General features: G+C 45.7%; 1 pseudogene; it reads right to left on the bottom strand.

Annotated features, from left to right (window-relative positions):
• Positions 1 to 23,495: 23,495 nt before the first annotated feature.
• On the bottom strand, positions 23,496 to 55,341 carry LOC142574738 (monocarboxylate transporter 12-like; annotated as a pseudogene).
• Between the last annotated feature and the right edge of the window lie 16,748 nt (positions 55,342 to 72,089).

The following is a 72,089-nucleotide window of genomic DNA, read 5'->3' as shown; positions in this document are numbered from 1 at the left end:
TGCCCGCTTTAAATATAGGTACGATGCGTGCAAGGAGCCAATCTTCTGGCACACCTCCGATACGGAATGATATTGCAAAAATTCTAAACAAAAAATGCGATATCCATTCACAATAACGCCTTAAAAACTCATTGGGTATCTCATCGGGGCCACAAGATTTTTTGGTATCCAGTTTTAGCAACAATGCTAGAATGCCTTCTCGAGAGAGTACAATTTCATTTCTATCTTCACACAGCAACAAACCATCGCTCGCATTTATGGGGTGCCTATTACTGCCAGGTGTAAACACAGAGTTAAACATACTGTTAAAAGCCTGTGCGATCAAAGCTGGTTTAGTGCAGATATTTCCGTCTACCTTAATTTCATTAATGTTGCACGTAGAACCAGATAAGTAATTCCAGAATTTTTGAGGTGAGTTTTGCAAGTAATCCACCAGTGTTGTGGAAAAAAATGCCGCCTTTGCGTCTTTTAATTCCTTTCTAACTTGTGTACTGAGACTGGCTATTTCTGCACATCGCCTTGGCATACTTCTACGTGCACGATTCAGTCGCCGCTTCAAATGAATAATGTTTCTAGTTACCCATGGACTGGGTTTTCCTATGCGCTTGATTTTCTTGGGAAAATATTTTTCTAAACAGGCGCGAACAGCTGATACAAAGTATCTCCAAACCCTATTTATGTCATTATCAACCGGCATGTTATCAAGAGCTCGTTCTAAGTAGTCGATAACCGACGTGTCGTCAGCCCGATTAAAATTATATACATATACAGAAGGATTCTTTTCTAATTGCGTATTTCCTATACTTAAAGTTGCTACTACTGTTTTATGATCTGATATGCCTTCCTCAATGTCGACATAATTAAATATTCCGTTAGTCAAAAATAACAAATCCAGCGTAGATTGATTTTGCCCCTGTGTCCTGGTCGGCTCATGAACTACCTGAACAAAGTTATGCTTAAGCATAATCTCGAACATTATATCAGCGCTAGGCTTTTCCACTGGCCCCGTAATTCTCGCATCCCAGTCGACACCTGGTAAATTAAAATCCCCTGTTAAAATAATTCTACTTCTGGCATTCCTTATGTTATTTAAATGCTGGTCAAGCGCATACAAAAATTCAACAGGGCTTCCGGGGGCTCTATAGATAACGCCAGCTATCAAAATGGTATTGCCAAGAAATAGTTTGCACCACACACTTTCATGCCCGTTTATGGATGGCACAGTTTCATATCTGAGTGGTTTCTTCACTAGAAGCGCCACGCCACCGCCTCGTGTTCCTGTGTCTTTGCGGATTACATTGTAAGTGCTTGGAAATACCTCATCGTCCTTGACGTCCCTGTGCAACCACGTTTCTGTTATGGCAATGAGCTCTGCGTCGTAAAGCAATGACAAGTATTCAAGCTGCTCTGCCTTATTCACTATGCTCCGTGCATTAATGTTCAGTAACCTTATTTCAGGGTGCCTTGCGCGTCAATCAACTTTTTTCGGTGGCATGGGGTCGTTCATTGCGCAGTCTCATGCGCACATTCTGCTCAAAGTCCCATGTGTAAGCAATGCTATTGATGAAAAGCTTATCGTGAACAAGACTGACCTTTGCGCCATCGCGTTTATCAGTCTGAGCCGATTTCCAAAGTAGTCTTCTTTTTGCGACTGTTTCTGGCGAATAGTCGTCAGAAACACTAATTTTGGTTCCTTTGAGTTTTTTGCAATTTTTAAAGATTGCCACCTTTTCATTGTAATCGTACAATTTTAGGATAACAGGTCTATTGCGTGATTGTTTCTTTTGACCAAGCCTATGTATTCTTTCAACTGATGAAATCGTAACGCCAAGTTTGTTCGAAAAAATATTTTTTACAACTTGTTGCTCGATATCTTCACGGGTTTCGTTTTCAGTCTCGGGAACACCAAATACAATAAGATTATTCCGTCGTGCCCGGTCTTCTAATTCAGTTAGTCGCTGTTGCTGATACTGAACTGTACGCTTAACGTCTTCAATCGTTCTTTCTAGAATTTCCACCCGAGCACATTGACTCGTAATTTTTACTAGGCTCTCTTCCAAATTGGCGAGCCTGTTGTCCATTTGAATTTGCTTATCCAAAATTTGTTTCAGCATCTCTTCCACAGTTGGGCCAGGGTTTGTTTCAACGTCCCCGGAAAGCAAGACCTTTAGACCCAACCACCACATGCTCAAAACTTCAAAACACTTCGCAGGAAGCGGCAGCACCAATAGACATAGGCAATTTGACCGTAGTCTTGATACATGAGAGTAATAACCAACCTGCAAAACAAGCCATGCGTGGTTATGCGCCATTGCCGCTGCCGTGCTGCCGCCCCCACTGAAGGTAGCCGAGTGCAGTGTTAGCTTTATATGCCCGCTGTCCGTTGCCGATGTCACTGCTGCTTGATCCAACCGGCTCATCCAGGTGACGTCCATCGTTGCTGAACTGGGCTCCGCACTGCTGATGATAAGCGGCAGAATCTGCAAAACAAGCCATGCGTGGTTATGCGCCATTGCCGCTGCCGTGCTGCCGCCCCCACTGAAGGTAGCCGAGTGCAGTGTTAGCTTTATATGCCCGCTGTCCGTTGCCGATGTCACTGCTGCTTGATCCAACCGGCTCATCCAGGTGACGTCCATCGTTGCTGAACTGGGCTCCGCACTGCTGATGATAAGCGGCAGAATCTGCAAAACAAGCCATGCGTGGTTATGCGCCATTGCCGCTGCCGTGCTGCCGCCCCTGGAAGTATGTTCTCTGGAGACAAACAGATAAGAGCAAGTGTCATTGAAAAGTTAGAAATGTGTTTAAAAAAAGCTGATTAGTTTTGTGAGAAATGACTGCTGTTTGTCTTGCCTCTCAACAGATATATCCATGTGATAAAGAAATAGTGGTACAATGAAATTGAATATTTGCTTAGTGACATAATACATACTTGCAGCGAGCACGATGCCTGAGTTCACTATAAAAGCAACAGTGGGCAGTATAAGAGCTTATACTTTCTTTTAGTGCCGTGACCTCATTTCTTAACTGTCTTGATGTTGTTCTACACTATGTCCTCGTGTCGACCTTTGCACATGATATTTTTCAGGCACCCACTTTATGTAACGCAGGAAGGCAGCAGCAAGGACACAACGATGTCAAAGAGCCAGTGCAGCGCGACTCCACGTAGTGCAGAAGAGCGCACGCCAAAGAATCAAAATACATTGCCATGCAATTTAGACGAGAAAACTACACAGTGCGGGTACTCACACGGACTCCATCGGAGTGGTGTGAGTACCCAAAACTGAGTACGCAAAACTACAATGTGGGTATATTGGGTGTACCATGTGACTAAATGTCAGGAAAACTTTAAAAATACAGTATGTCACGCGAAGATGAAGGTTCTCACATACTCTAGGCAGTCAACATAACATGGTATATTCATGTAATGTCTCTGATAGGAAAGTCAAGATTAAGTATGTTCTCTGGAGACAAACAGATAAGAGCAAGTGTCATTGAAAAGTTAGAAGTGTGTTTAAAAAAAGCTGATTAGTTTTGTGAGAAATGACTGCTGTTTGTCTTGCCTCTCAACAGATATATCCATGTGATAAAGAAATAGTGGTACAATGAAATTGAATATTTGCTTAGTGACATAATACATACTTGCAGCGAGCACGATGCCTGAGTTCACTATAAAAGCAACAGTGGGCAGTATAAGAGCTTATACTTTCTTTTAGTGCCGTGACCTCATTTCTTAACTGTCTTGATGTTGTTCTACACTATGTCCTCGTGTCGACCTTTGCACATGATATTTTTCAGGCACCCACTTTATGTAACGCAGGAAGGCAGCAGCAAGGACACAACGATGTCAAAGAGCCAGTGCAGCGCGACTCCACGTAGTGCAGAAGAGCGCACGCCAAAGAATCAAAATACATTGCCATGCAATTTAGACGAGAAAACTACACAGTGCGGGTACTCACACGGACTCCATCGGAGTGGTGTGAGTACCCAAAACTGAGTACGCAAAACTACAATGTGGGTATATTGGGTGTACCATGTGACTAAATGTCAGGAAAACTTTAAAAATACAGTATGTCACGCGAAGATGAAGGTTCTCACATACTCTAGGCAGTCAACATAACATGGTATATTCATGTAATGTCTCTGATAGGAAAGTCAAGATTAAGTATGTTCTCTGGAGACAAACAGATAAGAGCAAGTGTCATTGAAAAGTTAGAAATGTGTTTAAAAAAAGCTGATTAGTTTTGTGAGAAATGACTGCTGTTTGTCTTGCCTCTCAACAGATATATCCATGTGATAAAGAAATAGTGGTACAATGAAATTGAATATTTGCTTAGTGACATAATACATACTTGCAGCGAGCACGATGCCTGAGTTCACTATAAAAAGCAACAGCTTATGCTTGGTTAGGTGCTTACATAATTTATTAGCACGTGAATGCAAGAGTGCAAATACAAACCACCGTCATTTTGTATTTTAAATGCTGACATAAAGCAGACAGATTTTCATGTCCTCCCTTTTGCCTATTTTTTACACCTAACTTTGAAAGTATCGCTTCCTTTTAGGTTCCAGAAAGGGGAAGCATTGGGGGCAGAGTGTCCTATGTTTAAGAAATCATCGTTTAAGTGCATGCTCATGACACCACTTCATTAGAACTGCTCGTGCCTCCCGAAGCAAAAGCGAGGAGGAATTATTGCCTTTAACTGTGTACATGGTGGTGCGCAACTTACGTCTTAGAAGCTAGGCTCACTTGCAATTGAAAAGTGTGTTAAAAATGTAACATTGTAGTTTCTCCTTCAGTGAAACAGTCATATGATAGCCTAATCAAAATATCAAATACGTGCCAGAAGCTGACTCAATCAACTTGCCAACCAAGTAAGCTAGTGGAGCCAGAGATGTGTTCAGTGCAAAGCACTGAGAGTATCTGCGTGGAACACTCGTTCATGTATTGGCGGATGTCACCACATAGTACTCATCAAGAAAAAGCCCCTTAGTTTGATGGCTTCTGCAGACATAATCGTTAAAAGGCAAAATAAAATGGAAGCATTTCTGTACATGGTAAATTTCTGTGCTTAAGGTAGAGTGCACAGTGAGGTGAAGCATTAATATTTCCAGACGCATATGTATTTGTTCTGAGTCGAAGATTCTGCGAAGCGCAATAATTTTTCTTTCTTTAGCGTAAATTCACCACTTCAGAGAAAGAAAGCTTTGGTTTCAGGTAGTTGGTTCATTGTTCGGTATATGTGTAGCCACATGCAAAATCCATGTACATGGAAGCGATATGTGAAACAGGATGGCGCCTTTCCCAATTTATGATTTGCTTCTTTGTTCCTTACTCTCGTGCACTTCCCTGCCTGTACTTATGTCGCCTTTGATGCATGATATTCATTGCATCTGACTTTTTCTTCACATCTGAACCCATGCTACACTTAAGTTATATTGCATTTTCAACTAGTCACAGTAATTGATCAAGTAGTATGCATGCTGCTCTTCAGAAGTATGACACTCTTACCGTAATTGGAATGAAAAACTGCCATATATGACAAGACATTTGATGCGCAAGATTTTATTTCCAATGGTCCTTGCAGTTTTGTACTCATTTGCTAAACAGTGGATAACACTGTAAATTTAATTTAGTATTTTTTTGTGTCTGAGAAAGTGTAATGGATCAATCCCAACAGTACCAGGAAAATTCTTTCCTGAGGAGGCCAACCGATTAGGAAATATGATAAGCCACTGTACTGCTTTGAGACCGGGCGGGATATTCCTGCAGAACCAGAAGACACGCTTAGAAACAATGGGGTGCAGCCCATAGATAAACTTTCGGTGAAATATAAGCAAAGCTAGCTAGACCTGCGGCCTCACATGGGCATATACAACACATTTTTAAGTGCACTGTACTCTCAATTAGGAACATCCATACGCTGTACAGGACGTCATCAAATGAGCTTAGAATATGGCTTAGAATATGGCACACGAAAAAAGTTTCTTGTACAATATATGTACGTTACCATCCCCATGCCTAGCAGCTCATCTGGCAACCTCTGCCGTATAAGTGCATGCGTTTTGTGCCAGAAATGCGTTTGCTGGCAAGTAATGTGGCGCTTATTTCTCTTCGATCATAGTGTTCATACTTTGTGAGTTCGCACATGTTTGTTATAACTTTAACTTTCCATTGTGTACTTTATTTTGGAGAAGATGGACTCAGATGATATTAAATGATATTTCTACATTGTAATACTTCAGAAAATATACTCATGTTTTATTACAAGATGTAAAGTTCATGGGCATCATTGTAATCTGGTTTTCTGTGTTTGCCGTATGTTTCTCAAATTATTATTCAGCTTGTCTTATGACTGATGAATAAAGATTTCGACCTTTTAAGAGAGAAAATATTTCATTTGAGTAGCTCGGCGATTACCGATTACGCCCAATTCACCAAGCATAAGCGCGGGAGCTGCTTATGAAGGAATCAAATATTCCCCACATGTAAGTATTCTGAATCCCTTGTAACTTGACCATGGCACTACATCGTGTTTTCAAACCATTGCGAAGAGTACTAGCACTCTGTTCTGGAGGAGTACGAGCACTTTGGGGGAGTAGAACCACTCGGTTGGGAAGAGTAGTACTCAGTTTGGAGTAGTAGAAGCACTCGGTTTGGGTGAGTACTATTACCCTTGTGGGGAGAGTAATAGCACTCGGTTTGGGGGAGTACTAGCACTACCTTGCGATTGAGTAATCAAACTGTCAGGAGGAGTTATCTTACTCTGTCTTAAAGAGGGTCGATCTACACTCTAAAAGAGAGTGAAATATGGACAAGCAGATTCTCCCTCGAAGAAAGTGCCCAGAACTCTCCTTGTTTGTAGAGTGTATGGCTGTAACTACAGTACGTGGAGATTTCTCTTGAGGGCGCCAGTATCCGACCTGCTTCATCAGCCGCGGTGTGTGTATGTGTTGCGAAATAATTTGGATGTATCGGCTTTCGCTCGAGGAAGAAAACCGGCGTCTGTGAAACTGCCAGCGTGAATCGGAAGATCTTCTATCGGATCGCTTGGCGTGGGAACTCAAACATAAGAGTGCATGCTTGTGTACAGCCAACCCGACACAACCCCGATCCATATAAGCGCCAGTCCTTATGAAATATTATCCTCTATAGTAATAACCTTTCGCTTCTATAGGGCAAATGGCATAGTTCAACAAAGCGATCACTGTGGTTGGTGCACAAGATTGATACATATGTAACCTGCGTGCTTCGGCATTGCTGTTTTGCCTTGTAAAGTTCAACACCTAATTTCAATATCCAATGAGGATCGCTTAAAAATCCGATGGCTATTTGCGCGAACAAAGTATTCAGAATATGGGTGAGTGCGTCGTAGAGAACAGGACGAAGAAAAACGAAAAAAAAAGAGTTCTCGTCGTCTTTCTCAAAAAAAAAAAATACCAGAACCATACGACCTAGCACCGTAATAAGACCTCGCATGTTCATGCTGCGTGCTTAGACCATGCACTACATGCAGAAAAAAAAACAGATACATATAACCCAGCATCTACGATTGCTTCAGATGCCTTCGCAGACCGCAGGCGGTCATTCGACAGCTCTAGCAGTGTAATTCTCACGGTACGGTATGCTGTTATTACTAACCAAAGTTATTTTATTTGGTTGGCGGAAACCTCGTCCAAAAAGATAAGTTGTCGAGCATTGTATATACTGATACCAGTATGAAAGCTTGTCTAAGTAAACAGCAGAACTTCTAGCGTAGCAGAGCGGCAACCACGCTGTTATGATTGTCGCGTATGATTCTTAACTACGCATTGGTCTTAAGCCGCAGCTTACAACTGCAGGGAGAATGCTGCAATACGCTCGCATTAGAGAAACGCATTTTCAGAAATACGTAACTGATCTCTCACGCTGATTGTAGATTCAAGCACGTGCGCACAGATCGCGCTGGGAGCAATGCCTATCTTGACGTTAGCATATACCTCCTGCTATGCCGACTAAAATAACTTCAGTACGTCTCCCAGAACAGTTTTCCTCGTAGAAGACTCCACGTAATACTAAACAGACTGCGAGACTGGAAAATAACGTCGAGGAACTGCTGCCGAGCGTATACCTGACGTAAAAAACTGAGCGCTGGCCCAAGCCAGCGTTCCGACTGCCCAAACATGGCGCCGCTCTGTACTAAATATGGCAGTGCCAAGAAAATAGTTGTCTCTAAACAATAGGAAAGGTGTCAAATCCCTCGGTGGGTTTGTTGTCAGCAAAGTAATGATGTCCTCATGTAGGTTTTGTGTATTGTCATGATTACTATGCCATGTCAATGAAATTTATATCCTTTCATGTGATTTTCCTTTATTCTTGCACTTTAACGTCATGATGCCTCTCACGGCTGATTGTTTATATGCCTTCCGTGAAGTACACTACTGCAACATCATTAGAGCCTACTTAGACTTGTCAAAAAACGCCCTATATCGACACCCTTACCTGTGCATGCAGTTTATTTCAAACTTTGTTTTGTTCTTAGCATGCAGTTATGTTCTTACTGAGGACCAAGTTGATATTCGCCTCCATGATAGTGAGGAAAAGTTCAATGGGTTGTGGATGTCGCCAAGTCACTTATATGAGGCAAGGCTGTGACGGTGGTGGCAAGTTGTTAATGCTTTATTTGGATATGCTATGCAAGTGATAGAATGGAAACTATTTATAAAGACACCCAAAAAGTAAAATTCCAATGATGCTATGATTTTGTTCTTTTAATGTTTGACGAACTCCACCGAGTCCCCTTCAAACGGCACTGCATGTACTTAAAAGGCATCCTCAACATCATCCTCGCCCCATCGTTAGCCCTATCAGAATGTGATATGCATTGTTGCTCAAACAACGGGGCTCCATGGTGACACTATCCAGAGTTACAATTTGCTCGAGGCTCTTGCCAGAATTCCTTTACAGTGCAGCGGGTTTCCCGTTTCACTACCTCGCAAGACACAGCCCGCCTACCAAAACACTTCCACCCACGTTGGGGCATGTGGACCGCTCGCAGAACGTCTCGGCCTGGGTACGGTCCAGCTGCGATGGGTTGATTTCAAAGACAGGGCACAGCATCCGCCTACCGAATGACGGAAGCCCGACTGACAGTCATCCGGCTTACGCAGACTCCACAAACCAAGGCCCCCCACCCCCTACAGCTTCAAGTATCCGCTAACTTCTTGTTGTCGACCCACGCGTCTTTTTTGGCAACCGTGCGCGGATTTTCTAACCACTCACACAAGCAACGCCGAAACTCCACTGGGTGATTTCCCCTCTCGTCCAGTACGAAAGGCCATTACTTTCACTATCTTTCTATTTAATTTTCATCTAGTACAGTGCTTTGTGTTGAGTTGCAGTTTCTGGATAGCACACACTTTAATAAGTGAATTTACCATTTTCTCGTGCTTGTTCAATTACAGCACCAGGCCCCGAACCCCAGCGGAAAGAATAATAAGCAATAGCGATAGCTTAGTCATACTTATTTGTGTACTTCCATTCTTTTACAGTTTGTTGATGTTTAATAAAGCTGGTGTTCATGCGCGCACGTCTGGTTCACAGACTTCCTAAAGCTGATATTTAAAAGAGTTAAACCGACCGTTGGAAATCGAGCCATCTTTGTTTCGAACGATTACAGTCGTCTTCGTTGTTTTTACAGGAGTGCGTACGAACTAGAATATAGTATGTGATACAAGCAATATTAACGGCGTTGAAGCAACTTGTATAGCAACCGACCAAGCAGGGAATTGAAGAGAAAGACGTGACCACCACAGGCCGTGCGATTATCGGTAACAAGGGACCGCAAGAAATTTTTGTGAGTCTTGAATTTCTCGCTCGAGTAGACCGCTAATAGTTTTCCATCTTTGGCAAGCACGTTTGAAGATACGCGTTAGAAGTCTTTAGTGCACGTTAGCGTGGGCAAAAGTAAGCCTATTTATCTGCACTACAGAAGTAGATCCTCTACTAGCGACCGCAGACTACAATGTCTATCACAAGCTGACCCCATGTTATACCTGTAAATTTCGTGTTTTCTTCGCACCAGCTGGTTCTGTACTGATTTCTCCGGCGTTACACGTCTCTAAACAGAAATTATCTAACTAAATGGCCATAACATTTGTCGTTCCAGTTGCTCAGTTTTCAATTTCTTCTCGTGATTCTTTGTTAGTTTCCAATTTCTGCCCAATGTGTAAGTAGTGGTAGAATGTGTTTTTGATTAACTTTGTTTTTCAAGGTTAGCGTAACGTGCTGGACATCACTTGAAAACCCCCGCCGTATGCTATCGAACTCACCTGTATCTTACTGTACAATTCCTCATCGTCTTCAAAGTCCCCTGTAGCTAATTAGCCTATATATACGTGCTCTTTCAACAGTTCATCATCGTCATCATCATCAGCCTGGTTACGCCCACTGCAGGGCAAATGCCTCTCCCATACTTCTCCAACAACCCCGGTCATGTACTAATTGTGGCCATGCCGTCCCTGCAAACTTCTTAATCTCATCCGCCCACCTAACTTTCTGCCGCCCCCTGCTACGCTTCCCTTCCCTTGGGATCCAGTCCGTAACCCTTAATGACCATCGGTTATCTTCCCACCTCATTACGTGCCCTGCCCATGCCCATTTCTTTTTCTTGATTTCAACTAAGATGTCATTAACTCGCGTTTGTTCCCTCACCCAATCTGCTCTTATCTTATCCCTTGACGTTACAGCTATCATTCTTCTTTCCATAGCTCGTTGTGTCGTCCTCAATTTGAGTAGAACCCTTTCCGTAAGCCTCCAGGTTTCTGCCCCGTAGGTGAGTACTGGTAAGACACAGCTATTATATACTTTTCTCTTGAGGGATAACGGCAACCTGCTGTTCATGATTTGGGAATGCCTGCCAAACGCACTCCAGCCCATTCTTATTCTTCTGATTATTTCCGTCTCATGATCCGGATCCGCCGTCACTACCTGCCCTAAGTAGATGTATTCCCTTACGACTTCCAGTGCCTCGCTGCCTATTGTAAATTGCTGTACTCTCCCGAGACTGTTAAGCATTACTTTAGTTTTCTGCATATTAATTTTTAGACCCACTCTTCTGCTTTGCCTCTCCAGGTCAGTGAGCATGCATTGCAATTGGTCCCCTGAGTTACTAAGCAAGGCAATATCATCAGCGAATCGCAAGTTACTAAGGTATTCTCCATTAACTTTTATCCCCAATTCTTCCCAATCCAGGTCTCTGAATACCTCCTGTAAACACGCTGTGAATAGCATTGGAGATATCGTATCTCCCTGCCTGACGCCTTTCTTTATTGAGATTTTGTTGCTTGCTTTATGGAGGACTACGGTGGCCGTGGAGCCGCTATAGCTATCTTCCAGTATTTTTACATATGGCTCATCTACACCCTGATTCCGTAATGCCTCCATGACTGGAGAGGTTTCGACTGAATCAAACGCTTTCTCGTAATCAATGAAAGCTATATATAAGGCTTGGTTATATTCTGCACATTTCTCTATCACTTGATTGATAGTGTGAATATGGTCTATTGTTGAGTAGCCTTTACGGAATCCTGCCTGGTCCTTTGGTTGACAGAAGTCTAAGGTGTTCCTGATTCTATTTGCAATTACCTTAGTAAATACTTTGTAGGCAACGGACAGTAAGCTGATCGGTCTATAATTGTTCAAGTCTTTGGCGTCCCCTTTCTTATGGATTAGAATTATGTTAGCGTTCTTCCAAGATTCCGGTACGCTCGAAGTCATGAGGCATTCGTATACAGGGTGGCCAGTTTCTCTAGAACAATCTGTCCACCATCCTTCAACAAATCTGCTGTTACCTGATCCTCCCCAGCTGCCTTCCCCCTTTGCATATCTCCTAAGGCTTTCCTAAGGCTTTCCTATGAACACAACAATCACCAGTTATCTCACCTAAAATTGAGAATTGTCGTTCTCCTGCTAGTTTGGACATTACCTTTGTCTTGTACATATTCTTCAAACCTGCACTTACATGTTGTCGACTGAGTTCCTTAGCCATTTCTTACAAGTCGCCTCCAGCGTTTCTGAACGCGACAAAGACATCTGCAAAGCTATGGTTGCTGTGCCAGCCGCCATTGCTCCTCACTCCTAATCCTTCTGAGTCTAATCAGTTGGATGATTTTTCTGAGCGTGCAGCAAATAACGATGTAGTCAGTGCTAGAGCATAAGCATTCCGGCAAATCAGGGACACGATTGAGTCCGGCTATTTCGGTCCCAGCCTTTCTGCAGCAACGTTACTACATGGGCAACAGATCACTAGCACATGCAAAGTCTTAGTGCAAAATGTGAATGCACAACCTCGGGGACCTCTATAACCGTAGTTGGCTACTGCTGTCCTGCTGAATATTTGACTCGCGAACAGCACTATCATCGTTACCTCCCATACAAATATCGTGAATGCTTGCCTTGTTCTTTACGGTATTACTCGCTGATTTAACAAGTTACAAAATATCCTCATTGCACGCCATATACGTCGTAGAGAGTGCGCTTCCGTTATCAAAACAAAGTTTTTCATGCCAACTTATCTAGGGTTCGCAGTTTAGCGCGTCTGCTTGGTCAGTATTTCGGCGAGTGCAGTTTGGTCTGTTTCGAAAATCCGCCTGCCACCCATGATATGGCGTCATAGCAAAGGCAGCTAATCCTGGATACAGTATAATGTGCGCTCACATGTGTCAAACGCTAGAGTCTCCGAATCCTACCTCCTTCACTTGCAGACACGTAACTGCTATGGTGAAAAACGCTGTGCAGCATATAATCAGTTGCAGGGTATTTGTTTACGCGCTTCCTGAATGCTTCCCTTCTCAGATTCCACTATGTGCGTTGGATAGTGATAATTTGGCCAAGCTTTATTCATTCTTTCTACACAATTCTTGTCCACCTCTTCGAATGCCTCATAATTATTCACGAACTCAAGAGTAAGTCCATTCACTTCAGCCCAAGCGCCTTGGAGATTGGTATTTCATTGGGACTTCTGAGCTCAGATCACTTGTGTTCTACAATAAACTGCGACGCCTTGTCTGGGTTCTTATGCCAAGTCCAAGATATTATACTTGGATACTCCAGGGACTACGAAACTCAATATGCGAAAGATCGCCGGGGATGTAAGAATTTTCATGGGAAATGCTTTGTGGAAGTGAATCTGCATCTTACAGATACTACAAAATGTGTGAGCCTTGCAGGGGCAGATTAAAAAAGAGACTAAAGAGAAAAATAACTATAGCTGTGCTAGTGGGTTAGCCTTCCAAATACGACAAATCCCAATCTTACCCAGAGACTACGTTCGTTACACTAGAGAAGAAGCAACAACAAAAGCCGGAACTCCAAATTTGCAACGCGCATTCAAATTTCCGTACTAGCATCGCCGTCACATCATGGGTTCTGACGCCGTCTGCTCAGGCCTACCAAACATGTACGAGAAAAAAGCACTACATCGCATTCTAAAAGAGACAAACTGAGCTTACGAAGTTTCAAGAAATTTTATTGAACCACAGCGATTGAAATGCGAAAAAGAAATACATTGCAGCCTTTGACATCAACATGACGCACACGCCTTGACACTTTTTCTCCTATTTGCAAAGCTGGAACACTGACGATCAATCTTGCTTCTAATCCGCGATACCAACGAACATACTGTTCTTCAAGAATACCTCTACAATCTAAACTGGTTCAGAGTTAATTTTAATGTTTCTTAAAGCAGTACATCTTCCACAGCATGTGCATGTACAATAACTTTTCATATTTGCCAAAATGGTTTTCCTCATGCGTACTAAGCCAAAATTCTTTTCTAGCAGCATGGTACGATGCTATCACATGAGTTCGTAATAGGTGTAAGACAATATATTTCAAAAAAAATTTAACTCCCAGTTTGGAACGAAATGTGCTTTTATTAGTGTTATCGCATTTGAAAGTGAAAGCATCAGAAGTATTTGGCAGCCTTAGCAATAAAAAATCAGCGCTGTTGCATATTTCCGAAAATTTATTAGCATGTATTTGTATACTTCACTGTATCGCTGTATTACCCGTAGCATCATGATCATCATCAGCCTTCTTTGTCTCCACTGTAGGACGAAGGCCTCTTTCTGCGATCGCCAATTACCCCTGTCCTGCGCCAACCAGTCCCTTTTTCAATTATGGGGTTTTACATGCCAAAACCACTTTCTGATTATGAGGCACGCCGTAGTGGAGGACTCCGGAAATTTCTACCACCTGGGGCTCTTTAACATGCGCCTAAATCTAACTACACGGGTGTTTTCGCATTTCGCCCACCTCGAAATACGACCGCTGTGACCGGGACCAACCAGTTCAAACTAGTGCATGCGAATTTCTTAATTTGACCAACCCACCTATTCTGTAGTCCATGACTGGGATTCCCTTCTCTCGGCACCCATTCTGTAACCCGCAAGGTCCACTGGTTATCTAACCTACTTATTACATCACCTACCCAGCTCCATTTTTTTTCTCTTAACTTTTAATAGAATATCCGCAATCCGCGTTAACTATCTGATCCACACCCCTCTTTCCCTGTATCTTAAGATTACGTCTACCATTCGTCATTACATGGCTCTTTGCGCGGTCCTTGGCTTGTTTTCGAGCTTCTTTGTCAGTCTCCAAATTTGTGCCCCATGTACTAGCACCGGTAGAATACACTGATTGTTCACTTTTATTTTTGTTGATAATAGTGAGCTTCGGGTCAGGATCTGACAACGTTTGCAATATGCGCGGCAACCCATTTTTATTCTTCTGTGAATTTTCTTCTGGTGATCACTGTCCCCTGTGAGTAATTGACCTAGGTAAACCTGCTCCTCCACTGTGTTTCTGAAAAGGACAATCTTATCTGCAAATGTGAGGTTGCTGATATATTCGCCGTGTATCCTCACTCCTTAGACTTCCCAGTTAATAGCTTGAATACTTATTCCAAGCAGGCAGTGAATAGCATTGGAGAGATGGTGTCTCTTTGTCTGACTCCTGTCTGCATAGGTATCTTCCTATTTTTCTTGTGGAGAATTAAGGCAGCTGTGCAATGCCTGTAGATATTTTCCAAGATATTTACATAAACGTGCTGCATCCCTTTCTTATATAATGCCTCTATGACTGCTGGTATCTCTACTGAATCAAATTCCTTTTCATAATCCATGAGAGCCATATAGAGAGGCTGATTGTACTCTGCCGATTTCTGGATTACCTGAGTGATGGCAAGGATGTAATCCAATTTGGGCTATCCGTTTACAAAGCGAGCCTGTTCCCTTGGTTAACTGAAGTCCAGTGTTGCTGTTACATTATTGGAGATTATCGTGGCGATTATTCTATATAATACTGGAAATAAGCTAACGGGCCTATAATTTCCTGATTTTTTAAGTCTTTCTTTTGTTGATTAGTATAATGTTGGCTATGGTTATAATGTTCCAGTTCTATGGGACCATTGAAGTCGATAGACACTTTGTATAAAGTGTGGCCAGTTTTTCAAGCAATATATTGCCACCATCTTTGATTAATTCGAATGTTATTTCATCTTCTCCTGCAGCTTTTCCTCGTTTCATGTCTTGTAGGGCCTTTCTAACTTCATCTCCAGCTATAGAAGGAGCCTCTCTAACTTAGTCATTACTACTTCGAATGGAGGTAACTTGGCTGTTCCGGGAACTCTACATGTCAGGATAGAATTCTTCCGATGCTTTGACTATACCTTCGAGATTACTGATGACATTACCCTCATAATCTTTCACTGTATATATCTTGGTTTGCTTTATGCCAGCTTTCCTTCTCCGTCGTTTCGTGCTGCGTTCATTTCTTTACTGCTTCTTCAGTCTTTCTCGCGTTATAATTTCGAATATGCGGTATTTTTTCCTTGTTGATCAGTTTTGACAGTTCCGAGAATGATCTCATCTCTTGAGTAGGACACTTTAATTCTTCGTCTTTGTTATTGGATCTTTTGTTACTTGAGAGAGCTCACCTATGGAGTGCCTTGGTGCCTTACCTCCCATTTTAATTGCTGCTTCTGAAGCCAGCCTAGTTACGAATTTATTCGTTACCTGTATGTGATCTTCGTCTCTCTATTCTAAGGCTGCATATTTGTTTGGCACTACACCCTTAATTAGTCTGTTTTTATCCTTACTGCGTCTAGGTTGACCTCTTTCTTCTTGAACAATTTTACTCCTTCTGTGTTCAAATTGAGGTGAATCCTAGATCTAACTATCCTATGATCACTACACTTTAGCCTACCTAGCACTTCTGCTTCCTACACTATGCTGAGATCGGCAGAAAGTATGAAAGCTATTTCATTTCTTGTTTCACCATTAGGGCTTTTGCCGGACAAATTTTTTTATTCTTACGCTTGGGGAAGAGGGTGTTCATTATTCGCAGCTTAATCCTTTGCGCGAATTCTACCAACATGTCTCTTCGAGTGTTCTTAGAATTGACACCGTAGTTGCCATCGCTTGTTCGCCAGCCTGCATTTTTCCCACTTTTGATCGAAGCAGCCCATTACCACACCATACATAGTTTGAGCTTTCCTCGTTGGTTAATGACGATCTTTATGAAACTGATCTATTTCATCATCATTTTGACTGGAGGTAGGAGCGTGGGATTGTATCACTTTTAATCTATACCCCCTATTAAATTTTATTAAGGCTACTGCACCCTCTCTTTATTGCTGTGGAATTCGTGCATGTTGCCCACTGTGTCTTTATGGATTAGGAATCGCACTCCATACGAATTGCCCAGAGCGCATGTATCCAATGCCGGGCTGCCACTTGCGAACTCTCCGTCGACCAAAGATACCAACGTCCACTGAACGCCGACAAAGAAGCTGAAGCTTCCAAGGACCCTGAATATCTCGTTGTACTAACCAAGGTCATCCCTGCAGAACCATGAAAAAATAAGACCGACATGTTTAGTAGCCCACCAAAACGAGTAAGCTTTTAGAGAATTGAAGGCAATAATATAGGCCCTGCAAAAAATGAAATAACCTATGGACAATAATTCGCAGTTTTGGACAAAGGGGAAGGCACTGATAGGGAAAGCAATGTTAAGCGTTACGCATGATAACCCCTTACGGTGTTGTGACTACCCGTTGGTTCGACGGACGCACATGGGACATTCGTAGCTGGGCCAAAATATGTGGCACCTTTACGAGCGTTAGCACGTTGTGTACGCCATGTAATGGAATCGCACAGGCGTCACTACACCGCTCGTAAAGAGCCACTCCAGTAAAATTACATCACTTTAAAATTTGTGCACTGGTATTGCTGTGCCATTTTATTTGTTCACATTCTGAGAAGAATTAAGCTAAATGTCTTGCGCTATGAATGTTATGTTTTATGACGTTTGTTTGCAGGCTGCGAGGAAGAAGAGCCGAGTGGAGCAGACGTGCTTCGCGTGGGCTCTGTCGACTTTCATTATTCTTGCAAGAAATTCACATCGCAGGACCCAAGTCTTTGTCGGAATTCCTTCGTGAAGTCATCCGGAAGCCCCATGAGAAGTTTGACGACAGTGAGTGCATATTATTTTGCGCTTTTCGAGGTTGAAGTTCTCCGGTGTGTCGCTGCCGTGTTAAGCCTGACGCTGCCCTACGTGGCAGCGCGAAAGTAGGCGTGGGTTTCGGTCACATTTGCCGCCGCTCGCTCATTTGCTTGATACGGTTTCTAGACGCTCACTATGGCGCACATTGCGGGATCCGAGCCGGCCGCTTCTACTTCTACCGGAAGGAATGGAGGTGGATTTGTTGCTACAGCCCCACCGGCACCCGGTGCTATTCTTGAAGCTGCCGCCGGGCGTCCGTGGCAAGAAACCACAGCCATGGACTTGCAAGACATCTCGGAAGATCGCCATTACAATTCTGCCATTATGGACGAGGACCTTTCGCAAGGGACGCCATCTGAATGTCATTATTCCAATTGGTCTTTACACCTCAATCGAAGAACGAAGAAGAAGCTCGCCAGAGGCGAGCAAGTGCGCGTGGCAGGCAGGGTGGTCTCTCCGCTAACAATCTCCTCTGCTACCGCGTTATCATCAACATCCTATGCAGCTGCAGGCGCTGGTGCATCAGAAAAGCCTTTTTTTATGAAGAGGCGACGACTCCCCTCCTACAACGTAGCGACTTCAAAATCATCATTCGACCCAAGAAAGGCCTTCAGGTGGAGAGTTTCACCAACCACCAAATCTCGAAAGCCGTCTCGGCTGCCTGCGGAGGAAAAGTTGACGATTCGAGTTTACTGGTGCGCTTGAGACCCGGTTCCAACATAATCATTGTTAGTACCCCAGACCAGGAGGTCGCGGATATTGCGCGAAAGATTACGCGGATTACCTTTACGAACCTTTACGAAGTCAACTCTTACGTTGCTGCACTAGACGGAGTGGCCCGGGGCGTCATTGATGGAATTGACCAGGACACCCCGCCTGAGGAGCTTATGACTGACTTAAGGGTGAGGACCCAAGGCATGGAAATCGTGCAGGCCCGCATGCTGGGAAAGACCAAGACGGCCGTGATCACGTTCCGCTCTCACGTAGTTCCACGATACGTCTACTGCTACGGAGGGGAGACCGAGTGCCACACCTACAAGCCCGCAAAACAAATGTGCCACATGTTCCAGCGCATGGGACACCGATCGGACGTTTGTCCTAGCCCGAACATCAAGACTGGTCTCGCTTGCGGGACGCATGACCCGATGGACCACCACGATTGCTCGCTCAAGTGCGCCGTCTGCAGCGAAGCCCACGCCACGAGGTCTCGCGAGTTCAAGCAAAAGCTCGAAAACAATAGCATTACGACGAAATAGCCCCCTCCGCCCAGAAGGAGGAAGGAAGACGACGACAATGATGGAGGAAGGCCAAGGCGAAGCCGCCTGCTGTGGTTGAGCTCGGAATCCTCGGCGAGCCGCTCAAGGTCCCGAGCCCAGTTCAGGTCAAGGTCGTGGTCCCGGTCTCGATCCCGGTCCCAGTCCAGGTCCAGGTCCCGATTCCGCTCGGAGTGGCCAAAGCCATGAGAGAAGCAAGGGCAGCGGTAACCTTCTACCTCGACATCCACTACGAAGCAGAAGAACCAATCCGGCAAAAGTACAAAGCCAACAACAACAAGGTGAGCCGGAATCAGTCTAGTACCTCCTCCACTCAAAATACCAGTGACAATAGTAAATGCTCCCCAGAATGTACGCGCATCAGGGACGCAAACTAAAAAATCAAAGCTCAGGTTAACGACCTAATTCGATGGGTGCAACACTTGGAAAAGTTGCTAAGCAAAACAAGCAACAACACACAGGCAGCGCTGCAAAGCGGACCGATAGTTTACCAGGCCGGCATCTCCATTCCTCCCCCCTCAAGAACCATACGTCCTCCTCGCTCTGCGATGCGGTCTCTGCAGCGGCAGGCCAGTCGAGTGTAGTCACCCTCGAAAGCATTTATGCTACGATACAACAAATGTTTTACCAGATGAGCGAATTACACATTAAAGTCAAGGAGAACACAATAGGCCATGAAGACCTTGAAAGAAGAGTACGCAAGGTTGAGTTTGGCTCACGCAAACAGGTCGACAACGTGAGCAGCAACCCATGCAGCAAGGCGTAAAGGCGAATAAACAACACGGGTGACGTCAGGGACGCCGACAACTAGTCAACCAGAACCATGGAGCCGCCATTGAATCATTGAAGTGGGCCTGTCTCGCACCCCAAAGGCCCGGGTTCTATTCCCAACTAGACGGACATTTACCTAACATTCCTTTCAAAGGCAGTAATTTGCTATATTTACAGAAACCTCCTTGAGAAATTTGACGTGAATTGGAGTGTTCTTTTATGTGATTTTAGTCGTTGTCATCGTCGATTTTTAGTACCATCATTTGGTCACGCCGCCGACAAAAATTACGGATTTTCGAATAACGGGCACATATTGCTTTCGCTTCAAAATAAAAGAACCAAATTTAGTGGTGCCTCCTGCGCTTGCAGCTTCTGCTCACCCCACAATTTCATTTTCATTCCTTGGCTCGCTATGCCGAGAAGTGGCACAGTTAAGGAATCCCTATTGATTCGGTTTATCGTCCCTGCATTAAACGCTGGGAAGTTCATGTGTATTAATAAATGATCGTGAACGACGTCTGCTTTCAGCGCCGTGGCACCGCGGCCAACACGCATGATCGGTCACCCGAAGTTATCCAGCGCACCTTAAACTGACATAATTTCTAGCCTGCTGAGCTACAGACACAAAGGGCCAATGACGGTTGAAGAAAGGAAAAATATCTGCTTTTGTTTTATTTCTGTACTATTCCTGACATGCAGGCAGAATTATCTCCTCTATAAAGGCTAGACCTCTCAAAATGTAAATTTTCAGGAAGATCAATGAGAAGTGTATTTTTCTGGTCCTGTACTTTCGCTAAGTGGAATAAGGATATTTATTGCGCAGCTGATGCCCCAGGAATGCAATCGCCGAGTCCACTCTCGGTGCAATTCGACAATTGCACGACAATGGCGACGATGCTTCGCTCGGCGTGCTGCTGCGCGACACAACTAATACACTCGCGTTCGTGATGCACACTTGCAAATGTCCTGCGATATGTTTCCCCTCCAAGATAAACCTTTTCTCGTGCTTTGTACAACACGAGATTTCGGCTTAGGCTATCGTAGCAACATTATCAGTTACTTGTTCATGATATATTCGTTTAGGAAAGAGTGACGCAAGACCGCCTCTCTTTACTCACGCATCAGTGAGAATGAACAAACTTCAATTGGTTCCCGTAAGCGTCCTAATTAAAGGCCTTTAGGGTATAGCTGTTTATGTGAAGGTTGCAATTTTAACTTTTGTGAGCTTTTGTTTCTACCATCCGGGAGCCCTACGCGTGAGCATGCGCTCCGCGCGCTTCTCTGTAGTTTTATTTTCTCCAGAAAAGAAACCTCTGTCCCCAGCATGGTACACGATCATGGTACTTTAAACTGCATTTCACATCTGGGAAAGCAGTGCACAAACACACATAGGTTCCATGCAGCTCTTGCGAAACGCCGTATGACCAGTAGACAATGCCTACCAATTACAGCAACTTTGTACGATAATGAAGGGAGATAAAGACTGGGTGAATCGGCGTTTTTTTTTTGTAGTTGGCCCTCTGCGCCTAAGAGGTAAAGTGTCCATGGCGAACTTTTATGTCAATCTGTATTGGTCGCTGGGCTTCCCCAACAGGTAACGTCTAGCTATATACAGAGAATTTATACTTTTGATTTCGTGGCCCTGTTTATGTGGATACCTGCTGGACTAGATAACTTCATTGCAGTTTTACAGCTGCTCTTTTCTAGCTTTTAGTGGCGATCTGAGGTGATATTGCACTTGTTTTATTAGACTTGTCTCTTAACCTTGCAGTACCGTTGACCCTAGTCAGTGCTAACGGATAAATATTCCGAGCAATAATACATGCCATTGAGTCCGGCTATATCGGTCCCAGCTTTTCTGCAGCAACGTTGCAACATGAGTAAAAATCACCAGCGCATGCAAAGTGTTAGTACAAAAGGGGGTACTTAAATATATATGTTACACCAGCTCAGCATAAATTTTATAGTAGGAGTTACGTCTGTTTGTGCTTCTAATAACTGACTCACACCCAGTGGCACCAGTATGGCTGCGGGAGTGACTTGACCGCTTCGCATGCAGCCGGCTGAGCGCTTTTTGTGCTGCAGTCTCTCCTCTAACATTTCTTTTTGTCTGCGGCCAGTAGACGAATGTGGTAAACGCCTGCGCCCGAAGCAGCTGAATGTGCCGATGAAGATAATAGTCCCAATCAGACAAGAGCTGACGGAACAGCCTGTGTAATCATTCAGGCAACTGATTATGTGGCGCGAAATTGAATCTATTATCGATGCATGCGCGTATAATTTTTTTTAAATTCCCTGTAGAAGTTTACAAGTTAATAGGTTTTCAGTGTGTTTTCTTGTAAGCCAAATTTTCTTCTGTATATGTAATCACACGCTAGCTGTATAAAGCTCCGTTCAAAATGAACAGTGAACATTTTCGTTCTGTTCCACTGATCGTTTGGGCAAAGGAACTGTTTATAGTTATGAGGAATACGAATTATATTTTGCCATAAGCATGGTTTGTATCATGCAGGGCTTTACTTTATGTAAAGCTGCTAGCTTTGGCCTCAAAGTTTGTTGAGTATAGGGGCACAATTCTTAGAACGCCTGCGATATATGGCATGTGAAACCGCCACAATATTGTGATTTCTTTATTTTGTTCAACAAGATAATTCGTAGTAAATTTGTACTTGGTTGTCAAAAATCAGTGGAAAGCGTTTTCGAGTAGTTTTCAGATGTCGATCAAAATTCTGCATGAATTAGCAAGTGATACAATACGGGGTTCTATATACTAAATTAATATACATATATATTGAAGCGGTCTGCGCTGGACGCATGAAAGAGGACGAAGAAATGGGCTAAGGGCGAAGTGAGAGGGAAGACGTTGGAATAAAATGGCGGACGACACCCGTCTCACTTAGATTATGTTATTTTTGTTGCCGTTTTAGTTAGGAACGCTACATATAATATATATTCATTTTATTATACAATATATATATATTCTATATTATTTATATATTAATTCTGTATATTAAAAAATAAATCTACGGGCCTGTTTTTCACTGAGATAACCAGTGTTAGTCTAAACAGCATTATATTTGATTTTGTGTAGAACACCGTTTAAGTGGGTAACTGGAAAATATTAGCAAAATTTATCCACTGAAGGTGCAGCTCACAGTAGTAACCGCGATTATATTACTAGATTACCTGCGAGGAGAAAGACGAAGTAACCGATAGGTATCAAAGCAATACGATTTAAATGCGAAATGATGGCGGCATGTCATCGTTTGAGATGCACAGTTGGCTAAATTGCCTTTCTATTTTAGGTGTCTGAGGCGTGTAGAAAGAAAGAAAATACCGTCCAAGCACAAAGTGAATGGAGTGAGGCAAATGGTGTTTCCGTTTAAACGAAGGATGAAATGTGACGATGAGGTAAAGAAGAACGAATGCACATATGCAATAATCATATAACATGTTGGCTTCACGAAATTCTAGAGTATAGCTCGTGAGCTTCACAACTACCAACGAGCACTGGACTGCATTTATCTAAATTTGCCTTGACTTGCTTGTTATGCTTGATTGTTCCGGTTTATAACTCATTCTCCTCTTTCCTAACTCAACTTGCGTGCAATCCTGGTCTACCTTATGTTAAGGACACTTCTCGTGTTCTTCGAAGATAAACATGTAGGGAACGCCGTCACCAGCATACACATCAAGTTATCATTATTAAGTTGCAAGTGTTCATTATGCGAACAAAGTAAAATTTTGGTACCAATATACTTCGACATAATCGAACAAAATCGTATAAAATTGAAGTCGTACACTCCACAAATATATGTGCCTGTCAATGTCTGTCATAAATTGCGATTCTATCAATCCTATTGCATTCGAAAGCGAGAACATAAGTATATTCCACTCATAGGGATGAATAAGGAAATATAATATAGATTTTATATGAATTGTTGCAACATACATCGCTTTGCTAATTGCGTTATCGGTCCATAGCGCATTTACGCAGTATCCGGCTGCCACTTGTGTGTTCTCTTCCTGTCGACCAAGGACACCAACGTCCATAGAATGGTGACGAAGAAGCTAAAGCTTCCAAGGACCCAGAACATCTCGTTGTACGAGCCTAGGTCATCTCTGAAGAACCCTGCAAAAAAAGTTTGTTACCTTTAATGGCCTCCCTTAAGCAGTAAGATACTTGGGAATAAAAGGCAATATCTAGGCCTCTCAAGGTTTCAAACATTCGTGAACATGAATGAGACGCATAGCACCGGCGAAGTAAAACTTAAGCGCACGTGGGGCTTATGGCGGGGCACATGCAAACAGCAATTACTAGTCACGTACTGCCATGAAACGAAGCTGAGCGCCATTCGCCGAATGCCTATGCAATAGTCATTTTGCTGTGCTCTACTGTCATACAAGACGATGCTGTTGAATGCATGTTCTATCGCATCGGTGACGGTCGAAGAAACCAACAACACGCGTTTCAAGACAACAATTCACCGCAATATTTATTGCGCTCGGTGTTTCATACCTAAACGGAGGAGAGGCGGTTAATGGAAACAAAGGGAAAGGAAAGGCACGTATAGTTCAAGCAGGGACAGATGACGTGTGCTTGTATATCTCATGCGATACTACGATACGATGAACGTCTTCCCATGATACGTACTTCTTTTTCTCGTAAAACGCTTGAGACTATAATTGAAAGTGTGACAAGAATATCGGCAGGCTGAACAGCCCCGTTGCCATCGCGTGGCTCGTACCCAGTTCGTTCACTGTTGCGCCCTACGTGCTGTTGCCGCGTTGGTCGCTGCTTCTCTACGACGCCCTTTACAACGCCCTTTACAATTGGTGGAGTTGCTGGGTACAACCGGAATTCTGGAACTTCGCAACCGGACACTGCAGCCTGTCTTCATTATGCCGGAAGAAGGACCACCGAAAGCACAACTCGCTGCCCCGGTGACTACCGTGGTTTGCCCCGGCCCGTTGCGTCAACGCGACCCACCCATCTTCAGCGGTACCGAAGACCATGACGTAGAAGACTGGCTCGCTGACTACGACCGGGTGAGCATCCACAACCACTGGGACATCACCAAAAAACTGAATTACGTATCGTTTTATTTGAGCGGTGTCGCCAGCGTGTGGCACCGCAACCATGTAGGTGATCTCACGACGTGGACAGCCTTCAAAACTAACATGACGGAGGTATTCGGGCGCCCCGCCGTTCGCAAGCTTCGCACCGTGCAACGTTTGCGCAGTCGTGCGCAGCAGTGCGGGGAGACATTTACAAGTTATATAGAAGATGTTGTCGACCTCTGCAACCGCGTTGACGTCACAATGGCTGATGCCGAGAAGATCCGCCATATCTTAAAAGGCATTGAAGACGACGCCTTCCAGATGCTGTTGGCGAAAAATTCGGCGACCGTCTCTGCACTCTTAGTTCGCCGCCCTTCACTGCCACTGCCGTTCGCCGTCCTCGAGTTCAAAGCTGGCGCCTCTCTCATGTGCGTCTCAAACCAATCGGCTGAACCAATTACTTTACGCCGTCGTGAAAGCCTTGTCAGAGCAGAGCCACTGACCTCGTCTTCGATATTTGACACGATGGACGACTCCGCTTACATTGCTGCTCTCAAGGCATCGCGTCCTCAGTCACTGCCGCGTTCTTTTACGCCAGCTATTGCCAGCGACCTTACGACGACGCAGCGCGACGAAGTTCTTCGCTTGCTCCAAGGCTTTTCTTCCTCTTTTGATTGGCAAGCAACATCACTCGGCCGCACAACGACTGTTTCGCACACTATCGACACTGAGAGCCATGCACCAATTCGACAGCGTCCCTACCGAGTATCGGCGACTGAAAGAAGCGTTATGAATGACCAGGTGAACGATATGCTCAATCGCGGTGTCATTCAGCCTTGTAGTAGTCCTTGGGCATAACCAGTTGTCCTAGTTAAAAAAAAGACGGCACCATACAATTTTGCGTCGACTATCGAAGGCTTAACAATATTACCCGAAAGGATGTATACCCGTTGCCACGTATTGACGACGCACTTGACTGTTTGCAAGGAGCGGAGTTTTTTTCCTCCTTAGATCTCCGCTCTGGCTACTGGCAGATGCCCATGGCTGACGCTGACTGTTCTAAAACCGTGTTTGTAACACCAGGTGGCTTGTATGAATTCAATGTAATTCCGTTCGGTCTGTGCAATGCGCCCGCCACCTTCGAACACATGATGGACGGCATCCTACGCCGCCTGAACTGGCATACTTGCCTCTGCTACCTCGACGACGTTGTCGTCTTCTTCCCTGATTTTCCGACTCACCTTCGGCGTTTACATCAAGTTTTGACCTGTCTCCGGAATGCTGGTCTCCAGCTTAAGAAAGTGCCCATTTGCAGCTCGAAAACTGACTATATTAGGCTACATTGTCTCCAAATAAGGCATTCTTCCTGATCCTGATAAATTTCGCGCCATATCCGAATTTCCGAAGCCCACTAACTTGAAAGCACTACGCAGCTTCATTGGCCTATGCTCCTATTTTCGACGTTTCGTTCGCAATTTCGCTACTGTGATCGCACCACTTAACCAACGTCTCCAAGGCGACAATGAACTTTCTGCTTGGTCGGAAGCCTCTGATGATGCCTTTGCGACTCTTCGTCACCTACTCACGTCTCGCCAGTCTTGCGCCATTTTGATCCAAGCGCACCTACAGAACTTCACACTGAAGCCAGTGGTGTCGGCCTTGGTGCCGTGCTCGCACAACGCAAGAACACTAATGCCGAATATGTAGTCGCTTATGCTAGTCGTGCCCTCACGAAACCTGAGGCCAATTACTCAGTCACAGAATAAGAGTGCCTGGCTATCGTATGGGCTCTTCAAAAATTTCGTCCACATCTCTACGGTCGACGCTTTGACGTGGTGACGGATCATCACGCTCTTTGCTGGTTGTCCAACCTAAAAGACCCGTCGGGCCGCCTCGCTCGGTGGGCCCTCCGAATCCAGGAATATGATATCCGTGTCGTCTATCGTTCTGGACGCAAACACTCTGACGCCGATGCCCTCTCGCGCTCCCCAGTTACTTCAGACAGCAACACTTCTACCTACAGACATGACATCTCACCACTTGACATCCTGGACATGGCATCGGAGCAACGAAAAGACCCATGGATCGTCATGATATTCGACTTTTTGTCAAATACTCCGGCAACTTCGGCACCTCGAGCGTTACGCCGACAGTCGCAGCATTTCACAATCCGCGACGGACTTTTACATCCCCGCAACCACCACAATGGCGGACGCAAATGGCTCTTAGTAGTGCCTCGCCACCTACGACAAGATTTATGGTCCACTTTTCATTCTGACCCGCAGTGTGGTCATGGCGGAGCGTCAAAAACCTACCCACGGCTTCACCTACGATATTATTGGCGAGGGATGTACACCTTCGTGCACAAATACGCGCACTCCTGCATTGCCTGCCAGCGACGCAAATGTGTCCCGCATCTCTTCACCGCACCTCTCCAACCACTTTCCTGCCCAGCTCAGCCATTCGACCGCGTCGGCATTGGTATATACGGGCCTCTTCCATCTACGGGCACGACATCGCATCCAAGATGTCGCACTCACGCTGGTTATTATTACAGGCTACGATAACGCTGATGGTATCGTCCATGTGTCTTCGCTCGAATCGACAACCGCCTGCCGACCTGCTGCTGCCGCCTGCCAATCCGCATCGACGATTGCTAACTTCAGCTCATCACCCGCCAGTTACAGATGAATCCAAGTGGTCCACCTGGCAACCTGGGATTACATCATGTGCGTTCACGGCGGCCGAGGCAGGATATAAAGGACAGCTGGCTGGCTCCCACTTCGGGCACGACATCGCATCCAAGATGTCGCACTCACGCTGGTTATTATTACAGGCTACGATAACGCTGATGGTATCGTCCATGTGTCTTCGCTCGAATCGACAACCGCCTGCCGACCTGCTGCTGCCGCCTGCCAATCCGCATCGACGATTGCTAACTTCAGCTCATCACCCGCTAGTTACAGATGAATCCAAGTGGTCCACCTGGCAACCTGGGATTACATCATGTGCGTTCACGGCGGCCGAGGCAGGATATAAAGGACAGCTGGCTGGCTCCCACTTCGGGCACGACATCGCATCCAAGATGTCGCACTCACGCTGGTTATTATTACAGGTTAGTTACCTGAAAGCTGCGCATTGTTTTAGAAGTAGTAATTACTCTTTGTTGGCGGTGTCGTGCCCACCACAGTCTGTTGAAAAATTGAAGTTTTTGATGGCTCTGTTTACTTGCAAATTTAGTTCCTTGTCTGCTATTTTACTATTGCTTTCGGGAGATATAGAATCTAATCCTGGCCCTATGACAAAAGGTGAAGCAGATTCACTTGCCCAAGCTATAGATGCTATCCGCCGGCTTGAAGAGGGTCAAGCTTCCCTGATAGCCGATTTGAAGTCTGCCAGGGAGAAGCAAGTGGAAGCTGACGACAAAATTAAAATTTTAAGTGATAAGATTGCGTCTTTGGAAAAAGCAATGGAGTTAAATTGCACAATTAAAGCTGGGACAGATTCCGACGCTGTACGCGTGGTGTCTGAGCAGGTGGCGGTTATTAAGGCACGCTGTAACGACTCCGAGAATAGGCTGCGACGTTCGAATCTGCTTTTCTTCGGTTTGGAAGATAACCCTAGAGAAGACTGGATAAAGTCGGAGCAAAAAATAATTGACTTCTGTGGGGATAAGCTGGGCATCAAAATAAGTGAACAACAATTTGAGCGGGTGCATCGGTTGGGAAGATATAGCGAGAACAAACGGAGACCAATCATAGCCAAGCTGACCGTGTTTAAGGACAAAGATCGCATTCTGTCTTCGGCACACAAACTGAAGGGAACGTCATATTCCATTCGCGAAGATTTTTCACCGGAAACTCGACGTGCTAGACAAAAGCTAATTGAATTTGCGAAAACCCAGAACAAAGCTTTCAAGCTTTCAGTGGACAAGCTGCGCATTGAATCAAGAACTTATATCTACGATGGTTCTATAAGTGCAGTTGTCCCGCTGAATAGATAGCTACGGTTTGGAGCATGCGCACAGAGTCACCAAGTACTAAAGCTAACCCCGACTTCACCCTCGCTATCATTATCGTACGCCAACATACGAAGCATATTATCAAAGCGCAATGTCATCTCTTCCTTCTTGGAAGACAGTAAATCGGACATTATCGCTTTCACAGAGACATGGCTGCATTCTGCAATAACAAATAATGAAATCTTTTCATATTCAAACATGTACGACATATATAGGTGTGACCGCTCTATTAAAAGAGGAGGTGGTGTCTTGATTGGTGTGAAGAAAACCATTACATCATTTTTGGTCAACACTAATTCTGATCTCGAGATTGTTTGGGTGGCCTGCACGATGTCATCTTCTAGAATACTAATAGGTAACTGTTACCGTGCACCAGATTTTAACAATTCTTTCATTAATGCTCTCCGCGACACAATCAACAAAGCCATTGAACTCTTCCCGGCTGATTTAATTTATCTTCTTGGGGATTTCAATTATCCACTAATCGATTGGACGAATTTATCATCTCCTTGTCATATATCGTCTGAATTCATCAACTTGTCTTTAGACTTTAATCTCTTTCAAGCTGTCACGAAACCCACACGTGGTGCCAATGTTCTAGATCTCATTCTTAGTACAGCACCTGAAACAATAGGTCACATAGAATATTTGGATGGTTTCAGCGACCACCATTTGCTGCAAATAACGATAAACACAACGCCACCGGTTACGGGTAAAACGACAAAACAAATTCGTGATTACAATAAAGGCAATTATAAAACAATAATCTCAGAATTTGAAACTTTCTTCGAAAACACAATGTGGCCATCATTTTACGATAGATCCGTTGAAGAAAACTGGCTCATGTTTAAAAATACACTGTGCGCATTAGTAGACAAGTATGTTCCACTCGTTAATATAACTAACGATAAGTTGCACCCTTGGTTTACTAAAAAGCTTCAGCGCATGAGGAACAAGAAGAAACGCTTGTATAATATCGCTAAGCGAGATCGCACATCAGCAGCGTGGCAGAATTACAAAACGTACCTTAAATCGTACTGCTCAGCTTTAGGCGAAGCTAAAGATAAATATTTTTCTAATGATCTTCCTGAGCTGCTTAAGAACAATCCTGCCAAGTTTTGGAAAATAATAAAGCCTAACAACGAATCAGATGAATTATCATTACAAAACAGCAACAATATTTCTATTCCAGTCAGTGAATGTTCGGAGGTCTTTAATTCATTCTTCAGCTCTGTATTTACACAAGAGAACACTTCAAATATACCTTTTGTTTCAGAATTAGGCTACCAATACATGGAACCTATTGAAGTCAGTTTGAAGGGCCTCTCTTCTCTCATAAATAACCTTAAGATGTCTTCTTCATGTGGCATAGATGGTATAAACTCAAAGATTTTAAAGAATACGGTAGAAATATCTAGCAAAATTCTTTTTTACATATTCAGACAATCACTTGCGACAGGCCACCTTCCCGCAGATTGGAAGATGGCGAAAGTTATACCTGTATTTAAAAATGGCAACAGGAACTCCTGTGAGAATTCTCGTCCCATTTCATTGACATGCATTCCCTGCAAGTTGCTTGAACACATTATCGCTTCGCAGATTTAGACATCTTGAGACTAACAAATTCCTTTTTCATAATCAGCATGGCTTTAGGAAGGGCCTCTCGTGCGATACACAGTTATTTGAATTTACAACAGACCTACACACTAACTTAAATTATAACTTACAAATTGATTGCTTGTTCCTTGATTTTTCGAAGGCATTCGACCGTGTCGCACATTGTCGCCTAATATCAAAACTCTCCGCACTTAAATTAGACTGTCTTACCTTGTCATGGCTCCGAAATTTCCTGTCTAATCGTCAGCAGTTTACTATTGCAAATGACTACTCTTCCTCCGTAACAGACGTTTCTTCTGGTGTACCACAGGGTAGCGTGCTCGGTCCCTTGCTTTTTCTAATATTTATTAACGACTTACCTCAAAATTTGTCCTCCACCATCAGAATATTCGCCGACGACTGCATAATTTATCGCCCTATTAAAAACTCAGATGATCATCTCGTTCTTCAGCAAGACCTTCAACAAATCAATAACTGGTGCAATAAATGGCTAATGACTTTAAATACCACAAAATGCAAAGTAATGTCTTTTACCCGGAAGTCGGCAACCTCACAGTATCCCTACCATATTAACAATTACACTGTTACAACAGCTACACAATATAAGTATCTAGGGGTTCTATTCACGTCAAATCTTTCTTGGACAGAGCATATCACGTCCATTTCAGCTAATGCCTCCCAATCGTTGGGGTACTTGCGACGCAACTTAAGAAATGTTCCTTCAAATGTTCGCAAGCTAGCTTACCTAACTCTCGTTCGTCCCAAGCTCGAGTATGCATCTCCCATTTGGTCCCCTCACCAGAAATACCTAATTGAAACGCTAGAACGGATCCAGAATAGAGCAAGCCGCTTCATCATAAACGATTACAGCTACCAGTCTAGTGTTACACAAATAAAACTTAAGCTTTCATTACAATCCTTGAGCACTCGCCGAGACATTGCCCTTTTAACACTGTTCCACAAATTCCTTCACTCCACTCGAACACCCGCATGCTTGAAACGACCCTATTCCACGTCACATAGGCTTCATAATCATTTCAGCTATGCCCGCCTTTACGGGTCTACAAAGGCATTCCATTACTCTGCTCTTCCTCGTGCTATCAGAATATGGAATTCACTCCCGGACAGCATTGCAAGCCAATCAAACTACGATTCATTCCGTGATGCCTTGATTGATTACATGACTAAAGAAAAGTGAAGTTTTACGTTTGTCGCACAATGCTTTCTATACTTGCACTATATTTACAGCTTATTTTCGCATTATTACTGTTATGTCGCTATGTTTACCGTTTCGTTGGAATGTCGCGTCCGTAACTTTTCTGTTATTGTTTTTCATCATAACTGTTTTTTTTAATTACACGACTTCACTGACAACAATCTGTGTGATTTATTCCTTGTTATTATATTATGTTTTTTATGTTTCTTCTTTTCCCTAGTGAATCGTGATCTAAATAATTCTTTTTTCATCTCAGTTGTACTTTGGTTGTAGGCTGTAAACAGATACGGTTTATAGATGTCTTGTATTCAATGTATTTTCTATGTACTGCCCCCCTTACTCAATGCCTCACTTTGAGGCCTGTAAGGTATTTTTAAATAAATAAATAAATAAATACTGGCGCTGGCAACCGATGGATCGTTGTCGCCGTAGATCATTTGAAACGGTATGCTGAAACCACCGCCTTGCCTGCCGCATCAGCAAAAGACATCGCCTCGTTCATTCTAAACAACTTCGTTCTCCGCCATGGTGCCCCTCGTGAACTGTTGAGCGATCGGGGCCGCGTATTCCTCTCGGACGTCGTGCAGCCACTGCTATCTGAATGCCAAATTATTCACTGCACTACTATTGCTTATCATCCACAGACCAACGTCTTAACAGAACGATTCAACAGAACTCTTGGTGACATGTTATCAATGTATGTTGCATCTGACCACTCCAACTGGGATCTGGCACTTCCGTTCGACACTTACGCTTATAACACTGCCTCTCAAGCCACTACCGGATTCTCGCCATTATTTCTGCTTTACGGCCGCCATCCCTTCAGCACCATTGATACTGTTCTCCCGTACCGGTTGGACCCTGCTAAATGCTCACTTCTTTCTGTGATTGCTCAGCACGCCGAGAAATGCCGACAACTGGCCCGTTCTTTGACGTCTGCTCAACAGTGCCGCCAAAAAGAGCGCCATGACCTCAATCCTCCCCCTCACCCCTTCCCCGTCGACTCACTCGTGTGGCTTTCGGTCCCGCCTGTTGCTGCTCCTGGCCTTTCGTCCGAGCTCCTCCCGAAGTACCACGGACCCTACCGCGTGGTTGCACAAACATCACCAGTGAACTACGTGGTCGAACCCGTATCGCCATCTCCAGATCTGCGTTGTCGGGGGCGAGAGACTGAGCACATTGACCGGCTGAAGCAGTATTACGATCCGCCCACCTCTTCCTAGGTCGCCAGGTTGGCTACTCTTCAATTCCGGGGGGTGATTGTGACAAGAAGATCGGCAGGCTGAAAAGCCCCGTTGCCATCGCGTGGCTCGTAACCAGTTCGTTCGCTGGCTGCACCCTACGTGCTGTTGCCGCGTTGGTCGCTGGTTCTCTACGACCCGAATAAACCCCCTTTACAGAAGAAACAACTAGATGGTTGTCCCACTAGTGCCCGTTCATATCTTATTCATTTGAATAAATGTTTTTACAGTGACTGTGGTGAAATTCCCGGAACAGGGCTGCGCTCATTCGCCCTTGCCTCCATCTATTCGGCTGAACTGACAGCAAACTTCCTCATCGAGGTCACGTTGTCGTAGCCATGCCACCTCCTCATTTGTTTCTTCTGCGTTATTATAGGTAGAAAGGAAAAAAAAAACTTTGCGAGCAACCGCCACCACGGGAGACTCGAATCAGTGCCGTTGCACCAAAGTGCGCACGAGATCCAGACGGGTTTCCCTCTGCACAATCGCGATATTTCTTTTTCCGTGTTACAAAGGAGTAAACAATCTAAAAAAATGCAGATCCAACCAACATGTTGCAATCTATGTGAAGCGAAGCTTTTTTATTGGCGATGCTTATTTTAGGCTATGCATGGACTGTTTTGGTTATCTTTTAACATTTATTTTTAACTTGTTGTTCGATAACATATGAATGTTCAGTAACATTTCCAGTACAGATTGCGTCACATGGAAAGCGGAAGTGTTCCGCTTCGCAAACTCACGGCATAGTTTTTCCTGGTTCATAGGAAGATTGCAGACTGCATAGCATATCGACTTCAAACGTATTGTATGACACCTTTTGCATCATATGCGCCATGAAACGCCGCGTATTATAAAAGCGTCGTTGAAGCACAAAACTAACTCGTGGGCTGATGCATTTCTCCACAAAGTTCGGGAAATAATAACGTGATACTGGTGTCACCCTGAGAATTCGTTCCGAGTGAATTGCCTTCCAAACTACCCGGCTAGAATTTGTAAACTGCAATATGTGCCATGAGGTAATTAGTTACAATTTAATTTTATTGATTAGCTGATTATGCATTTCAATTTTTTTTTCGCGAGCAATGTCCGTCTCCTTGAGCAGACCAGCTCATGGACTAGAATTTTGCTGTCTCCGTAAGGCAATTAAAAAAAAGATTTTTTTGAATGTGTTCGCTGAAACATGTGCGACTAGCATGCGTTAGCGAACTTCGTCACGTTTTGCAGCATACCGAGCACGCGCGTGATAGGAAAGATGCCTTTTCTTTGCATCAAGCGGATTAGCCGAGAAAACCCGCTCCAGTCCCATGCGATAGCTGCAAGCACTAATCGTTCACACAACGACGGTATCGCCCGTAACAACATCCTAGCCATGTGAACCCTTCGGCCACGTGAGGCACGAACCCAGTGGCGGACACTCGACGAGTAAAAATCAATACTGGAGTGGGTCAAAATAAAGCGAACTCCACAATTTGTTCTAAATATATTTCACAATACAATAACGTATCTGTGTACAGTGCTTTGGAGGTATCTGTGAGTGGAAAATATATGTTCAGGTTTTGTGTAGGAAACACCCTGCATCACGCACATTACGAAGGATTGGCGAAAGCTGGGAACACACCTAGCTCCCAAATACAGGAAAGTAAATCTATAATCCATTGCATGCAATTGATCATTCCGTTGACAGATTGGCAGGCAGAGAGACGTCCTTGAGCCCACGTTATATGCGGAACTTTTGTGTACGGTGTTATGTTCTTGTTACGCAGCACAGGGATGCGCATACTTGGCCAGCACACAAGAATTATGAAGGTCACTTTGCTAGTACTTGTACATAACTATAGTGTATAGCTCCGCAACACCCAGGCGCCCAAGAAGCCATGCGGACCCCGGTACTGTAGGTTAACAAAAAAAGCTTCACTTCAGCTGCAAATACATCGCAATAACTGCGAATACATACACTATCAAGTCAGGCAGGTACATGCAAGTGTCCAATAAAGATATGAAGTCACGCGCTGATTCTTTAGCTGCATACAGATTGCGAATATAAGCAGAAGATTCCTGAAAGACATCCTTGGAACGAAGATTGTCGGAGTTTAGATGAATGAAAAATTTCCGAAAGTTACTTTTAGTTTCTATGTGTTCGACATTGTTCTATTTATTTATTACCTGATGCAGGCATTTGTTCTTATTGTATTTCTTTTTATTCTATATTTTCAGTCAAGCGAAACATGATACATAGCGGGCGCTGACAATCTGTGACAACCACTACTCTGCCTGTTTTTACATGAATAAAAAAAGAAAACTAGTGGGCTCGACTACCGGCCGTGACTGCCGCCTTTAGATGGGGGTGCGAAGCCTTGAGTTAACGTTGAAGAACACCAGGTGCTCAAAATTATTCTGAAGTCTCCCACTTCGGCGTACCTCATAATTATATCGCGCTTTTGACACATAAGAGCAAGCAGCCAATATGTTAATTTTTGCGTTTTCAATGAGAACCAAAGACAAGTGTGCAGGCGCTTCTTGGCCGGAAATGTAGCTAAATAGAGCCCTATCTCTCAAGAAAGTTTTTTTTTTCGGTGATAGGTATTGACTAGTAGCAACGCTTTTGGGATATTGAGCAATATTAAAAGAATCATCTGTGGCAGGTAGCGCGATTGTATTCTTTGAGCTGGATCACCCAAACAGGCCGTGATTATCGGGGCGAGAAGCGAAAACACATATTTGAATTATTAACAAACATTCACAAATTAGGCTTTAAAATACTTACTTTACAGTGCATATTGCAATCTATAAATTGTAGCCAGGGAGTTCGCAAGGTAGATTCAATTGGAATAAATTCTGAGGATGCCACTAGTTTTGAGACATTAATTTCTGGACTTTACGAAGAAATACATTGGCGGTCGAGTTACTTTTGTGTTTCAGTGCAAAACAGCTTGTTGTCGTAATAGGAACGACAGTGCCTTGTTTACGGGAAATTGGATGATGGACATTTAAAAAAAATGTCATCCACAGAATTATTTTCAAGTAGATATGTCTGGCTAAAGCTTATGAATTGCATTACCGTATTTACTCGATTCTAAGCACCCCCTTTTTTTCACGATTGCGATGCCCAAAGTGAGGGGGGGTGCTTAGATTCGAAGAATCTAGAATGACCCCCCCCCCCCCCTCTTTTCGCTGCGACATCAGCGAGATGGGTGCGAGAAATAACATTTTATTTTGCAAACATTCAAAAGAAAAATCGGTGCAGACAGTGAACCCACCGTTTGTGTAGGATGCTCAATCACTATCACTGCTCCTCGAGTTCGTCGCACCGCTTGAACCGCTGCTCTCGGTATCCTACAACAGGTCGTCTTCCGTTCCGTCGAAGTCGTTTGTGATCGAGCATTTCTTAAATGATTTGACCTCAACGTCCACGTGTACCCTCTTCCACGCGTCCTAAATCCACTTTGCGATGGTTGATGGGGACGCTTTCTGCAGCTTTCCTGACGGCGTCTTCTTCCAATCAGGGTTTCGCATCCATTCTTCGTACTCCTGTCGGAGATTGGCTTTAAAGGGCGTGTTGACTGAAATGTCGAGGGGTTGCAGCACTGGCGTCATGCCACCCGGAATCACAACCACGTCGATATTGATGTTCTGAAGCTGTCTTTACCTCCGGGGTCAGATGGCCGCGAAGCGCGTCCAACAGAAGCATCGACCGCGTGCCTGCAGGTCCGCCGAGCAATGATTCCAGAGTGAGCAAGCGCGTTTGGTGGCCTTGGCCCTACGCGCTCTTCCTAAGAAATAGGGGGGTGCTTAGATTCGCATGCAAACTTTTTTCCTAACTTTTTCGCGAAAATAGAGGGGGGGGGGTGCTTAGAATCGGGGGGTGCTTAGAAACGCGAAAATACTGTATCTGCTTTAAAGTAAATAGTTAAAAACAAAATTAGTGAATTTGGTTAATTATTCAATTATGCATTTCGACTGCTCACCCGGATAATATCCGCCTGTTGGGGCAATCCTGCTGAAAGATTATCTTAAAAAAAAAAGATTATAATTGCGCAATCTGCGAGAGATGGCTTTTAAAAATTACTGGAACTCTTCGCGCAAACACCTGATTGAGGAAGCCACAGAAAAGATCAATGTCTTGCAAAGATATTCATGTCGCAAGGCGACAACTGAAAAGCTTAGTGGCTGAAGGAATTTTTATACTCGCTACGGTCCATCTCAATTTGATGAAATAATTGCTGACCGCCCGTCTATCTCGCTTACCCCTTTCCATCAGAGGCTGTTCGCAAATACGCGAGTAATAGTCCATGGGGACATGCCAAACTCGTGCTTTCATTACATTGGATTAAACTGTTGCTTTGAAATGCCTGCGTAGTACAAAGACCGCAGGTAGAAACGACAGTCACGGTATACATCGCGTCAAAATTCCACAAGGACACGAGCACAAATGCCTGACCGTTACACTATTTTGCCTATCTACGCACTAAAAAATACACCAATGAACAAATTCATTTCACCTGTAATAGTATACTATGCTTGCACTATGCCAAAAAGATTCACTCTTGTCACGAAAAGAGGCGTGGCAAGTCTTAAAAGGCGTCAAATAGAAAGCGGTGGTGACGCAGTCTTGAAATTTCCCTACAGGGCCGCCATGACGTCATGCATCGTGAGGGTGCCTGCTAAGGCCTGCACAGCTGCTTATTGGAGAAAATGGACGGCAATGTGTCGTAATGAGAAGCCCCTTCCAGTCCGTGAAGATGGTCGAACAGCGAAGCTGTGTTAGTTACACCGAGTGTTACATCATGGATTTCAAACTTCGCAGCAGTCTCTATTGTAAATCTTTTGTTTCGCTATTCTTTCACCTGATTTTCGTTTTTGTGTGCATCGCGCGGTGAGCATGCTTTAGGATTGCTTTTTATTTTTGCGGTTCTCCTGGCGTTTTCTGTTTTCTTTTTCGCCTGAGGTTCCTGTGGCGTGCAGCTTGGGTTGGCTCCTACGGCGACGAGTCCGTTCACAAGCCAACTCTCACTGACGCTCGCGCTAAGCAGCTTCTTCCTCGGGAGGAAGCATTAATGGTGGTCTTCCCATAGTTGTAGCTGGGGTAGAATGTGCGAAACACTAATCTAATGCTCCCCCCAGTAGTGGCGCAAGGCCCACCACTGGAGATGCGGGCGCTGCAATCGTTTTGACGATTGACATTTTTGTTTCTTAATGAGGCTGCGATCACGGTCGGCTGCGACTGAGAAAACGGCGTCAGTGGCGGTATAGTCCGCCGTTGTAACGTGCGTTCGATGTCTCGAGTTTGCTCGGTCGAGTAGGTTGGCAACATCCGCCCTGCATTGCGGCTAGAGATTCTTGAAAATCAATTAGCATAAAAACATTATCTGTCCGTCACGTAAGAGAATGAATGGCTCATACCCTCTTAGCAATGGCTCATACCGGCGTAAACGCGGCCTCCCCATTACGACGACAGAAGAGACCCGCCGTGGTTGCACAGTGGCTATGGTGTTGGGCTGCTGAGCACGTGGTCGCGGGATCGAATCCCGGCCACGGCGGCCACATTTCGATGGGGGCGAAGTGCGAAAACGCCCGTGTGCTTAGATTTAGGTGCACGTTAAAGAACCCCAGGTGGTCGAAATTTCCGGTGTTCTCCACTACGGCGTGCCTCATAATCAAAAAGTGGTTTTGGCACATAGAACCACCATAATATAATTTTTTACGCCGACAGAAGAGAAGTGAAATTCCTCGCTGAAATGATGAGCGGCAACGGAGACAGCTGTGGAAGAAGACGATGATTACGACGACGAACGCGGGAGCAGTGGCACGAGGCGGTTCGCACGGTAGCGCAGTGCAAGAACACGACGACGAACAGCCATTGGTGATGACGATAGATTTAGCGAATTCTGATAACGACTGCGCAAGGTCCGCATAAACAACTTCGCTGTAAAACCAGATTGAACTCGGTGACGTGAGTCTGACGCATCGGCACTGTACTTAAGGAGCGAAATTCAAACAATAAAACCTTGTCACTTATTTTTTCGCCACTAATAAGCAATATATTGTAAGAAAGTTAACAAAAACAAATGTTCAAGGGATAGTTTATCACTCTAGCTGAATTAGCGTGTGTCTGTACTTTCTCTTTCAGATGACGTCGCCCTGTCCTGTTTCCTGTCACCATCTATATGCCATAAAATGCTTTCCGCTTTCTCCTACCACAAGAAAATAACAATATTTTTTTTTAAGTAGCAAGAGGAAAATTTTTGAAGTCTTAATAGATTTTCCGTAGGTTCCGAATATCTGGCAACCCCTTAGTTGGTCTTTTGAACATGTAAGGTCGTTGTGAATGTTCGCCTTGGTTAAACTCAGTGTGCATTCTTTTTGTTTGGTTGAAGTGCTTCGCTGGGGTCCACTCTGTGTTTGTGTATCTGTTGCATTGAAATGTTGTGCACCCGGGCCGCTTCCAGAGAGCGCCTGCTTTGGGAAGGCAGTGGCCGGACGCTGGTCGGCGAAAAGGGGAGCGGCATGGGGTTCTCGCACACTGGTTCTGGCGAGTGCCATAAAACGCGCAGCGAGTCGCTGTAGCGGCATCTGGAGAATGGAGTCTTTTTGAGGTGCCGAAGCTGCGTGGGCGGCTCGGGTGGTTCGAGCGGCGGCGACCGCTGGTTCGAGTTACGCAGTCGGGACACATGGTCCCGCGGCTGCGGGTGAGAATGGGCGCGGCTGAGCGGGCAGTGTGGTCTGAGACTTGAGAGACAACGGACCGATCTCGTCAAGTGCCCGATCGGAGCGACGGGCTGCTCCGAGGCCTTTGCTCAGTCGCATTCGTAAATATGAACCCGTTTTCCTTGTTTTCGAGTGTAACTCCGGCTAATGTCTGTCCGTAAATAAATTGACTTCAAATTATTGACATCCAGCATCTTTAGTCCCGGAATACCGAAGCAGAGAACAGTACAGCGGCTTAGGAAGAGCCGACAACGAACTAAAACACCAAGAAAGAAGAACCCAGCGGAGAAAGAGAGGAGAAAAAACCTTACTGAAGAGGACTAAGTATTCGGAGCTATCTAGTTAAAGTGACACTAATGGTAAAATAGGCTTAGGTGAATCGATATGTTACACATTTCCAATGAAAAAAAGAAGGTATTCTTAAGGAAGAGCAGGCTTTTCTAACATAAAAAAAGGCGAAAACAACACGCCGATGGCGCCGCCATCAACAAGGTCTCGGGCTATTTCGTCAAGTCGTCAAGAATGTCGAGTGTCTACACACACCTAGCTAACTTGTTATCGGCAACGGTGGAATACATTTTTCCTCCAGAGGAAACGAAGACTGAACTTAGCAAGGTTCAGAGGCTTTCCAAGAGTCATAGCTGCTCCGATACGAGAAAAATGCTTTCTGATCTGTGGTGAAACACTGACGTAATGGCGCCAGGATTTCGGCGCTAAATTAGGAAAAAATGGAATTTCAACCTCCATTTCTTTATCATAAACTATAACACGTAAGTAACAAAACGGAGTAATGAAAAAGTACTTGGCATTCTCTGGGTATAACGCTTATAAACAGAGATAAGGTGCCTCAGGAAGGACAGCTTTTCTGAGGCACCTTATCCCTATTTATAACTTTCATACCGCGTGTGCTAACCCACCTGTCAGACCCCCTTTTTGATTTTATAATGAAGGGGAAAATAAGAGGAGAATGAACCCGTGCGCCGAGCGAGCGGAAGTTGCTCGTGAAACGGGGGAGTGAGAAGAAACGGAATATAGGTGGGAGTCAGGTTGAAGTATTTATTACTGCTGCTGGTTAATAAGCAGGCCTGACACAAGCGGAAAAGGATTGAATATGCAAGTAGGGGCTAACAACACCGGTAGGTCAATGTTCCCGCCAAGCAGGGCATAATAAAATCTGCCAGTGGAACGCTTGCAAAGCGAAAACGGAAAATGAGGAAAAACACAGATGAAAAGGAAAATGAAATAATCTGGATGAAGCTGAACTATTGAAGGTGCACTTGGTTAAGTGTAAAAATATAAATGCACAATTTTTATGCAAATATTATTTTTTTAACCTCAACTCCCCAAAAACTAAGGATTCGTTCTTGTACTTAGGACCGAATACGTGTTCCCCAAACTCAGTTTCTTCTACCACTTTTCACTTTGACTTCTTTTCTGTTTCCTCTTTTTAATATATTGGCAACAGCAAATTACTCTTTCAATGCGGGGAGATAACTCGCTATATTCCCAGTGACTGCTTCTACGTAAGATCAGAGAACTCAATAATATATGCGTCTAGGTTAGTGATGCCTGTGTTTCGATACAAATTTCTGCAATATGGAGAAGTGCACTGCCCATGTCAGTGCTCTCGTGCTTATCCTTTTCCTGCTCAGAGAGTGTCCTAAATGAAATGCTTGTTTAATCAGTTTTCGTTTATGTGAGCCCCGCATCTTAACGAACAGCAGTGACTGGCCTTACCTGACCTCTCTAATATAACTAAACATCTTCCGTTCTCTATCCCGTCTTCTTCCCCCGTCTTCCTTCCTAGATTTATTTAATAAACCGAATGCCGCTTACTCCGGCGCACTAGCTTTTTCATCGTCGTTGCATATTGAGGGGGCGTGGTAGGGCCAACTGCATGAATCTCTTACATACATACATACATACATACATACATACATACATACATACATACATACATACATACATACATACATACATACATACATACATACATACATACATACATACATACATACATACATACATACATGTATGTATGTACGTGTGCATGTATGCATGTATGCACACCGGTGAGCTAAAGTATACGGACCACAGGGTCGACGAAGAAACAGAATTTCTTGGTAATTAACGTTCATAAACGGAAACTGAGGAGTGCACTAGAAAATTCGTAATGCCAAGTTTGGACTGCATTCTTTACTTTCATGTTGCATGCACAGACACAGGAGAAAATAAGTTTTATCGCGCAATCCCTAGTCCGCATACTTTTACTCACGGATGTGGGTATGTATGTATGTATGTATGTATGTATGTATGTATGTATGTATGTATGTATGTATGTATGTATGTATGTATGTATGTATGTATGTATGTATGTATGTATGTATGTATGTATGTATAGTAATAATTATGGGGTTTTACGTGCCGAAACCACTTTCTGATTATGAGGCACGCCGTAGTGGAGGATTCCGGAAATTTCGACCACCTGGAGTTCTTTAACGTGCACCTAAATCTAAGTACACCGGTGTTTTCGAATTTCACCCCATCCAAATGCGGCCGCGGTGCCCGGGATTCGATGCCGCGACCTCGTGCTCAGCAGCCCAACACCATAGCCACTGAGCAACCATGGTGGGTTGTATGTATGCATGTATGTATGTATGTATGTATGTGTGTATGTGTGTGCGTGTGTGTGTGTGTGTGTGTGTGTGTGTGTGTGTGTGTGTGTGTGTGTATGTATGTATGTATGTATGTATGTATGTATGTATGTATGTATGTATGTATGTATGTATGTATATATGTAACAGGCGTGTTCGTCTCAGCAACGTGGGCACGGCGTCTGAAAAAGGGCCACTAACACAAGGCAGTCAAAGCCCGAAAAACCGACGGAGCGAGACACACACGAACGTCAACTTGTTCCTCCGTGCAGGCACAGAACTGGCGCCGAAGTGCTCCAGTACAGCACTCCCCGGGTAGAAAGGAGCCAACCTAACCACCTAGGCAGAAAACAGTACAGGCACGGTTTAAGCTGTGCGACATGAGCAGTTTCGCGCCCTCGGAAACGATTGTCGTGAGCTGGCTCGACCGGCCCGATGACATAGTTCACGGGCGACATTTGCTCTAGGACTCTGTAAGGACCGTGGTACTTGGACCCGAGCTTCGTAGAAAGGCCGACAGTGGTGGATGGAACTCATAGGCACACCAGCGTTCCGGAGGAATAGTGGGCAGAAGATGCAGAGGCGTCATGGCGAAATTTTTGACGACACTGGTCTTGCGTGGTAAACGAACCTGCCAGTTGACGGCATTCTCCTGCATAAGCAGCCGATTCAGAAATAGGTTTCGCTTCAGTAGCGTCAGGTCGCTATGGCAGCATTGTGTTTAAGGAGTATGACGGTTCACATACATAGAGAAGAAAGAAAGGTGAAGAACCGGTGATAGCTTGGGTCACAGAGTTATAAGCGTACGTTATGGATGGAAGTACCCGGTTCCAATTCGTGGGATGGTCGGACATGTACATCGCTAGCCTCTCGGCAAGGGTACAATTGGAACGTTCCGTCATGCCTTTAGTTTGAGGATGCTAGGCTGAGGCAGTGCGATGTACATTCTGGCATCCCTTTAAAAGGACTTCGATGACGTTTGAGGGAAACACGCGGCCAGTGGCTTGGTAATTCTCTTGGTGGACCATTTCGCAGAATGACGTGATGAAGAAGGAAGTAAGCAACGTCTTTCGCGGTGGCGGTTGACTGCCCAGATGTTTCAGCGTACCATGTAAGCTGGTCAACGGCGACAGTGACCCACCTGTTGGCGTCAGGAATGTGCGGCAGGGGACCGGAAAGATCCACTCGAACGCGGTCGAACGGTCGGGAAGGGGGTGGCAATGACTGTAGAGTACCGGCGATGCTGTGAGGAGGTGTCTTGCGGCGCTGACACGTAGGGCATGACCGAACATACTGGCGAACGTAGCGATACATACCGCGCCAGCAGTACCGCAGGCGAAGACGGGAGTAGGTTTTGAATGTTCCAGCGTGGCCATATTGTGGGTCGTCATGCAAAAGGCTGCAAAATGACTAACAAGGAGCCAGCTACGGCTGTCGGTTAAGTAATTGCGACAGTATAACAAGCCTTCGCGAACGGCAAAGTGTGGAGCTTGACGACGAAGGGTGCGTGAGGGCGAGTCAAGCAAAGATCGAGGTCAAACAGCGAAGCGATCCAGGGATCTTTGCGCTGTTCCGCGGGCATGTCGGTGATGGTAAGGGATGACGGATCGCAGGTCGCAGTTGTTGAGCAGACAGATTCAGAAGGCAGTGGCGAATGGGAGAGGGCGTCAGCGTCCGAGTGTTTTCATCCCGAGGGATAAATGACGCGAATATCATATCCTTGATGGTGTAAAGCCCAACGAGCGAGGCGTCTGGTGGGATGCTTCAACGACGATAACCAACACAAGGCATGGTGGTCGGTGACAAGGTCAAACTGACGACCGTCCAGGTAAGTACGAAATTTACCGATTGCCCAAACAATGACCAACTTTTCCTTTTCCTTTTCCGTTAAGGAGTAATTTGACTGTCTTTGTTAGTGTACGGCTGGCATATGCCACAACATACTCGTCAAAGCCATGATTGCGTTTAGCGAGTATGGCACCAAGTCCGATACTACTAGCGACCGTGTGTATTTCAGTAGGGGAGGCAGGATTAAAGTGACCCAGTATTGCAGGGGTTGTGAGGAGTCGGCGATGCGCTGTAAATGACTCATCACGCTCGGAATTCCAAGTCGAGGGTTCAGCGCTGCCAGCAAGAAGTTGTGTCAAGGGGGCTATAAGGGAGGGGAAATTGCGAATGAAACGCCGGCAATACGAGTCCAAGCCGATGAAGATACGGAGCTCCTTTAGAGTGCAGGGCGTGGAACTGTCAGCAACTACACGAAGCTTCGCAGGCTCTGGTAAGATGCCTTCTTTTGAGACTACGTGGCCTAAGATTGCAGGTTTTTGGGCACCAAAATGACTTTTTTTTTCAAGTTTAGCTATAAACCTGCGGCAGTGAGACAATCGAGAAGTGGATCGAAGCGTGTAATGTTAGAGGAAACACCTGCAGAAATTAATACTATATCGTCTACATAGCACGGAGAGGTCGGCAATATCAATCCTCTGGGAATAGAATCCATCAGCCTATCGAAAGTTGCAGGCGCTTTGCAAAGGACGAAAGGCATCACATTAAATTCTCATAAACCTTCAAGGGTGACAAAAGCCGTTTTTGGGCGGTCGTATTTAGCCATAGGCACTTGTCAGTAGCCAGAGTGCGGATCCTGCGAAGAGAAATATTCGGCTCCTTGAAGGCAATCCAGTGCGTCGTCAATACGCGGCAGCGGATAGACATCATTGGGCGTAATCTTGTTAAGTTGGCAGTAAGCGACGCAAAACCTCATCGAACCTTCTTTTTTACGCACCAGTCGAGGTCAAGGTGTCCTAGAGTAGACGTCGGTGGTGGGGGATCCATTTCATGAAAAGACGTCGAACAAGTGGAGCGTATCCAACGTCACGATGTCAGGTTATTCTCATCTGATTATCGAAAACGTTCATCTGTTACTGGTATGCCAAGGCAACATAAGTTATAGCCGCTCCAGTTACGCAGGCAGATCGCCAGGTTGAAGTTCTTGTTCTTACTTTACCATAACAAAACAGGATTGCCACATGAGCCATACTTTCTGAGCCACAAAGATCGTCAAGGTTGAACCACACAAAAGTGATAAGGCCATATTATCCCAGAACTAAACTATTCCAAAACTCATTTTTTCCCTACGCACTCGAACAGTGAGAACCACCTGACTGATTGTGTTGCTGACTCTATTAATGTTAATAACTTTGAGCGTTCTTTGCGAGATAACCTTTTGTAACCCTCTCCTGCTTGGGCAGCAGTGCTGACAGCAGTATTTGCAAATAAATGAATAAATAAATAAATAATGACGCGCGAAAACATTCTAGTAGCTGAACGACTTGGGTGCCTTGGGCTTGAGTGAGGGCGTTATCTATGCTGCGCAACAAGATGCCTTCGTCACGTTCGACGGGTGCGCTGGCAGAAGTGACTGCATGAAGAGGCAGTAGTGCCACATGAGAAGATGCCTGAGAGTGGAAAATGGCATTAAAGATGTCCAGATGGTCGAGACATTTGCCGTGTAATAAAGTTGAAGGGTAGGGAAAGGGATTGAAAGCGTAAACTGCACCGCAATCATCAGCGAATTCGACGACAGCAAACGGCAGTACGAGGTTCCTGCGATAGGCACAATCTTGAAACGGCGTAAAAATTCACTTGAATCCGTGATTGAGCGGCTGCCTGTGGACACTAAGGTGGCCGAGAACGGAGAAATGACGACGTCGGAAGCGACGGCCACTCTAGGTGACTGGCACGTGGGGTCTGTGATTATCGTACTAAACGGATACAGGGCTATTTGTGCACGAGCGCAGTCGACTACAACATGATTTTCGGAAAGGAAGTCCCAGCCTAGGATAACTTCATGCGACGCACGCGAGAGGACGACAAATTCGACGACCTACAGCTCGTCTTCACTCAAAACACGAGCGGTGCACGCGGCCAAAGGCTTAACGTGCTGCGAGCTCGCCGTCCGTAATGACAGGTCAGGAACCGGTATTGTCACATGGTAGTGACGGTGAAGAAAGCAGCAATGCGGTGGAATACAAAACTAGCTTTTATTGGGCGAACCTGTGCGCACAAAAACAGGCTACACTTATAGCACAATGATAGCGGCGAACACGGCGCGTCGGCTTTTATAGAGCAGTCGTCGAATGTTCCAGACTAATCGTTCGGACCCGCGTGTCTTCCACAAAGTTCTACAACATTCGCGTCAGGTGATGAAATCAGATAACATAAGGTTCGGCGACAAGAGACAGCGGATAGAAGCATCGATAACGTTCCAGAAACTTCGGATACATACAGGCGCGTCCCACGCTGTGCGATTACATTTGTTAGGCGGCGGAACGTGGTTGCCCGATGTGGTTACACGTGTCAGTATTCTCACTTTTTAAAGTTTGCGGCACAGTAGTTCACCTATCACAAAAGCGGCAGCTCCATGTGTCGACAAGAGCTTTGGTCGCGACACCATCTATAAACACTGCGAGTTCATTAGGGGAAAAGTACAGCGCAATTCTTGCCTCAGGAACTGCGGCTGTTAGTTTTCTCTCGGCGGAGAATTGGACCGCCGAAGCATGGGGGATATAGAGCGGCGGCTAGGTGAAGGCCGCTGACATGAAATGAAGGTGGCGTGACGTATATAAGAGTCCGAAGTGTCACCGTCAGCATCGCGTTATAGTCGGTGAGGTGTGTATTCAAAGCAGGGCGCGACGTCACAAAAATACGCTACACGGCCGCGATAGTGGCGCGCAACATGCCCAGCGATACCGCAGGCGTAGCAGAAGGTGTGGTTATCCAGAGTACGCCATGGGTCGTGAGAGGGTCTGGTAGGTGCGTACGCTGATAAGTGAACCGGGCGTACGAGACGTGGCCGCGAATAGAAGCGAATGAACGGGCTGCTGAACGCTGGCGCCGGTCGTGCGTATGAGCGAGTAACGGCTTCAGCGTAAGAGGGGCTGGCACAGACATCCCGTGCTGGCACAGAACTGGCAGGAAGTGCTGAGATACAATATATATATATATATATATATATATATATATATATATATATATATATATATATATATATATATATATATATATATATATATATGGCTAGAGCTATATGAAAACGCTGATAAGGTAATGTATCGCCAACCTGAGGAAGAAAAGTCACCCTCTCAAAAGGGTACCTTGAGCGCTATTCTTGGTTCTACCACTGTCCTACATTTTAGCCCACCATCCTCTTGGGAACATCTAGTTCTGTAAATACATACTGTAAATACAACCGCATAGAGAACAGCATTCAATAAAACCCCGATTTTTTTTCTTTCGTTCAGAAAATGCTTTAACTTAATATTTTCAAATGCAATGTAGCCATTCGAACACAACATGTGCCTATTAGCACACTGTCCATTTCCCTGTCTTTGTTTTCCTAATATTGCTAGCTTAAGTTCCTTAATCTTATTATCTGTCTCCATTTTCGCTGATTCAGTGGAAGTTTTCGCGTGATTTTGTTTGTGTTTTAATGCATTAGTTCAACGAAAATTTTAATACGTTAAAAACACTTAGCCTATCTGTTTAGTTTTCCGGTAGGTTCTTGGAATATACGTCGGTCGCATTCCAACAAGATTTCACTGGTCACTTAGGCAGCGGTCAATAAAGACTGATCTTATCGAATTTTCATTCGAGTGTATATTTATGGAAGCAACTTACAGGCGCATAGATAACAGACGCGTGTGCAACAACAAGAAACGTACAAACGCTGAATATCATTCAAATCTGAGAGAGTAGAGAAAATGAGGTGAAAAAAGCTATCTCCGCACGATGTAGAGAACGCTGGGCCAACTTATCAACCATCGACACATCTGTTCCCTCCAGGCATATATTAGTTATAATACTGAGAGAGAGAGAGAGAGAGAGAGAGAACAACTTTAGTAAATATGCCTGCAGAGTCGGTTAGGCTCCCTCCACGCAGGGAGGACAAGCTTTTACCGCGACGCGGCCACTACGTCAGTCTCGTGCATTGTGCTCCTCGAGGTCTTGGTTCCTCGCTACTTCCGCGGATCCGAGAGGGCCGCCATCCCCTTCCTAGGGGTGCTCCCCCCTTCTACTCGGTTTCGCGAGGTCGCTGCCTCTCTAGAGCTGCCGAGACCTGCTGGACGGCCTTTAGTTGTGTATCTTGGCCATAGGTCCTCGTTGCAGCCTCTAGCCGCGGCGGGATCGTCGTCTTCTCACTGGCTTCTCGTGGATTTCTACTACAGTCCCAAAGGATGTGAGCCGCGGTGGCTCTCTCCTTAGCGCACAGTCTACACACTTCACTCGCGTACACGCTCGGACACACGTGCTTAGCTAGCACCGGGGTGAGCAGGGACCCCGTCTGTAATTGCCTGTATAGCACTGCCTCCTCCCGGGTAAGCCCCGGGTGAGGTGGCGGCATAGTCTGTCTGTTAAGTCTGTACCACTTCACTATTTCGTTGAAGGTGGTCATCTTGTCCTTGGCACTGCACCGTGACCAACACTCCGAGACGGCCGTGCTTGCAGCTGCGCGGTTGGTTAGTCCTCGCGCGGCCGAGTTGGCCGTCTCGTTGTGGTTCACGTTCCCGCGTTCCGACACGTCACTGCCCATGTGGGCCGGAAACCACTTGATCACCACAGCGCTTTTGCGTCCGATGTCTTCGGCCTTGCGCAGTATGCGCGCAGCCTCACTACATACCCTACCCTTGGCGTAGTTCTTCACTGCCGTTCTAGAGTCACACAACACTGTAGTGCATCCGGGGTCGCAGACGGCCAAGGCGATGGCCACCTCCTCCGCCCGGTGTGCCTCTCGAGTCCGGACGCTCGCCGCGGTCTTCGTTGCACCCGTAGATGCCCTGACAGCCACCACCGCGTATGCGTCGCTGCTCCCTCGATACTCCGCCGCGTCCACGTAGATGGCGCCTTCTTCTCTGGCGTGGAGGTTCACAAGAGCCCTGGCCCTCGCCAACCTCCGCTCCTTGTTGTGCTCGGGGTTCACGTTCCTCGGGATCGGGCAGACCCTGAGCTTTCTGTTGATGCTATCCGGTATAAGCACGTCTTTCTGCTGCTCGCCTTCCCTCGGCTCGAGGCCAAGGTCCCGCAGTATCTTTCTTCCGGTTCTTGTTTCAGAGAGACGCTCGAGTTGCGCCGTTCTCTGTGCTTCGGCTATTTCGTCCAGCGTGTTGTGGACTCCCAGCGCCATGAATTTTTCGGTGCTCGTGCTTCCGAGGAGGCCGAGTGCCGCCTTATACGCCTTGCGTATGGTGGCGTCTATCTTGTTACGTTCGCTCGGCCTCCAGTTGTGGAAGGCGGCCACGTACGCTATGTGGCTAACTGCGAAGGATTGAACGAGCCTAGTCAGGCTCTCCTCCTTCATCCCCGCTCTTCTGTTGGACACCCTCTTGATGAATCTCATTGCCGCGGCCGCTTTGCCCGCGAGCTTGTTGACCGTTTCACCGTTGACTCGATTTCGCTGGATGAGCAGCCCGAGCACTCTAATCTTCTCGACCTCCGGTATCACTTGTCCTCCCGCTGTCTTGACCGTGATCTGTGGTCGCTCGTACTTGACTTCCATGTTCTTTCTTTTCCTGCCCGCTCCTGTCGGTGGAATCACCAGCAGTTCTGACTTGGCCGGAGAGCAAACGAGTCCAGACCCGCCCAGCTGCTCCTCGATGGCGTTGACCGCTTCTTGCAGCGTTGTCTCGATGTGTCCGTCGCTTCCACCCGGTACCCATAGCGTAACGTCGTCGGCGTAGATGGTGTGCCGGACTCCCGCTACTCTTTCTAGCCGGTTGGCCACCCCGATCATCACGAGGTTGAAGAGAAGCGGGGAGATCACCGAGCCCTGCGGCACCTCCTCGACCAAACCAAGACCAAGGGCCACCAACACAACAACCTGGCCAGAATCCTACACAAGGCAATCTGTGAACACGGGGAGGACGAGGTCAAGGGGCGCTTGGACGCCAAGTACCTACCGACCACCCCCACGGAAAGACACCCGGATTACCAAGGCAACGAGAACGAGACGCTAGATCGAGACATCCAGACATGGGAAGTCAGAGTTGCCCTGCAGGATCTCAATGGCAGGTCCGCCGCGGGTCCCGATCGAGTGACCAACAGAGCGCTCAAGAACCTCAACGACGCGGCCATCGAAACGCTCACGAACTTCTTCAACAAGTGCTGGCAAGAAGGAAGGCTGCCCAAGCAATGGAAAGCAGCCAAGACGATCCTCATCCCCAAGCCTGGCAAGCCGCCCAACATAGAGAACCTCAGGCCGATCTCGCTCACTTCGTGCGTGGGAAAGGTCCTCGAGCACGTTCTCATGAACAGGTGGCAGCGTTACCTGGAAGAATCGGAGCTTTACCCAAATTTCATCATCGGGTTTCGGAAGAAGCTCGGGACGCAAGACGCCATGATCTTACTGAAGAACGAGATCATCGACGATACGACGGGCACCAAGGACAACAGAGCCATACTCGGGCTGGACTTGCAGAGCGCCTTCGATAAAGTGAGGCACTCGGCTATCCTGGCCCAAGTATCCAGACTAAACATGGGCAGAAGGACATACCAGTACATCAAAGACTTCCTGACGGAACGGACCACCGAAATCTGCGCGGGAGACCTGCAGCTCGAGGAGAAGAAGCTGGGCAGTTATAATACTAAAAATATTTTCAAGGGATAATTCAAGGCTGAAAAAATATCTCTGATTGTACTATGCTGTTCGGCATGGTGCAAGACAACCTGATTCACACAGTCACTGAAGGCGTCTACATAAACGTTTAGTACTTTAAAAACCGGGAATTATTTAGGGACAGTGCAACAACCGATTATTTGTGCACGTTGACATTTCTGATTCAGAAAACGAATGGTCGTTTTACTCCACAGCTAGCGACCGCAATTGACTGGTACTTTCCAAGCTACTCCCGGATGCGCCATTTAACAAGGCTGGTGTAACTTGATAGAACAGTTAACGCAGAAAGTTGGAATAATTGCTCTTGATGGAGTGCCTGTGACGTAGTTACTTGCGCGAGCAAGAAAAACGGTAAAAGGTGGGACAGGAAATAGCGCTCTATCCTGTCCCATCCTTCTTACGCTTCTCATTTTGTCGTCACAGAACTTGATACGTTTTTATGAAAGTTATCCCTTCAACCAGTAATTATTTCGGTTCGCGGCGGGGTATTGCCAGCAGTATGAACATACAACTCCTTAGATTCTTTATCTTCAGTTTTTTACTTAGATTTCACCAGTTCTGCACTGTACACGTAAGCATCAAGCCATTAAATAAATCACTCACCTACGAACGGGGCCTTTCCTAAGAGTGCAGGTCCGCAAAGAGCGCCGACGACGCTAAAACCCAGGGCAAGTTTTTCGATTCCCAAATACTGCGCCATCAGAACGCTCTGCATGGTAATGGCACCGCCGAGGAATAGGGCGACGCCCAGGCACCCCGTGAGCAGAGCCCAATAGGACTCGCAGAATGGCAATGACACAGTGCACGCGCCCAGGAGAAAATAATTTGCAGTCATTAACGTCGACCGCTGCAGCATCCCGCGGTCGGCCAAAATCGGGACGAAAACCCTCCCCACGACATCCGTGACAGACGTGTACGTGATGAAAGACACGGCGTCCTTGAGGGACACCCCCTTGTCCATGGCGAAGTCCACAATCGTGGAGAAGAAGATGTCGTAGTTGTAGCAGAACACTAGCCACGTGACGACAAGCACGTACGTTATGGCGCACTTGCGCACTCCGCGAAGGTTTAGCAGCACGGCCTTGATGGTGGATGCCTTTGATGACCGGTTCTTTGAGTTCGCTGTGATAGTTGATGGCCGCCGTGTGGCCTCCACGCCCTTTCTCCTGTTGATTCTGTCATTCCGGATCCACGGCGGTTCCCGAAAGGCGAGACTCACTGCTATCATGTTCATCAGGACGGCGCCAAAAAGCAGCAGGCTTCCTCAGAAGCCGTAGGTGTCGCTAAAATAAAGCAGCAGACGGGGGAAGATCAGAGCAGAGGCGGTGGAGCCGGTGTACATGATGCCGTTGGCAGCGCCCCGGTGCCGCTCAAAGTACATGCTGATGAGGACTTGCAGCATGCATATCACGATGCCAAGGCCCACACCTGCACGTAGCGCATGCAAAACGACGTCACGAAGCCAAAGAAAGATCAGCGCGTTTTAATGTGCGTTGAAAGGGCGCGTTTGTTCTATCTATCTGGAGAGGCAATCAGTGCAACATTAGACATAGAAGTGGTGAGCAGAAGTAGTAAATGATTTTATTAATACACCTATAGAGTTGCAGTTTGGGACATTATTACAACAAAAATAATGCATCATCAATTCAATACAGTAACAGAACGCAATATGGACGATATCGTGTAACCCAATAACGAGCGTTTGCTCACAATAAGTGTAACACAAATATCACTTCAACACAATAAAACAATCCACATGTTTTTTATTCTTCTTTCTTGCGATGCGTGGGGAACACAGGTTGAGAATAAATTGCTATATTCAGCAATCGCAAGTTGACCAGGAAAACTACTCTATTTATCTATGGTGGACGAATAAAAGAAGTGCTTGAAGTATTTCCCTGTCAACTGTGGTTTCCTGACATGTTTAACGTTTATTAATGGTAATACATGTGATTTTATTCACTACTATAGATCCCAATGTTTACCAGTACCAAGCTCTTCATTACGCTGTAACACATTTCCCTTCTTCTCTTACTAAGATGAGACGTATTTGCTTCTATATAAAGTCGGATCACAGTCACGCCTTCCGTAGCGCGAAGGAAAAAACAAAGATGTAGGGCCCGTCTGTGTACCTACTACACGAAGTTGGCTCGTCGGTGGCTGTCAAATGATTTTCAATGCCTCTGCGACTTTTCCGAAACAAGTCGGTTGGCGTATGCGGTTGAGCCAGCGGTTGCGCGTTTGGGGAAAGTTCTTTCAGGTATTGCTTTGCCACGGCTGAGACATAAAGTAATATCCTGCGCTTCTTTCCTGGCCATCCAAAGCTCAGCAGAAGATAGTCAGCGATTTGAATGGAGTAGGTAAGCTGCAAACTTTATGTGGCGGTACACCTGGCTTCACGCAACCGTTCCAATAGGAGCCATTCTGGAGTGCACCTTTGAATGCCGTTCTGAACGCGTGCTGTTTAATAATGGGAGCAGATGAGCAGGCCTTGCTTGGTTCGGAGACGGCAGTTGAATTCGCCTAGTTAAATGGTCATAGGTACTAGCGTCTCCGCGACATTCCAACTACCTTAAAGTTTCTGTTAGATACACCTAACGTTAAATGTGGTAGATGATTAAGCCGCCTGCATAGGGCAGAGTGTGGGCATGCCTGATAGTTGAGCAGTGATATTTGAACTCGCTATACAGTTTGTAAAGCCCGTGAATCTCGAGGGCTATCGTGGCCGCAGCGCCAAGCAAAATTTGTTGTGTTAAATTCGTGTGTTTGAGTGCAAAGTCTTCTGGCTGTCCGAGTTTCTCGAAGAGTTCTCAAGTGGCTGTGCTGACGGATACAGTTCATACTGTATATTTCGCACACAATATATGAAGCCCAGGCTTTCGCTGCTGCACCACTCAAACTGGTAGGGATGTTTTATTCCACAATGAAAAAAAGTGACTCGTCATCCCGGCCCTACAGCACCACTCAAACGGGCAGGGATGTTTTATTCGACAATGAACAAAAGTTACTCGTCATCCCGGCCCTGAAAAAGTGCTTGTCCAGCGAAACTGTTGCAATACTATTACTACATCTTCTGAGGGGGGTACGCAATGCTTTATTGATGGTTCAGATACTTGATTTCGGCTTGCTTTTTATTAAAACGTGCGTTATTCTGTATGTTGCGTAGGTGATTTCAATAAATGTATGCAATGTTCGCTTCACTTGCTCAGCGCTCGCAACCTCTGCCGTACGGGGCTATTAGTCAATGCATTTTTGCTTGCTTACGCAGGTACGAACTATTGCTGATGACGACCGATGCTTGTTCGAGTTTTTTCTTTATTGAAACGTACGCAGTTCCGTACGTTGTATGCAAGATGTACGTTGTATGCAATGAAATGTATGCACGATCCGCTTCCCTTAGTGTGCCTGCAGCATTACAAGGCGATGAGCCATGGCATTTTTCTTCCTGCTTAGGAGGGTGGGGGCGGGGTATGTGCCATTGGTTATGATGACAATTTTGGTTCACGAATGGATGTGAAAAATACCGACCACCAAGATGCTAATAGCTTCGCTGTAGAATGTTTGTTCCCAGGTTCTGTCATACGCCGAAAGCATGAACTAAACTGTCGCATGCGCGGATGTTTTGCGCCTTAAAAATGCTATAAGTTTGACACTGCAGTCTTGTTGACGCATATTTGGCCGGTTTGCAACGTCGCTTCATGAAATTATCTTTGTTCAGTTGTCTAGGCTGCACATTTTAGGATGATCTTCAATATAGCTCGTAGTGCTCCAGTGATTGGTGGCTATTACACCAAGAGTAAACGTTTCTAGAAAACATTGTTTGTCTTGAGCCCATAACTCCGGTATTTGTTGGTTAATGCTGCGCGAAAAGTGGACGACTTGAACGCACGAGCAAAATGGTTGAGCCTTCTACACTTCCGGTATGCTTTCTTTTTTGCTCGTCACGTTTCACAGTGGTGCATATGACCCTCACATTTGCAGCAAATGTTTTCTTTTTTGTTGTTGTTTTTACCGAGTTCACTGTTGTGCGTTTGCTGGAGCCCGTAACTTTACTTATCTCGCAAAGGTGTTCTTTGCCTTGCTCTTGCGGACGGTATTGTCAACCTTCTTTTGGCACGTGTCGATTTCCGCGATAACTCTCTGCTGCAAGCTCTTGTCCGGAAGGCCTAAATTGATTAGGCTACGCAGCATACTGTCTTAAACGTCCACAAGTTCACAGTTATTTTCTAACGCATCCAACTCGGTCAGGCGTTCATTAAACGTCTGGCTTTCTTTTTGGTTCCTTGAATTACAACGACATTCTTGCAAATTGAAGTCCCTTGCGATTTTTTTTTACTCCTCAAGTTTCGGCATCAAAAGAACGGCGTCATTTTTTTCCTCTGCTTCCTGGAACTGGAAATTGCTGTGTGAATTCTGAACCTGTTCGCCTATAGTAACTAGCAACTTGTCTGCTTGAACGTCTTCTGCCTCTTGCACCATCTCCTAACAGTGGAAAAAGGCGGAAACTCACTTTCCAAATCTTCCACGTGATGCACGGATCGTACGCTATTCCATGGGGATCGAGGGCACATGTAGCGTGTACGCCATTGGCATGTCCGCTGGGTTTAGTAGCGACCATGTTGGCAGGTCAGAAGTTGGGCGAACATGTTCATTGCGATTTAGCAAGTTGCATATAAAGGGAAGCGAAATGACGTGTCAGGTTACATGATTATACGTACTGGTGAAGTCTGCCGACTCAGCCGCGCTGCGTTCATTGCACGGCGTAAACGGCAAATCTCTTGCTTGTCTGGAGTGATGTCATCGCGCCGCCTGAGTGCGTTGAAGTAGTCACACAAGTTAACCTTCAGTGTGGTCTTCCTGGCAACCAAACTTCGGGTCCTTCGTGCGAGTTGTTTCTACGTCTGCTCGTAATGGCTGTCGTCACATGTGCGAATTTGTTGCAGTGAGTAAGCTGATGCTCTTGCCAAGGCGGCACATACCCCTACCACAACCATCAGTAACGCAGTCGTAGCTTCCCACTGCTGGAGGCACAATGTCCAAAGGCTGCTACTGAGCTGTCTTGTCCTTCTTTGTGAGGTCGGAGCAAACCCCTATTATTTCGGTCAGGCCGAGATCTCACCATAAGAGAGCCGTCGCTTCACCTAATACTGAAGTTAAGCTGCAGCTGGAACGCCGCTTGGATGCACCAGCTAGGAATGGCTTCCTCTCCCACCTGCACAGAGTGTGAGTTAAAACTGCGGAGCACCTTCTGTGCCGCTGGCCCGCAGTAGACACGTAACGAGCCACTCGGACCACTATACTTCATCACCACTGCCTCCGTGCGCGCTCCACCAAGGACCTCCTATTCCGCACCCGTTGTGAATGCCAGATCTTCAGGGTAGGCATCACCCGCCTTGAAGAAACATCGTTGGCAAACAGACGCTAGACGCTCGCCACATTCTCCCGTTCAGATCACCGGAGCTGCTTAATCTTCCTTCCTCCATTGTCTCCTCTCTTTTTGCTCCTTTTGTCTCTTTCATATAGGTGCCTAGTTTTGCTACCGTTCTAGGCTGCAAAAAAACACCTTTTCTTCACACCACAATCCCCTCAAGTTCGATGGATATATCGACTCCTTTCGTAAGTAATTCTTGCTCCATGCCTTGTTCACATGGCATCGTGAAGCCTTCGTCATCATGCAGATGTCATCGTTGTGGCTATTCCATAGCCTCAGTGCAATCGTCATCGCTCCGTCTTCGCCAATCTCTCGTCGCTCGCTCTAAGCCTCACTCCATGGTCATCGTTCAAGTACCATTCCACCATCGTGATTACTTCAGGTGTGATCGTGTCGTGAGGCTACAAAAAAAATTCAGCAAGAGCGGATACTTCCATTCAGCCATAGTGTAAGACACTCTAGGTGAGCGAACGATGCGGAGGCATTGCTTTGTGTGGAGAGACGGATTGAGCCCTCGTTCAACCGCATGCCGAAGATTGGCGCGCCGAATTCTACAAGCGGGATGCACATCAACCACAGGCTTGGACGAGAAGTGGACTGGCGACTTGCTGGTTGCACAGTTGCTTTTTTTTCGAGACCCACGGATGCTCAGGAAGCCAGGATAGGTATTAACGAAGACGCTTCTTCGTTACCCCTGCTGAGGTCTCATAGAGGAACCTCAGAATAGCAATACCGTCAGTAAGAGAAAAAGGTAGAAAACAAGAAAGAGAACTCGCCATGTAATAGGCTACATAAACATGCAGGGCCGCAGAAGAAAGAAACCTTCGGTAGATTGATGAACGCCTAAATGAAGAATAAACAAGGGTGGATGTGGTTACAGAAATGCACCTTAGAGACTTGGAAGAGCCGCCGGTGATTGACTATTAGGTTCGGGAAGGGTGCAAGAGAACTTAAACGGAAAGAAATGCAGAGGGAGTTCGAATGCTCATTCATAAGGGAGTCCAACAGAAAATAGTAGATTCAAAATGTCACGTGCATCTTTGGTTATCACGGACAGCGAGCGGAAAGAAAACTTGGCTGAGTGTAACGTATTTGTGGACCGGAAATTATTGCAGAGTGATGAATCAAAAGTCCGTGCAATGCCCAAGTGCTGATATTAAGGGCTCTGGTAATGATGCCGAAATCGCCGTATTAGGCGACATAAATGCCGACATACAGGATCTAGATGGCTATACCCATAGGAACGGGAAGGCAATGTTAGATCTTTGTGAGCAACATAACCTCGTTATCTTAAATACAGGGCCTAAGTGTGATGGGCAGACCACGTGGAAAGTGGGAAACTGGCAATCGAGTCTGATCATAGAAGCACCTATGACAAGTTGAGAGAATTGGTCATTGACGAGGAAGGGTATAGCAGCATAGCGAGCGGCCATAATCGCATCATGCAGAAAATAGGATATGTAGTTGGGAAAACGAGCAAGGAGCGAACAATGGCCAATCAACATTTTAACGTTGAACAAATAAGAAAAATTGCGACATAAGTATGGAGAGAGAAGCAACGTGCTCGTGTCAAAGAAAAAAAAAGAAACTGAACAGCTGTTGGAACAGGGAACAACAAGAAGCAATCCCCGAACGAGAGAAAGTATCACGAGAGCACTGGCAAGCAAAAAAAAAAAAAAAGCGCACTTGCCGCAGGAAGGAGTAGCCAGGAAATGTTATACATACCAAGAGAAAAGTTCTATGGTTCAAATACGGTTTCAATCAAAGATAAAAGGAGAAAATGAGCCTTGTTTGTCACAAATAGGTGAGAAAAATATGGCCGCACCAAGAATATTTCGAAACCACGTAAACTTATTAGGCAGGAAGTCTGGAGCTATACAACATATCCTAGCGAAGTGACTTTACTGCTGTATATCGCTTCAACGCAAACTGAGCGGTGACCACACAGCGCACGCAAAGCTACAAGACATCGGTCCGCCTAGACTGTGTCCCCAAAGCAGATCGCTTTCAAGCTAAAGTCCCCCTCTCCCCTCTGCCGGTGCCACGGTGCGATGCGCTCGATGGAATACGGCGCGCCTCCTGCCATTTCCACACGCGAAATTGAGCCGCCATCGTCCGCTCACGGGCGCGCTCTTTCACTCCCACATACATAGTGCCACGCGCGAGGGCGAAGTTAGCACGAGACGGAACTAGTACGTATGCACCGCAAAGAAAAACGGTAGCAAGTGCCTCAGGTGGTCAAGCCATCACGCATCCGCCTGCCTTCCTCCTCCGTGGTTCCGTGGTGCTTCGCCTCGTTTCTCCTTTAGTTTCTCCAGCGCCACCTCGCTCAACGTTACGTACACATTCCTCTAGGTGGCGGCACTTTGCCGCGCACTGAGCGCTCTCTTTCGTACTTTTTCCGGCGCGCGATTCTCACCTCCAGGCGCCTTTCACGTTCGTTTGCTTCGCGGCCTCAGACAGACACCGCCGATTTGAAGAGCTGGCCAGTTATTCTTGCGCGTAAAAGACAAACGAGACCACCGAAGAGGCGATCGCTCACATCCACCTCAAGCCGACTTCGCTCACTTTGCTGGCGTGCTAGGCGCATACATCTGGTGCATTGCGTCTGGCGTGTCATTAGCGTGTCGCAAGGTAACGGAAGAAAATAAGTCGCAAGCTATCACTCGATGTATGCGCAAAACGTTTTAAGTTTAGCGGGAAAGATGAAGAAAATAAATCATTGTTTTATTGCCTTCATTTCACAGGCAGTTTTTCCGACGCTCGCGTCAGCTAACAGCTGACATGCATACTAGGCGCGACGTGTTTCCTTTTGCCAGTTTTCGCTGAGTGTCCGCTCCTGTTGAATTTCTTGCTCTTGCGGTCACGCCTTTGTAATCTTGCAGTGGCTAGCCTGCAGTCATCGTCATGCAGTTGTGGTCACTACGTAGCCGTCATGCCGCGGTTTTCCTGCCGTCGTGATATCATCGTGATTATATTGCGTCACAATAGCTATCCATCCTATCGCCGACAATATCCACTACCAGAGGGTAAAAGCAATAATGTCGGCAAAGGCACGTAAGAAATTGGCAACATTATCGTTTCTTGTAGAGGGTGTGTGTATTCAATGTGCATTTCTGCCGTCCTTACAGAGAGGCCGTCCGTGCCTGCATCTGAACGTTTGCCGGTCATTGCGTCACACTTGGCTGGCCGCGTCAGACTTGGTTAAGATTGCGTCGCTATTACATCATTTACGATTCCTATCCGTGAAAATAACTTTCATTAACATTGTTTTCTGCAAATGTATCAGTCATTGGCCTTAAGTTTTCGTAATGTTTACTTTAACATTTGCAAAAACATTACAAACAGCTTCGCTTTACAGCACTACCTACATAAGCGTGGGCGTCACCAATCGTTATTTTATGGTGTAGCCCTCACTGGTGCTCAAACTCATGTCCATTCCACTCATCAACGATCAGCGGTGCTCACATCCACTTCGGTAAGCACTGAGCTATAATAAATCACGATCACATTGACGTGCAGTGCTACAAAAGCTCATGCCTACCACCAACGACTTCGTATCGCACATTTCACCTGCACTAGCGCCTCTCAAGTGAGCGTGACTATATGTGAATAACTTCACTCTTGAGCGAGCATTCCTATTTGATAATGTTTAGACAGTTAACTGCAACCTGTATGCATCTGCTAGATCCGCGGCCGCGGAAAGTGCTTCTAGCGTCTTTGTAGCTTCCTCGGCATCTCACGCATCTCTATATGATGCCGCGCAGAAACAACAATGAGAGCGGCATGCACGACGTTGAGCACGTTACATCATCTCATGGTATACCCATTTACTACCTGGCTATCAATTAGAGCCCGCCTATGTCATAAAGTTTGTAGGGTATTTTCCCATAAATATATTTCTACCTAATACATCCAATGGTCACTTTTCTTCGACAAAGCAAAAGTGTTTCAACTGTATTGATGTTATCAGCAGATGCGTGTGCGCTTCGTGAGTGGACCTACACTGTTTGCCAATCAATGTTTCCCGCTCTCTTACAAGAATTTATCTACAAGATTACTTGCAGGTAGAGCCGTGCAGCAGAGAAAACCAAAACATTGAATCACGTTACGACGAGCATCGACCGAATGTTCCCGATGTTGCCACGTGGCTTTTTGTAAATGCAATAACGAGCAGTGCAACGTGAGTATTCCATTTTTTGTTTGACGCAACCGAAGTCAAGAAACGTGTAGGAGAAGGTACCTGTCGTGGCATTTGAAATCTAGAAAGGACCAGATAGATGTAAATTAATGTTGACACTGTGGGCGTGTCAACATTATTTTAAATCTACCTGGTTGCGCACAGCTTGCCCCTGGCGCAACCGAAGCCAGATCATATTGGTGTAGTCAGCAAGGACTTCTTTGTTTAACTAGGTCCTCTGTCCAAGATTGACGCTTTCGAAAGCCTCTGCTCGCTTTGTTTTCTCACAGAGTGACCTTAGGTCACAAAATTTACTTAGGCCCGGTCTCCTTGACACAGAGGGATGCCAATGCGTGTCCCATTAATCTTTTGATTTAATTCCTGATTGTTCCTTTGGTTTGCACCTCTCTCCACAGTTACCACAGTTGTTACAGAGCCGTTAGGAAGGATATATAATTCCTCAGAGGCCAGCGGATGTTCTGTGCCTGCTCTCTCTCCCAGCACCTTTATTCGTTCCGCTGGAAACATTCAATCTTGAAACACGCACCAATTAACCCAGATCATCCCTCTTGCTGCAAACATACGCTTTTTTTTTATCTCATAGCAACGTTTTTCGAAAATCTAGTCCCCCAACAGGTTAAAATGGGTCATCTGCTTCGATTTTAAGTTCTTTTATTCACGGGGCGAAATATTAGACACAATTTTTAAAAACGCCTCCTGTAAAATATTGTAACGAGACAGTCTCCCAGAAGCCATTGTAGACTACAAAATTGATTCCAATTTAAGTCAATAATTGAATTTTACGCGCCAGAACAACGAACTGATTATGAGACGCAGCGTAGTAGGGGACTCGGGATTCGTTTTGACCACCTGGGGTTAATTAAGCTGCCCCCGATTCCTGGGACACGGCCGTTTTTACATTTTTTCCCCATTCAAATGCGGTCGCCTTAGACGGGGTTTGATCCCGCGCCTTCGTATTTAGCAGAACAACATCATAGTCGCTAAGCCACCACGGTGGGTGCCATGCAGAATTCTTACTTGGAAATGATGAAAATTTCTTTTGAATTTGGATGTCTTGCGCTTCTTTCTTCCATTCTGTATTACGGCAGTCCTCGCTTTATATATGGTGCCTGCGTATTCTGCAAATATAAAAATATATGTGAAGCAAACACTTATCCAATCTGTACCGTTACATTTTGCCAAGTGAACACGAAAAAAATAGAAAGAAGATCATAATGAAACCGCTGTTTTTAGTATAAGTTAGGAGAGTTTGCACCAAAACATACCTCAAGAATATGATAACAGTGCAGTAGAACCAAATACTAAGCCGCCTCAATGTACACCATTATAAGTGGGACTAATATTCTTATGATGCTTCATGCACTTCAATCGGGCTACTAGTCTATGAATTTAACCTTTCTTCGGCCAATTGGGGTGACTGCTTAGTCCATTATCAAATGACTAGCGCATGGGGCTGCTGGGATGTGGGAACCAGGATGAAAGGCAGCTGTCGCCCCTACTTCTGTCACTGGCTATGTGACACTGGACATCTGCCGCTCTTCAGTCAACCACTTTCATGCCAACTACGCCCGCTGGGTTTGCGTCAGTAATTACAGCTCTTCAATGGATGCTGATCACTCCAACTTGTATCAACGACTACATGCCACTGGGCATGTGTCACTCTTAAATGAACGTCTATAAACCCAACTTTGCTGACTTGGAATGTGCCACTGGTTATGACACAAACGAAGAAACTAATTCGACTCACTATCAGAGGCCCGTTCAATCGGCTTGATGACGGAACAAGAACAGCGTTCTGCCTTCCGCTGCTGAAATTAGCCTTGTGCCGTGCGCATACTAAGCAAACCTCGGGCTTAATTCACTAAACTGTGCCGTTCGTACGCAGTTTGTTAGCCAAAAGGTTATTACGGATGCAACCGAAATGGCGCTATATTTAACTTACGGCATCGTATGAGCATGAGGAAGAGACAAAGGTCGCATTCAACGACAGGAAATAAAAGAAGCGCGGTCAACTGATAACATTATCGAACATCACGCATCTTCTGTCTAGGTTATATTCTTACGGCAAATCACTTCAGACCCCTTTTCGATAGCTTCCTTTCCGGCAGTCTGCTACACCGCCTCCAAGCGGAAGCGCACTCGCCTCTTCACCGCACTGTTGTCATTAGGATGAGGCTGTCACTCATTTTTCTTATATTTCTGCGAAAAACGGGGCTGAAAGACATATGGGGACATATTTGGCGCAAGAAGAAATGCTCAGGCGGAGTAATTCCTGGACAGGTTCGCCAGTATAACCCGGACTGTAAGAACATAAGCACCACCACCACTGTATTACGAAGCGACTTCATGTCTTTATTGCAATAATAATTAAGGAAATGAAAAAAAGGAAGCTGCCTAATAAATAGTTCCTATGGCATCCAAGGCAAGGGCACCAACACCCGTAGGTTCGTCGGTGTCGTATGCCATGCCACTACACACTCTTGCAGGTCCGGTACATACGCTGCGCACAGGCTCCATAACAGCTCTCTGCAAGCAGACGGTACCCTACGTCAGATACCTCTCGACCATATCGTGGAGCGCCAGCCATATCAAAACGCACGCTCCCTCCAAATAGCTTTCCTGTCGAGGGCCCGCAGAACTATTAAAGTAGCGCTGAAAGAGAAATCTAAAAGTAATCCGTTGCTACCTGTCATTCCCAATGTTATGACAGAAAACTTCGCTACGTAAACATCCACACGTGTATGCTTCGCTTCGACATGGTATCAGCGTTCATCGCTTCTTCTTGGCTTCACTCCTGAACTGACAAAACACGATGACGGCTCGCATCAAGGGAAGAGTTTATTTTGCTGGTTCTGGCAGCCTTATTTTAGGAATGAGGCGAAATGGAGGAGGGCGCATACAGCTAAATTGTGGAGTCTGGTAATAAATCGTATAGTTTGGCGACGCCAAGTCCTGAAGACGGTAAATACCGTGTCTGTCAAAGCCCAAATGGCACCTCATAGACGTCAAGGCTAATCAGTCAACAGCACCACCATAATCAGCGATAATAAGTTTACCACCTTTACAAGAACGCATTTGCACATCGGAATACTGCGCAGCAACGTACGCGACGCACATAACGGTTCTATACATTCGAGCTAGTATTCGATCAGATAGGTTCAAGTAGTCAATCCTGCTATATTAACGTACTTTGTGCGGCGTTGTCAGAGCACATATAATGCGAGGACAAGGTGGGCGTGTTCGTATCCCAGCGGCGGCATGCGCCGTTGCGTAAAAATGCGAACGTGACCTCGCATTGCGTAGTGAACTGCGGCGGAAGAGCAACAGTGCGTTCAAATTTCGGAAGACGTTTGGATGTTGTAAAACGTAATCAGCGTATATTTGTGTCCACTGCGGGACCAAGGCCTCTCCTAGTGATCTCTAAGTACCCCTTAAGTGGACTAGCTGGTTCCGAGCTGTGCCTGCACATTTCGTGACTCATCACCCCACCTAATTTTCTGCCGTTCTCGCAGCGCTTCCTTTCCGCTTGCGCTGAATCTGTATTTCTAGTAGACCGCCAATTATCTGTCATGTGAATTGCGTAACCTTCCCAGCTCCTATTTTTTCACCCTAATGTCAACTACCGCTACCTCCGTTTGCTCTCTGATCCATCCCGTTCTCTATATACCTGTCCTAACATTTTTTGTTCAATCGCTTGTTTGCGCGGTCCTTAACGTGTTCTAATAAAATTATTAAATTATGGCACTTTACGTGCGAAAACCACAGTCTGATTAAGAGGCACGCCGTATAGTGAAATGCAAATATTGTACCCTTTTCTTTTCGACGACAGCGCTGAGCTTTAGGTCATCATTTTGTAATGCCGGCCGCAAGCGCTGCGGTCTATTTTCATTCTGCTGTAAGTTGCCTTCTCGTGATCAGGGTCGTTTCTGAGTAACTGACCTAAATAAACGTACTCTTTCAAAACCTCTACAGCCTGCCTGGCGATCAATAATTCCTGTTTGCTTGACAGGCTATTCAACATCGTCTTTGTCGTCTGGATATTAATTTTCCACCTTCTCTTACACATTGTCGGTTAAGATCCTCAATCAATTGTCGCATTGAGTCCCCAATGTTGCCAAAGAAGCAGAAGGTTGTTGAGATTTCCCCGTATATCCTCTCTCTTACCCCTAGCCAGTCTAATAGCTTGAACACTCTTTCTAAGCATGCAGTGAATAGCATTGGAGAGATTCTGTCCCTTTGCTTGTACTCCTTTCTTGATAACTATTTTTCCACTTTTATAGTGGATAAATAAAGATGCCCAGCTAGAACTATCACTGATGAAGGGTCAAAGCGAGTCTGAGGAGTTGCGGATACGTGCGCTGTGGCAGTTCCAGATAAATTAAATAAATTTTTATGTGTCCCCCGAATTGCTCCAAGCATCACGGCTTTGATGAGAAGTTCGTTCAGTCCTTCAGTACGATCCATACGATAGGGACTTACATAGCGAAATATGCACAAATATGTTAGCTTCGTTCAAACGCACTGAATTAGGTGATCGAACTGTGCGCCCACGGAAGAGCGCACAAAAGACAGCATAATTCGAACGATGCCAAACGCTGATCTTACCGATACGGAGCCTTTTATTGATCGCGCTCAGTGTTGTGCACGCTTCACATTCTTCACTTCACTATACCTGGCCACTGTGGTGAACTATTTCAGCCGTCATGTTGACGTCACAAAGGCGCAGCGGGCCCAGAACCCCGTTAGGCCCTCATCCGATGGAAGAAAATTATTGCGCTTGTTCCTTCGTTCGTAAAACTTTATTGGCAACAAGGATCAAAAGGTCACAAAGCTATCAGGAGCCCATAGGCCCTGGCGACCTCCTCAGCCCGCTGGATGACCTGATGTTGATGGTCTGGGTCTGAGCTGAGCAAAGCAGCCTCCAAATCCTTCGTATTTAAAATTGCGAGCGGTCGTGGCGAGGGGTTGGCCGAGGGTTGGCCGGTTACAGTTAAGAGGAGGAGCACGCGCACAACTCTAAACCTGGCTACCCGTCAAATGCTTCGCGCCTCGGGAAAAACTGCCAAGTTTTATTCAGGACACAAATCTGACATTTCGCACACAACTTAGCGGAAGTACTTGACCACCGTTATAACTATAGAACTATTCGTCGCATTATCATTCTGTATAGGATCTGGGTTTTGTCTGACCAGGTAGCAGTAGACAAAGAACGCACTTACTGCTCGAGACCGCTTATGTCAGGCGCACGTAGTGGCTTACGAAAGAAATGTAAATAATAAACCAAAATTAGGTGGTCACTAGAGTGCGTAAAACTATTCCAATTTGTTTCTTTTCGAATCTTCAAACGTCAAATCTACGTAATCAGTGACGCAAGCATCGTGCGGTGACCCGCAACATTTATTGAGAATGCCAATAAAGCGTCCTTCTATTTTATTGAAGGTTCCTTTTGTTTGCTTTCAAAAGGAATTGTATTGCCTACATTGAGGAGTTTTTACTATTTAATTGTCTGACAAGAGGCGAGGAGCACGCAGCCAGCTTTGTGAAAGAAGATAACCGGACGATGAGGGCGGTGCCGGTGTCTGCGATTGGTCCACTTCCACTTACTGAGCTTGCGGTCGCTGGTCAAAAATGGAAGGGATAGAATGGTGCTAAAATGGATCCTCAGCAAAGAGAAGATGACAGAGCGATGTTGTATACGCACTGAAAGGTCTCGATAATGTTGTACTGCCACGGGAAAGTATTATTACACACAGATAAATACATGCTGCCCGGCAGCTCCAAATAGCCACTACCAGAGTCATCGCTGGAAAGCTATCTTATATTTCTTTGGGAACGGAGAGTCTCCGGCAATTCAGAAAAAGAATGTGTTTCGTTCAGCATATTAATGCATCTTTAACGCATACACGTCACTTTGACGGCGGTGATTTCGCCGTTTGGCGACGACCCGTGACAGACAGGCAAAGTGGGCGCAGGCCGAAATCTTTTGACGAATGTCAGCGGGCTAATGGCGAAAAAGGCGTAACAACTGGCTCGATCGTGTAGGGCTTAAATGGTCACTGGTGTAAAGTGACACTTTTCAGAGTTGGATTGTTCCCTCTTCGCGGTGTTTTCTTTTTTATGTCTTACCTGCAACGCTCGCCCCTTTGCGAAATTCACAGCGTTCAATTATTATCAGTGGGCAGTTACGACAACGTTCGTTTAAGTATTGCGATCAAGCGAGTTTAAAAGTTTATGCGAGAGACACTGGATATAGTACAGTTAGTCAACCGACTGGGCGTAGTGGACTGGCCCAGCGCCTTCTAGAAATGTTCGAGGCCTATGCACTTTCCGACTCTGACGTCACCTTACTTTGGCCGGCGCCGTTGTCAGGGGGCATTGATCAGCAGGTCACACTTGCTTAGGCCTTTATTAACCTCGCCTGTTTAGAGCTGCTTTGGGCCAGTGTGCGGTGCCACACCGGTTACGAAGGTGGAGACAGGGCCCGGGCGCGTGCTTTTGCCTATTGTGAGGTCGCATGCGCTGCTGGCGCACGAAGTTTCTGTCTTATGATTTGCTTGCTGTGTTAGAAATGAACCTTATTACGCGAAACTGCCAACTATACAGGATATGCCTCTGCTGCTGACCGAAATGTCGTGGCAGCCACAGAAATGGAAGGAAATCCGAGTCTGTTAGTTCCCAAATGAAGATGGCAGTAGAGCCACGTAAAAACGACCATTACGCCGAGATGACACAGGCATCCGCAAGCTACGAGATCGCAAGGTATGTCATCGCAGTTTTCTCGCCATTCAGGAGTATTTTTTGCGCAAGATGCGCTCCTTGTGATAGCGCTGATAGCTCGGCCGCGGTGTGAATGACGTCAATGTCGTGATTGTGTTGTATCATCAAATTATTGTTTTTGTGCTGCTCGGAGTAGTGAATTTGAAGTTGTGGTATCGCGAAATATGATTCGGACGATGGATACCCGCAAAAGCAGCCTGTACAGTCCTCGGCTGTTTATTCTTCACTTTTACATCGTGGGATAAGAGTTAATAAGATCCAGCCCCACTGTTGTTATACACCACGGCTAGGAACGTCTCATTCCCAGCTTAGCTATTCCACATTTTGATGGAGTTTACGCTTTAGACATAATATAAAAAAACACGTACATATTCAAGACTTTATACGTGGAAGTTTGAATTGATTTTGTTTATTCTGTGACCCCGTCGTACTACTCAACTTCTTACATTAGAGAATCTAGCAGCCTGCTATCTGCTCATAATTGTGTCGATAATTTTGTGCTGTTGCAGGCGTGCAAGTTTCACTTCAAGCTGGAATATTTAAGAACCACTAGCTTATAGATTACAGTGATCTACCCGATTTCGAATTTTCTTAACAATGATTTAATATTTCTTACTATGATGGCGGTAATATGGCCATTTACAATTAAAAAAAAAACGTCATGTATCTTCTCTCCCTACCCATTTGACCATAACAGCCGTTTTGTGTGAATGTATAGTTTGCATGTTATTTTTTCGCTGTGTGCAATTTACTATATGAACCGTATACTTTCTGCGTTTTGCCATTTCTAGTTTATTTAATATTGTCGCTATTAATGAAGCCAATGTCTCTGACTCTCATTTTATAGGTTGCATTCCGTTGCGTTTTGTATAATGTATGGCTTTTTCGTTCCTATGTTTTCTTTTTGCCCCATAAAACTGCGCGTATATTTTCAAGATGAACTTCTGCCTTGCACTGAATGAACTGAGCAAAACGTCTGGAAAACGAACATTTTCAGATAAATGAAAATTACTGCCCAAGCACTACGTACAGATGTTCAACCAGCGAAGCTTAAACGTGCGACCCCGGTGTTCAACACTGGGTTAATGCCGATGAATCATTAAATGGCCTCTTCATAGGCTGCCGAATCAACGGAACCTTGTTGCTGCTTGCACTTGTTCTCCGTCCTCCTTGCGGCGTTACTAATAAAAAGCTGCCTGCTCCTCAGGGGTCCTTATGACGCGTGGCGTACACATTTCGGAGCGCGCGCTCGGATGCGATAGAGAGCAACGCCGTCACTACTGGCGTAGCTCATCGCGCTCCTCTTTCTTCTTTTTTTTTCGCACATGCACCTGTTGGTGCACTGGAGTGTTTTTTGGCGTACAGGCGACAGACGGATGCACGAATCGGCTAGCCATGTACAGCTTCGCTGTAAAAAGAGCTATTCAGTTTATTCTCTCTTCTCTGTTGTCTTTATTTTGGCAGTAAGAAATTAGGATTCCGTCACATAGCGTTTTGCGCGTGAACGTATGAAAAGCTAGATATGAATTTCGAACACGGGACATAACAGTTTTCCTCAGATGTCTCGCACATTTCTGTGGCAACACTGTTGTGCTGTAATTAGGACTCACTGTAGCTCTAAATGGACTTAAGCTGTTTGTGATCGAGCGTGGCTGCATAAATGAGATTGCTCGTTTTCTTATTGGCTCTAAGTCGTAGAATGAGCGGGCCACTTGATACAAGAAGCTCGTCTTTATTTCACGCAGACAAGCAGACAAGCGCGCGTCTTGGTAAACCAATCACTATTTTTTTAGTATTAATGATGACCATAGGAAAACATTTTGCAGTTCCACCGATTCGCTGGAATATATATTACATGAAGCATTTTGCTGGTAGCTTGCTATCCAGCGCTGCTTGGCGTTCCGTAAACGCTACCAGGTGAATTAGGTATTAGCGAATGAGGAAAAGCTGTGCGCGTGACTCGACATTATGTGTAACGGCAGCGGCAGTGTGATGACGACGGTTACGACTATCGCATGACGCCGACGGCACGATTTCTATTACGAGCGTTCGAGGCCAGTTCCCGGTATTGTTGGGTTCTGCATGAATGTATAGGTCACCGAGTACGATAAGCAGCAGCGTAGACACGCTTGGAAAGGCGTTCTATATTGCATTCTGGCAAACCAGCTACGTTGTGGCACAAATCACAGATGGCGCGTAAACTTGTTATTACCGCCTCGAGCTGCGTCGCTCGAAGCGGCCCAGGTACGGCGTTGCCTTTAGCGAGGCATAGTGAGCTTATTCTTTCAATAACTAGTTTGCAGTAGAAATATGCCAGCATTTCACGGTTGTGACCAGTGTTGACCAGCCTGTGTGCACGCGCTAGCAAATACAGTGGGTCCCCTGCGGAAGTTCGCGGCGTATTTCGTTCCTTTTAAATGCATTAACATTTACTGTAGTATGCGTCACGGTCATGGTAGCGGCTGTTAAACAGGCTGAGTCTCTATGCTCGTACGCTTTAACAGCATTTACTCTTGTTATAAAAAAAAAATTTTACGAAAAGCTGGAAACTACATCGCGTTTGATGGCATTCAGTACATCACTGAAACAAAATTTGATGTGTAGTTTTCCTTAGTGCAGCGGGCGTTTCAGTACCTTGTCTGTGTTATTGAACTTGAATTTACGGCATGTTACTGCGTGCGTCGTGGCATGCGTCGGCGGGCATGCTATAAATAATATGAGTTCTGCGACCTCACTAAGACCCCCAGCTATAATTAAATCTTTAAAGTTTGTTTACCACACACAGCAGCACTTAATTAAGGGACTGGTGGACGCACCATAAAATGAGTAAGGGCACATTGCAGGCCCCCAGGAGCACCGGCGCATGTTTGTTATACACTACAAGTCTGCATAAAACAAGTACAGGTTTAATGAAGTGACGGTCGTGAATGTAGCAGCAAACTGGTACCCACCGTTCTTGAAGGCGCGTCATAGTGTTTTCTACTTAGATTAGCTCTGAACCCGCATGTGCCATAACGTGCCGCTATAGCTCCGCTCAAACAGCGTGTTGTAATCTAATTTACCTCTGCTGGTATAACAGTGGTGTGTAAGTTTGGTAATAATATATAATTGTCACACTTCGGCTGATCGTCCCTTTACTGGTTCTAATCACAATAAAAAAATGCTCCGCCAGCGTATACCGCTTCAAGGGGCAAAAACAGCAGCAGCATGTCATCCGCCTACTCAAGATTTTATTAGCTGAAATGGCTCACGACAAGTTTCTTTCCCAACTTGACCTCCGCACTGCGCTCCTATTCGGCCCCAACAGTTAGGGACGCAAGAAAGGGAAAGGAAGGATAGCAGCATGGAAAGCCACGCAAGGTAATAGGAGGCGGTGAGCTCGGTGCAATACTGGGCCCTTGTTATCGCTGGGACATTATTTCTCCGCGCAGATGCATTGCAAGATATCCGAGTCGGTGACCGTGTATATTTTACTACATGTTATAGGTACTGAACAGGCATAACGCGCGAGAAACACTGTATGTGACGTCATCTGCGAATAAGGGTTATACAGTTCTAGGTACCCTTGGGTGTGTGATCTAGCTGATCTAGGTGAAAACGATATGACGCGATTAGTACTCCGCTGAAGATTGTTAAAACTGCCCAAAGTGGGCAAATCATGAAGGCAGGTACATCGTCCGACAGCTTCTGCGTAGCGTTAGCTGCTATGAGGATAGGAAAGGAAAATGTTAGCTTATCCTGAAGAACAGTGTAACAATGTGCTAACGTCTCAACGTCTCAATGTGCTATCTGGCGCGATGGCAAGAACTCGAGAACTTGACGTAAGGACCATAAGCACTCGACACAAGCACCGAACTTCTCCAAGAGTTAGTTGGCTTTGGCACAAAACAAGTATTACGTTTTGGAAAACATTATTTTAGGGCGCTAAAAAGACACAAGGAAAAGATGTTACACACACGGACACACAGAGCTCCAACTACCAACTAACTGATTGAAATAGAAGATTGGGCATGATGCAATTCCCGCGCACGCGCAACACAGGCGATATGACATGACATTCAAGGGGATTATCTCTGTCATTATATCTTTGCTTCTAACAAGTGCATCTGAGTATCAGACAACGTAACTGAGGTTTTACTCACACACGCTGCACCTTTAATTTTAATGCAGCATACCTCGAAGATTTTAGGGGCAGTTTCATTACCGCTCCAACCCCCTAAGGCAACGCATGTAAAGTATGGCTAACACGCACAGGCATTGTAATTCGCGGTAAGGTACGCACCACTCAATCTATTCAAGTTTCTGGTTGGCTTTGCGCATCTTATCTCAATCGAACCGCCCTGTCTTGGCCGCTGCAGGGGACTTGAACCTCGAGTGCCTCGCCCGGCTCTCCGACCGAGTTCACAATGCGACTTCTCCTTCGGTCGCCGCCCTCTCTTCGATACCAGAGTCCTCCGTCATGTCCCTCTTGTAGTTCCGGATCGACAAGCTCGCCGTTTCCATCGTTGCCTTATGAACGCCATAATTCAACGAGACTTATTCTTTCGAAGACCCGAATGGTCTTCACTCGCGCAGTCCTTGAAGGGCGCCTGTTTGTTGCTATCATTGCACTTTCCAGCACAGCGCCCGCCAGTGCAAGTGCCCATGCAGCTGGCCGGGATGCGCCCCACGAGATCACTGACGGCGGCGTGTGGCTTTTCCTTGTAACGCGGCCGTCTTCTCTACGCGAGGAGCCGCGCCAGTAGAAATGCATTACTTTCAGGTTGGATTCAGGAATAATATTGTTTTCACTTTTATTCAATCGTGTAGGATGAAAAGCATGCACTGTGGATGTTATGTTTGATGAAATCTGTTTCCGCGCTGCTATTCTGAAAACTGTGAGGAATGATTTAGTCACGCGCGTAAGACCT

This window comes from Dermacentor variabilis, chromosome 3 (assembly GCF_050947875.1).
Source record: "Dermacentor variabilis isolate Ectoservices chromosome 3, ASM5094787v1, whole genome shotgun sequence".
Classification (NCBI taxonomy): domain Eukaryota; kingdom Metazoa; phylum Arthropoda; class Arachnida; order Ixodida; family Ixodidae; genus Dermacentor; species Dermacentor variabilis.
The sequence above is the reverse complement of the archived record's forward strand: the minus strand, read 5'-3'. Positions and strand labels throughout refer to the sequence as shown.